We start from the raw sequence: 62167 nt of genomic DNA, 5'->3' as shown, positions 1-62167 counted from the left end.
TAGCATTTACCCCTGCTTCACAATCTAGTCTCTCAAAGCAATCCAGTAAACAGGAGTCTATCTCATTAGCATCGCGTTTGGCATCACTTTCATTCCAGAAATAGCAGTGTACATCACTATAAGGAATCTTTCATCTGGGTTTCAAATTTTTTGTTTAAGAGTGTGATGGTAAAGTTATAACTATTTAATTTAGATTTATAGTAAAAAGCTGATGTATTACCTCGTGGCGATTGTAACACCGCCTGCAAGTCGGACACTAAGACTTTACTACTTTTTTTTTGTCGTCTATTTTGAAACGGTCGTCGTGTTTTTCATTACGACTTAGCTTTTTTTCTTTTATATGCGTTATATACTTATCATGAATCATACTTTTTTTGTTCTGCCTTTGAATTTGTGTACTGCGTACAAAGCTCGCTTTCTCCTCTTTTAGCGAACAAAAAAATGAAATATTATATTCCTTAGTAAATGTACGGTAAAATATGCAATACTTACCATAGGGCTTACTGTTTTTCTCTTGCGCTGCCGTGAAGTCATTTGTCGCGTTAGGGGTGTGAGATATAGGTAGTAGTTGAGAATATTTAGTTATTAATATGGGTGGAAGGTAAAACGCGAACAGAATAGAGGGTAGGGTTCGAAATAAGGCGCGTTAGGTACCTTGATTTTAAGCCTATATTTCCTCGGCTGACCCAAACTGCGACACGTACCTTTCTATGTAATGAAACGACACTGGCCTAACTGATCCCCGGCGCTGATGGCTTCCTCTTCGCTTCAAGTAGGTAACAATTGCCGGTAATCAGTCGGCCGGCTATTAGATTCCTCGTGATATATTATAACTTACCCCAGCGGGATTCAAGCCGAGTTAGGGTTGAGGTTAGACCTCAAGGTTCGGCGGCAGCGATGTCAAAAGAAAGAAAAGACAAGCGAGAAAAAACTCCTTCCCGCGCTTGTGAACCATCGACAACGAAAAAGATCTATGACCACAAGCCTAGTCTGTATTTTATGATTTAGTTAAGTTTCATTCAGATACTAAGTTATTTTATAATTTAAAGAGCAGATTAGATTATTAAATTTAGGATTACTAATTACAAGTAAATTATTTTTATTTAAGAAAAAATATTAATTATTAAAAACAATTAGTGACATCTATGAAATAGTTTAGAAAAACGTTGATACGAATAAATAATAGCTATGAAATGTTGCCAACGGCGAAGGATAGATGGCGATACAAGTCGCGATATTGATAGTAATAAAGTAAAAAACTTCTCTTTTTATTATAGAACTTCAATCACCACAGGAACGTTCTAGCGCAACGTTACACATTGAAGAGATCTGTAATAGTCTTGGCCTCGTCTATGTATACGACTAGATGTTTGCCTTGACGGAACCCTTAGTATTGAGACCATAAAAGTTTCAATGTCTGAAATCAGTGTTTCATCAGTAGTGGAGTGATTGTCGTGTTTATCTCTTCGATCATTTTGCAAAACTCTATATTTTGACACTTGGATTACTGTACGAATAACGAGATCGGATACATAGATTATATTATACACTTATATACTGGTATAGATACGCCACTAAGAAATAAAATTGATGTATCACGACCTCCCCCACCAACAGATGGCGTGCACATACAATTTTATTTTTATAATAATAATACAGATGGCGTTGTTTAGTTTTAACCAGAATGATAATTATTATTCAAATAATATACTGTATGTACTTTTCACACTTTTTTCACTTATTTATTTTTAATATAAACAGTTTGTATTAATAAATTGATGGAAATAGCGTGAAAAGTATTTTATATTTATTTATCATTAATCATCATCAAAAAGTAAGTATTTACATTTAGAATATTTTCTATTTTTTTTGTGTTAAGTATTAAAAAAATGATTTCAAATTAATTCTATTTTACCTAATATTATTAACAGAAAAAGGGCTTAAAAATAAAAAACCAGTGCCATATAGAATTTATAAAACTGTTGTTTATTTTCGTCTTTTATTATAATAATCGGATGCTTGTTTTTTAACATTGTCATTCCTATCAAAATTTGAAAATTTTCCATTTAATAATCGATTTACTCCCAGGCACCAACTGTGTACAAGCACCTTAATACAAAGATTGCAAATAAAATCCACCAAATCAACTCTATGTCTCTCACAAGTTATGCTAAAATCACATGCAAAATCAATGAAATATTCAATTTGATCTTTTAATCATTTTGATGTTAGATTAACCCGAGCATTAATTCTTTTCTGACTGCAACATTTGTGGGATATTGGTTACAAATTGTTGTTACTACTTTGAGCCCTGCTGCGTTAAATTCTTTTATTACATTTTAATTAGTAGGGCTTTCAAGTTACTTTTTTTGTCCAACCATTTGTAAAAGTAAAACATATGGGTTGTTTTGTCTTGCTTTTAGTGCCTTTGATCATAAAAACAAGGGTATGATCTGCAATATCATCACTTTTTGTAATGCCATTGTCTTGGAAACCTATAATTTCATTTCAAAATGCATTGTACACAAGACCAAGGGCTAACGTAACTTCGTCGAATAATAGATTTACTATTTTTTTTTTCTTCTGGTAGATGTTCTACATTTCTTTTTTTCTAGTATATTTTTATTGATACCTGATCTAAATTCTAAGTACATGTACTTAGAATTTTCTGTAAACAACGCTTTGAGGGTAACGAACATTTTATTTAAGTTTATATGCTTTAGGACTTTGTTTTAATATAGTCAAGGTCATTATTTTCTCGTCAATAGTGTATCGTCTTCCTCTTGGTTTATTTTTCCACTTTAACTGTAATTTAATTAAAATTTGTGCTGCATCAGGTAAGTTTTCAATTGTTGTTAAAAATAATTTTGACATAGATAGTCGTTTTGCAGCTGCAATTTTTTGATCTGAATTTTAGATTTCTGACTCAGTTTTAGCAACTTTTCCTTCAATTTATTAATAATAGTTTAAGAAGATTTCTGCTTCAAACAGCTTTTCTTAGGGCCTAAAAGAAAGCATCATAATATAAGTTTCAAGTTTTAATACATATTATAGGTATATACAGGTATAAGGTAAGAACAACCCCACCACCTGTTTCATGATGGATCAGCCGTTCATTGAGAAGAAGGATAGATTTGTATATGAAATATAACCAGACAAACTTCATGCGATACCCATCCTGGTACTAAAAAGTGAAAAATTAACTGTACAGCACTATCAAAGATGACGGGTTATCCCAGATTTAATTATAATAAATATATTACATAGAATATATTTTTAATATACACACACACACACACGGACACTCGCACACACGCACACACGGACACTCGCACACACGCACACACACACACACACGCGCACACACACACGGACACTCGCACACACACACACACACACACACACACATATCCCTTACGGGTTAGGCAGGTAAAATTTTAATACATTTTTAAATAATCTTCATCTTTGTATAATCCATACTAATATTATAGATGAAAGTGTGTTTATTTTTCCTTTAATCACGCAAAACCACTGAATGTTAATGAAATGAGGGCATGAAATTTGAATCAACATAGTATAGTAGTAGCTGCAGGCCCCAAAAATGACTTAGGCTACTTTTTATTCAAATAAAACAACTTGCTCTACTATTATTATGTTCATCATTATCATAATCAAAATCTTCACCTACATTTCCGTCCCCGTGAATGGAATCCCCTGATTTAATTAATTAAATCACAAAAGGAGAAATACCTCTCGCTTACTACTTGCTCACCATGAGGTGATCCTACTGCTTGTTCGCCACCTTATGCATTATGCAAAATATAAGAATATGCAGACTAAGATAAAAAAAAACCTAAGAATAGGCAGGCGAAGCCGCAGGTGACATCTATCCTAGCTGTTACCCACCTGTTATAAGGTTTATAAAGAGTTTGTAGTATTTTACTTACTTTTTAGTAAAATTGGAATTGATTCTAATTACGCATCCAACTGTTGTGAAAAACTTGATGGGAATGGGTCCATCATCTCAAATTGCTCAATTGAGTCTTGAGATTCAATAATAGGTTGTATTGTTGTGTTTTGTGGTAAATCTGTAAATTATATCATCGAATGAATGTCATCGAATCGAATATATTATGAATATTTTTGTTTTTTCAATGGAACTACAAATTTTTTTTTACAATTTAATCAATAAAAAATAACGGCTAGTTTATGTAAGTTGGAATGCTAAAACTGTTCTGTTCTTGAGGATTTATGAAATGGACAGACATTTTTTAACACTAACCATTTAAATCCTTTGTAAAAAAGTGTCTTTGTTCATGTAACGATTTATCTTTTTTAGAAAACAAAAGGTCCATCACAACTCTATGACAATAAACTGGAGCCGATACAAAGAAATTGTGCCTCTTTGTCACACTAACCATTTAATTAACCATTTAATCCTTTGTCGAAAAAGATCAGAACGCTCGTCTTAGTTCAGGTCAGTAGAATGCTGGGCAGAGCGAATGATATACATTCTTCAACAGTTAGATTTAACCCTTCGGTGTAAAGGAAGAAGTGGCCCCAGTTAGATTTTTCGACTATATTCGCAATGACAGCGTCGTCAATGTATTGCCTTAAATAGTCAATTAGACTGAAAGAGGTTCGGTCGATTGGCAAGTACGAAGGCTGATTTAGCGCCACGTTGGGTGTTTCGAAGACTGTGTTTTCTTCCCATTCTTTTTCACAACGCTCAGTTTCGTGGGATTTACCATTTTAATTCAAACGTGCTCCACGAGAAAAACATGGTTCATGTGCTCTTGTTTCTAAACTACGGCTTGTTGTTATAGTCACTGACTGGTCTCATTCGCGGTCAGAAAATGATTCTGATGAAGATAAATTATTGGTGTTATTTTTGTGCTCTAAAATAAAATCACTGTTCGTGACATCAACCCCAAAGGGGTCGAGTTCGCAATCTGAATCTTTTAGGAATGATGTGATTTCTTCATCTCTTAGAGTGTTTACTGTAAATAAAAATTATAATAAAACTTGTAATTACTGCAATCTTAAGTTTGATTATCGACAACGACATTTACGAAAACTCGGAAAATAATATCGTCGAAAAAGGAAAAGGAAATTTAATTAATAATTATAACACTAAAAAGATAGCACAAAGACCCACAAGCGTTCTAAAATCGAAGCAAATGTCGGAATCCGTATGTCTTTTAAAATCCAGGATTATTTTGAAATTTTTTTGAATTTTTTGTGATGAAGTTTGAACACCTGTGGTATAAATGACTGTTATGTGGTACAAATTGACTGTCCAAATTTACTGGCTCAAATAAATATTCGCGCTCAAACGAGAACTATAAGACCGTCAGCTTTTACACCTTTCATGAAAAACCTACACGCCTACGTCAGCGCCGCTATTCTCCGATTAATAGGTTAATGTTGAGTTACATCGCCGTTTATAAATCGATTCAGAGAAATGGTTTTTGTGCATCAACTCCTAATGATCAACAAAAAAACATAAAAGCGGACATCGATATTTTTTCAGAAAATCTTTTTAAATTTAAGCGCAATTTGCTAAATTTTTATAATTGTAATGTTTCTTGATTATGATGTTTGGTATCGTGGTTCATTTTTGCTATATGATTAAGTATGATGATGATTTTTATTGTTATTATCTATTATGTGTATGAATGAATGTTGCTTTGTAAAGTGATATTGTGATTATTAATTAATGTCCTTTGAATTCCTTATAATTTTTTTAATATTTTGTGATAAATTTTAATGTTCAATTTAATTGTGTTTTAATTTTATGATTTATATTATATAGTGATAGGGCGATAGCTCTCAGGTTTCAAGATGTTCTTCCCGGGCTTAGGCAGCATGGTCACGAGTCCTATCTTCCAGGCGTCAGGGAATTGTCCCGTTCGCAGAATCCCATTGAACAGGCGCGCCACTGCCGCTACCGTGCTCCGCGGTAGGTGTCGCAGGGTCCCGTTGTCAATGTTATCCGCCCCCGGTGCCTTTCTCGGCTTGGTCTTGGATATGGCTCGTTGCACCATGCCCGGTGAGATGATGAAGGGATCTTCGTCTGGAGCTATCGGAGTTGCGAAGAATTCGACCAGGTGTTTCTCGACCTCCGCCGTGTGGTCTGGAGCTGAGTCCGGGTTCGGCTGGAACTGCAGTTTCAGGTGTTTCGCGAGGTCGGACTGGAGTCGCGGAGTTGGTCAGCTGTCTGCACATCTTGAAGATTGATGTCCTATCATCCGAGACATCCTCCAAACGTTCCTCCCAGCACTCCGTGGCGTGGGACTCCAACACTTAACTCTCCGGGCAAGCCTGTTGAGCTGAGTCTGTAGGTTAGACTCCCTGTTGCCCTGCCACCTTCTTCTGAGTCGCCTCTTCTCCTGAATCAGGTGACGTATGTGCTGGGGTAGCGGTGATAGCTGGGACGAGCGGGTGCTTGAAGTTGTGGTTGTTGTCGCAGCGTTCAAAGCTTCCTGAATGCGTGATGTCAGTTCGTTGGCGAATTCGTTGACATCGTTGGCCGTCTGTATTCGCCTGGTTGACTGCAGGGGCTCGAGCGCTTCCTGGAAGGCCTTCCAGCAGATGTGCCTACGGAGTTGAGGCGGCGACTTGCTTGTAAGCTGGTGACCCAGCACCGCCAGGACCAGCAAATGATCCGACGTTAGTTCATCCTGGACCACCTCTAGCGTGGGCTGACAAGGAAGTCCACGGTGAACCATGAGATCTATGACGTCCGGTGCCTGCGTGATGTTGCTGCGGGTAGAGCGTGGGCAGCTCAGGCCCCGAGATCTCGTACCCGTTGACCTCGCCGTCGTCGAATAGTCGCCTGCCGTTCGCGCAGATGAGGTTCGAGTTCCAGGCAACGTGCTTGCAGTTCCAGTCGCCCGCCGCGAGGCTCGGGTGTGGCGAGTTCAAGAGTTGTTGAACCTCTGCCACATTGAGGCTTGTGCCGGGCGGGCGATAGACTGCGTAGATGTTGAGAGGCCCGTTGATGTTGTGGACCTCGATGCCTAGGGCCTGGAATGAGTTTAACTGCAGCCTGGGTAGCGGATTGTGGACGACTCTTCTTCTCACGACGACAGCCAGTCCTCGGTAAGGCCTGTTAGGGCAGGCTTCGTCCTGGCGGTAGATGAAGTACCCAGGAAAGTTGGCACGATCACCGGGTCCCAGGAACGTCTCGCAAATCAGCGCCACGTCGATGTTTTGCTCGCGTAGGAGGTGCTTGAGAAAGGGGCTCTTGTGCTTGAGCCCCTGAGCATTCCAGAAGAGGATCCTCAACATTGTTTAAGACGCAGCAGCTCGGTGATGCCCCTGACGATAGCGTCAGTGGGGTCGTTGTCCGCTTGTAATGCGACCAGGACATTCGTGAGGATCTTAATGGACACCTCTAATATGGACGATGAAGCTGGCGACTCTTTGCTCGGTCGTTTCTCCTTCTTCGCCTGTTTCCCTCCAGGGGTGGTTGTAGGCAGAGTTGGGGCTGCGACCTCGGCGGTGTTCGCTTGAGGGGTTGGAGGTGCTTCCGCCTTCCTCCCTTTTCCTCGACTCTTCTTCCTCTTCTTTTTTGAGACAGGCGCCTTCGACTGCCTGTCGACGGGGTTATTCGCAGGAGCCATCAGCGTTGTCGCTGTTGCCTCGGCTGGAACTGTGGTACGGTTCATTGCTTCGGCCGTCTTCGAGGTTGTCTTGGCTTCCTTACTGAGGGTAGGAGTGCAGGCCACAGTGCCAGCTCTCTTGTTCCTGGCTTCTCTCTTGAAAATGGGGCAAGAAGTGTTGTTGGCCGGGTGCGCGCCGCCGCAGTTGGCGCACGTGGGAGGCTCTTCGACCGGCCTAGGGCAGTCCTTGGCCGTGTGTTCCTCCCCGCACCTGACGCAGGCTAACTTTCTGTGGCAGCCGTGGCTCGAGTGCCGGAACTGCTGGCATCTGTGGCACTGTGCTGGGCCCTTCTTCCCTCGCCAGGCCTCGATCTTCACACCGGGTATGCAGAGAAGTTCCGTGATGCCGTATATTCCCGGCGTCACGTTGGGCGTCCTTTTGAGGATAGCCAGGAAAATGCAGCCTGGCCTTCCTTTCCTGGCGTTTATAGGACGCACGTACTCCGGAGTGTATCCCAGGCTACGGAGCTCCTCTTCTTCGATATCCTCGGCTGCTGTGGACACCGGCAGACCTCGTATGGCGACCTTCAAGCTCTTATCGGCTGGGAGCGAGTATGAAAACCAAGAGATTTTCTCTGTTGATTCCAGCTCGCTGAGGAAGCGCTGTGTTGTTCTATATTCAGCCTCGGTTTTCGGGGTGAACCGTACTCCCTTCCCGTAAGGGCGAGCGTTTGGCGTGTGTCCGAACTTATCGCGGAGGCGCCTGATGTGCTGGGTCCAGTTCGGGAAGAACTCCACCACCAGAGGCGGGAAGTTTGTGGTCTTCCTCGCCGGTTGGCTGTTCCCCGAACCGGAGCTTCGGGCATCCGGCGCGCTCGACGCATTTGCCTGCGCTTGCGGTGTCGGTGCTCGGGATGGGGGAGCACGAAGTGCCTCAGCAAACAACAGCGGTGACGTATCGACCTGCATCTGTTGCTGATCTTCTTCCTGCGGTGATTCTGTGGGGGCTGCGTCGGGGCAGTGACGCTTCGCTTCTTCAGAAGAGCTGTCGTCGCTTGCCGCCGAGAGTTGCCTCCTCCTGGGGTTGGTGCAGGCTTGACTCGCCTCCTGGGGACTGGCGTCATTCTGGATAGCTTCCTGTTGATTGCTCAGGTGCTGCTTGAGCACCCTGATGCAGTCTTCTGACATAAGACCGCTTTTCTCAAGGCGGTCTGCGATCTTCAGGTTGGTCTTGAGTCTGGCTTCAGGGGACAGCTTCTGGAGATCTGTCGCCGATCCGGTTCTTTGAAGGACTTCCATAGAGGCGGAGCGTCCTTTCGATCCGGCGAGGTTGCTTGAGTTGAGTTGAGCTCCCGACCTGTGGGGCGTCGGCGTGCTGCGCAGCGCTACTGAAGTGGCGATGGCACGTGGAATGGCGGTGTTGCGCGCGGTGATTGTTGAAACCGATGCTGTTGCGCCAGACACACTTGCGTGTTGCTCGGTCTTCCCTCGTGTGCAGGCTCCCGGAGTAGCGCTGATCGGTCCGGGTACCTTCGTGATGACAGAGTTCGGCGTTGAGGTGATGTTTGCCGAAGGATGCGTCGGCGGACCGGCTGGGTCCCTGCCGACTGATGCGTGTGGCCCTGAGAAGGGCCTTTTTGGGTTTTTGGACTTCCGTCCATGGATGCAACCATCCGCGACCGAAGACGGCGCCGCACTCCTGATGTCATTTCAATCATCCCTTAACCTTTTATACCTTTTTATACCTGATCAAAGTCTTACAAACCGAACTACCCGAACGAGTGAATTTGGGTAATTCTATTGTTTTGTTGCTATTGTAATGATTTCGAAGGTCAAAGCTACACATAATTTTAGAAAGCTAACAATGCGAACTTCAATTTAATTCAAGTTGTATTTGCAAACAACATTAAATTTAAAAAAAAAATACTTGCGGTCAAAATGAAAATGTAGGGGTGTGCGATTTCTTTGCTCGCGAGTGTAGATATATATTCTAAAAGGGGACAGTACTACAAAACGTAAAATGCCGTATTTCTGGCTTTAATTTTATTACCTTTTTTTTTAATTTCTCAACAATTAAAGTGATAAAAGAAAACCAGTCGTATTTGGAACTATTTATTAATAACTCGACACTTCTAGATCATCAAAATGTTAGTTATTTGCAACTTGTATGCATAGGACATCCTATGAGTGGGATGGTAGACATTTGGACGAAAATGCCCATGTATATTATTGTACTAACACTATTATTAATTAATTACATACCTTAGCTCACTGCTTCCACTCTTTTATACACCCGTTGCCAACACTGTTTAACACCGTAGCTATTTCGGTCCAGCCATTTTGCATACGGCTCCTAACATTAGCTGTACGGGCATGTCCAGTGGCAAGGTCTGATCTCACTTCCATGAATTCAATCAATTTCTCCAATTGTACTGAGGACGATCCAGCGTTACGAGCCACTGCAAGTAAGTGTTTAGTTTGTAAACCAACTTACATAATAATACTGATACGTCGTACGAGAAACATAATATGTGATAGTAAAGTAATAATAATAATACACTTTATTGTACACCAAAAACAGAAATGATACATATCAAAGAATTAAAAAATATTGACAATATATTCATTAGGTACAAAGGGCGGCCTTATCGCTAAAAAGCGATCTCTTCCAGGCAACCTTAGGGCAAAGGAAATGGTCTAGCGTCAGCATAGGTGTACAAGTTACAACAAATTTATTATAAATGTTCAAATAATTAAACATATACATACATACATACATACACTAATAATAATACTTACTTTTCAATTCAGATTTTTTGTTTATTTTTCGATGCACAACAAGTTGGCACAACAGTATAACGTTTTGTTTAGGCAATACTGATTGACTGAACACATTTTACGTGTTCACAAGTTTCACAAAATATCGCTCATCCAGAACGACAGTGTCATAATTACATTTTTGTAACTTTACAGTATTAGTATTTGAAAGTTTGGGACTAAAAATTTAGGGAAGTTCTTCATATTATCGAATTATGTTTTACATACTTGTCCAGGTTAGTTAATAAGGTAAGTTTATACATATTTATTTATTATATAAATTTGAAAAAACACATTAAATACTGAATAAAAGAAGCACGACCTACACTTATGACATTTTGTTGAAAAAAAAAACTTAAGTATGTAATTATGACAATGTCAATGAAGAAATAAATAGGGAATAATCGATAATAAAACATCAAAATTTAATACAAATTATTGTATTCAAGCAATATTAGAACACAAGCATAATATGCTTGCTATCAGAATTATTTATTACACAATTTCTTGTAAAAACTTTTATTAAATCTTTTCTTTTTACCATAAAAATTTTATTTATAAACTTAACAAAATTAAGAGATCAAACAAAATTACTTATCAATGAAATTAAACTTTCCTCTTCAAAAGAATACAATATAATAGTTAAATATTATTAATACAACACTTGCTTACAAGTCAGTTATTAAAAAGTTTCACGTAAATCTTTATTTTTTACAATCACAAAAATATTTATTTAAACTTAACAAAATTAAGTACAGAGATAAAAAAGGTACAGTCTAATAATACCTATCAAATGAACGAAATTACACTCTTCAGAACCATATAGGAGATAGAATAGATAGAATAGCATAACAGTTTTTTTTTTGGAGTGTCAGATAAATCTTTTTTTGTTAGTATATTTTTCTTTTCTAAAATTAACAAAATTAAGTAAGAGATCAAAATTACGTACAATATTAATAGTATTGTAATTTCTTTAAAACAGTCTAAACAATTTTACCTTAAATGAAATAAACATTAAAAAGAAAAATAAAATATTTTAAATTATAGCAAAATAACTTAAACCTCCTTATTCATAAAAACAGTAACAGTTTAAATAGTATATAAATATACACTCACCGGCACGGAAACTTGGCCAAGTATAAAATTTGTGATAACTGTAATTTTTTTCAATTTACACTGCAAATTTTAGCCAATTTTGATCGTTGTTCATCCAATTAACGTCTTTAATCATTTTTAAACATAAATAATGTTTTTTTTAAGTTTATAATGAAGTTTAAACGCAAAATCACATTTACACAAAATTAAACACTGCAGTTTTGAGCACTAGTAATTAAAAACTGTTTGAACTGTTTGATCTTTGGTGAGCTTTTTAATATCGAGTGTTTCCTCCTCTAGCCCTTATGACCGCCTGCATTCGGTCTGGCATGCTTTGGATGACATTTTTGATGTCCGCTTGCGACAAGTCGCGCCAGGCAATCAATGCAGCATCTTGAAGCTGGCTAAGAGTTTGTGGTGGGTTCAATGCTGTTTTAATTGTTCTTTTTAGCTTATCCCAAATATGCTCTATTGGGTTTAAGTCGGGACTGCGAGCTGGCCACTGCAATTTTTGAATACCAACCTCTTGAAGGTACTCATTTACGATATGAGCGACGTGGGGACGTGCATTATCATGCATTAAAATGAATTGGTCATATCCAATAAACCCTCCAAAGGGTAAAACATGTTCTTGGAGGATATCCTCGACGTATCGTGTTGCAGTTAGAGCGTTACTGACGATGACCAATTCTGTACGTGCATCAGAACTAACGCCACCCCATACCATTATAGAGCCTCCACCAAAACTCACTGTTGGAGTGGTAGTAATCGCCAGATATCGTTCACCTTTCCTTCTCCACACACGTTGTCGACCATCAGGTGCATTTAAAGCGATCCTGCACTCGTCCGTAAACAAAACCCTTGCCCATTGTTCATGAGACCAGTTAGCATGTTCGCGGGCAAATTGAATTCGAGCTGCTCTATGCTGTGGGAGAAGCTGTGGGCCACGGGCTGGTCTTCTTGCCCTTAAATTAACTTCCTCCATACGTCTTCTCACCGTACGCTCACTGACATTTACATTCCTGGAGATTTGAAGCCGCTGTTGGATCTCGACAGCAGTAAGGAAGCGATTTCTTAAAATCTCTAACACGATAAAGCGATCGTCATGAGCTGACGTGCAACGTACACCACCACTACCTGGTCTGCGTGTGCAGAGGCCAGTCTCTTGGTACCGTTTTAGTGCATATTGCATCGAAGAACGCGGTACGTTAAGGATAGTAGCCACTTCACGATGGGTCATCCCTTGTTCGACTAATGCCACTGCTTGTGCTATCTGACTTGGTGACAAAGGCATTTTTATGGATTCTTAGGCGCCTTTAGATGTTTATTTATCACAATAAAACCAAAGAACTTCGACAACTTAACACTTGCAAATTCCAGAACACAATTCAAAACGTAGAGTTCGTCGGATAAATGACACGATTCAACTAAACTTCGGAACCCAAACCAATATGCACTTCAATTCAGTTAATTACCCTCTTAGAAATAACGTAAACATTATTTCTACCCACTTATATAATAAGAACAAAGTTAGACACACTTAAAAATTTGTTATCGCATGTTATAAGTTTGGCCAAGATTCCGTGCCGCTGAGTGTATATATAAATAATCTTTTCTCTTTGCGCATATTTGATGGCGTTACAGTCTAAAATATTGTTTTATTATTTTTAGGAGTTTAAAAGATTTGGAATCTGTAGCTGTATTAAAAAATAGATTGATAAAATGCCTCATAGTATTTAGGTATTATATTAGTGTTAATCAAATGCCTCAAATCTTCTTTTTTGCGTTCGGAAATACAAATGCGAGCATTATACGCTTTTTTCAGAGTAATATTGCTGGATGGGTGTCTTTGGTTGCGTCTTTTAGATGAATGAATATCGCATTGGGACCATTGTGCTTCTTTGTCGTAAGATGTTTTGTATATATAAACATTAGATCCTTTCTCAAATTTAATGACTCGGATTTCTGACAGTTTGATGATATCGCCATCCAGGTTTTTATTAAAATTTACACCTAAATCATCAGTTAATGCTTTCCAGTCGTAAAAGTCCGTGTAATCCATTTCGTGAACGAGGTAAGGATTTCCCTTTTTTCTAGCATTTCTAATTATTTGTACGTATTGATCGGGTACGTAAATTGGACCAGATTTTTTTGCACTTTTTATAGCCCTTTCTATGATAGAATGTGCATTATCCCCTTCGTTTTGAGTATGTCCCCGGACTAAGAATTTGTGGGTTATTGATTTTATTGGCAACGTTTTTACTGCATATGCATACATGCTAAATATGAAACGGTTCTTTTGTTGGCCGCAGCAGTTGTCCGAATAAAACACAATATCCATGCTAGGACTTTCCAGAGCGATCTTTTCTAAAAATTTAAAAATACAAGTCCCAATTTCTACTGCGCCGCGGTTACCGAGTCCTTCGTGCCAAAAATAACAATCAGTACTTTTACTCTTCACATCCGTCACAGTGAAGTTCAAACAATTTAATTTTGATTTGTAAAAAAATGCAGATGATTCTCCTAATGGCACCGGCATTACTGCTTGCAAGTCATATATAGCAACTAAAGTGTTACTGTCAGGTTCTTTGCAGATCTTTATATCCTTTGACTTTTCTTCGCGACTTAGTTGTTTTTCTTTTTGATGAGAATTATATTCTGGAAGTAGTTTGTCTTTTTCTTCACCAACAGCATTTTGAAAGGACATACAGAGATCGCACTGATCCTTTTTTGGCACGAAGAAAGAAATATTAAATTTTGTGTTAAAAACGTACGCGTAAGTATCGTAACTAGCAGCTTCTTTATTTAGCTGAACACGCTGTTCTACGTAATTGCGATGCATTTCAGCGATCGTTAAACCTCCATCTATGAATTCTCTAGAGGTATTTGCTCTTAAATAATGAGATTCAATTCGCGGAATTGAATTAATATGATTTTCAATAGATAGCAAAATTTCTGGGTCAGTTGTTTTACGATTCTTATGTTTACCTCTATTGTCTACTGGTGCCATGCTGGAACTAGACTGTAATGCCTCAATAACTGTTCGAAGAGTCCTTTCACTTATATCTAAAGTATTCACTAAGAACCTTTTACAAATTTTTATGCTTTGACCATTTTTGAGAAATGAAAATGAACAATTAGGTTTTCTGGGCTTTTCAACATTCTTAACGCGACGGCATGAAATATTTGAAAGTTGTACACATGACCACAAAAAATCTCTTTGCCGTTGAAGTGACGCCAAATTCCAGTAACTTTCAAATATTTCTTTTCTCATCTCATCACTAAATTTCGTACGACATTGCAATCTACAATTACATGGAGGTTTCATTACCTTTGCATCGACTTTTTTTCCTGATCGCGAAATATACTCCTTCCCTGAGTTTTTTATCCTTTTTAATACATTTTTTTTCCACTTCTGTGGATTTCTATTACGCTTCTTCCCCTTTTTTGGTCTTTCTGAACTCGAGGTAGAAGATGGTCTGTCAGAAGTTGAACTGAGAGATACAGAACGCGGTCGAGGTGGCTGGTATTCATCATCACTATTATCAGGTGAAAAGTCGACACCAGATATATGTTCGTTGTCAGAAAGAGGAGGATGGTTTTCTTTATCCACAAAGAGTTCATGAGTGACACCAAGCAAAGAAGGTGAGCTTGCGTTATCACGGTCATTTCCAACAGACATCATGCCTAAGGCAGTGTAATCGCTGTTCTGAACATGTCTTAATGCATCAACAGAGATAGGTAATGATTTTTTTATCGACGACTTATGGGTACTGTCACTTGATGTTGTAGATGACGAATCATTTCCAGTAGAAGACAATGATGAAGAACGTTTACGTTTAAGGGTTGAGTTGTCTTCTTTGGTCAGTTGGTCTGTTATAGGCTTCATAACATTACTATTTGTAACTGTTTGCACAATACCTTCATTATTTGAAAATGGTAAGGGTACTCGGCCTTCTTGACCTAATTTGACGATTTGCTGGATTCTATTTGACTTGGGCATTTTCCTGAAACAATATACATTATATAAGTAAATTAAAAATAAAGAATTTAATTAAAAAAAAATAAGCAGTTATTCTAAAGTTTTGTTAATCAAGTTACTTTTACAAAGAATTCATTTTATAAATAGTTAAATAATAAAGTTATATGAATTTTTCTATTTCAGCGCATGCGTCCGTATTGATTTATTTGTGTTTTTTCTTTAAAAAAAAAAAATTAAATTAGGTGTTAATAATTTTGTTGTATTTAACTAAAATTTACGTTACCTTTATAGAAAAATTTACACTTAGAAAAGGAATTGCCAAATTAAGACGTATCAAAAATGAGTTTTTTTAAGAAAGATGTGGTTACTAATGAAAAACATAACAAAGTTTGCAATAATAAATTCAAAATAAAACGAAATTTTGCAATTAAGTCAAGCTGCGAACATTCTATAGAACCGACAAAGACACAATTCAATTGACGTCAATTGTGTCAATGTTGCACTAAAAATAAATGAAGTGATTGTCATAACTTACGATTGCGTCGTTGTAGACTCCAACACGTCTAAACACTGCGGGGCTCTCCGCGCGACTGTCAAATGCGTCAATTTTGCTACGGGATCGCACTCAAAAGAGCCGATTCACTAACGACATTAGCGACATCTATCAAAAACTATTGAAACAATAATTCTGACAATATTACACTAGAAAGTATGTACGAAATGAGATCGTTTGGAATGAAAAAGTCATTTTAGAGATTTTTGCAATTGTGACGATGTCGTTCTGGATGAGCGATATATTAAGTGGTTTTCGTGGGTCGCTCGAATCTACCCCAAATCCAATTTAAAGTGTATAGAAGTGTGCACTTGACTTTCTAACATTCCATTTTATTTTATTTTATTTTATTTCTTATGACTAAGTTTAATGTGTTTTACATGTTTTGATGTTTTTGTTTACTCAACTCTATTTTAGATTTGACGTCGATTTTATTGTCATTTTAATATGCAAATACCACATTTACTAGAATAATTTTTACCTGTTTGTCGGCAATTTACTATTATTTTTAAGCAAATACACTCAAGTCATTCATAATACAACTTTGTATTCAAAAATGCTAATAACATTATTGTTATCACAAAGAAATAGCCAATATTTACGAGACAAAGGCTAAGCTTTAGACTAAGTAAAACCGAATTATGGAGTTTTTGGGGGTGGAGGGCGGAGGGTGTAGGGTAAGCTATACAAGGTAACACTGCCACACTTCGAAACCCCATGGTTATGGAGATATCCAAGGTTAGGTGAAAATAACGTGTGAAAGCTGCAAAACAAGCTCAAAACTTTAACCATTGATATCTCCATAACCATGGGGTTTCGAAGTGTGACAGTGGTACCGGGAGTAGCGTTCCCCACCCTTCCCACCCTTTCCCCCACAATCCCGAAATTCGGTTTTTCCTAATCTCAAGCTTTACCGAGACAAAAATATATCGATAGTGCAAATACGGCTGCGCCCATCCGTCAAAAACAGCCTTGCAAACAGCCGTACGCTCACACAGCCGAAAGATCGTTGGCGAGATAACAGAGCTTAGAGCAGGGATGCACAGACTTATTAAGACTAAGGCCCCGTTCACACAGACCGGCTCGGAGAGCATCGGCCTGCTTTTTTCTTTTCACACAGACCGGGTCGTATACGCTTGGAATTGGCCGGAGCGGAGCCGCCAACTATTTCACATCGACCGGCTGGGAAGAGATCTGAAAGCGGGTGCGGTTAGATGTGCTCGGAGCCGGTCGGATGCGCTCGGAGTCGGGTGGATACACTACAAAGGCAGTGCCAGTATTCCGCGCAGTCTAAGTTTTGTTTTCGGTGTGTTAACGTGTGCTTTTCGAAACATGGATTTAGATAGCTCCGACGAAGAAATATATTTGTTAGCAAGATTACTTGAAATAGAACATAGGAAACGTAAGCGCAAGCGGAAACAAATATGGGTAAAACATATTTGGAAAAACAGACTAATCCATGGGGAGTTTCACACCATTTTCGAGGAATTGAAGAGAGATAGCCTAAAATTTTATGAGTATTATCGTATGGAATATTGGCAATTTTTGAAATTGACAGATTTGTTAAGAGTACATATAACAAAAAAGACTACAAATTATCGTTGCACCATTACAGCCGAAGAAAGGTTAACGGTAACTTTAAGGTAAATAAAAAACAATTATTTATACTAATCATGTTATTTAGATCACAAAATCACATCCCTCCATTTATTAAGCATTGTTTACGTTAATGAAATGTAAATTACTTATACTAATCATGTTAAATAACACAAACATCTAAATAGATCACAAAATCACAGCCCTCCATTTATTAAGCATTATTTACGTTAATGAAATGTAATTAAATAGTACAGATTTGTGTGTGTTTAATTATTATTATTATAATTATTATTGTTTTTGATTGTTTATTATTTTGTATTTTGTGTGCTGGTATTGTACCCGTAAGTAGTCTGATCTGGATAGTTTTGAGGAATATAGGTTTCGTTTGACACTAGGTAAGTAGATTGATTAGTCGATGGCGGTGAATTTATAGACAAAGAAATCTGTACTATTTTCATACAGACTTAATTCAGCTTCATTAACAATGTTAAACACGCGCCTTTTAATTCGTGCTTGGACTTCTTTTGGGAATGTTTCCACTGTATCTGACATAGACAAAAAAAAATTACGTAATGCCTTGTCACGGGGTGTAGTATTTCTTTTTTCTTCAAGATACTCTTCGAAAACCGTAGCAACATCTTTGCTTAAGCGTGGTCTCTTTTTCGAGCCAGAAGTACTTGCAAGCGATTCAACTTCAGAATGGTCAGAACGTTTAGATGATGTCGATGGTGGTGGTATTGGTGTGCCAGGCTCTGAATCATCCGATGATAATGTTACATTAGATATTTGGTTTCGATTGCGAAAAAATGGTATTATAAAAGAAAGTTCTTTTTCAAATTTTATCAATTTGGACGTAGTTGCACCATCGCCACTCTTGCCTTTTCGGTTATAATAGGCTTTTCTGAAGTTATCTCGCAGTTTCTTCCAACGATCCTGGCACTGCGTCACTGGAAAGAACAGAAATGAAAAATTAATAACATAACTCTTTTTTATTTTATAGTTCGTTTTGGTACGGCAGTCTTATATTTCTATTTTGTGTGTTTGTTTTATTTTTACAGATTCCTCATCACTGGTTGCAGTTTCAAAAACTTGTCATTTAATTTTCGAATGGGAATTTCTACAGTTCATTCAATTATTCATGAGACAATCAGAGTAATTTGTGATGTTTTGATGCCCATAGTTATGCAGATGCCAGATGAAGAAATGTGGGAAAAGGTTTCACGTGATTTCTTTAATATTTGGAATTTTCCTAACTGTTTGGGCGCTATAGACGGAAAGCATGTCAATATACAGGCACCAGATAATAGTGGAAGCTTATACTATAATTATAAAAACTTTTTCAGTACAGTGTTACTAGCTGTGGTCGACGCGAAATACAGTTTTTTAATTGTTGATGTCGGATCATATGGTAAAAATAGCGACGGCGGAATTTTACAGAATTCAAAATTTTGGAAAAAACTCAACACCAATAAGTTAAAGCTGCCCCCAAATAAACCTCTACCTAGTACCACTGAAAGCTTACCACATGTTTTTATAGGAGACGAGGCATTTCCTTTGAGCAATAATATATTGCGGCCGTATCCAAGAGAACAAGCAAGAACAGAATTATCAAAAAAAGTATTTAATCTGCGTTTAAGCAGGGCAAGAAAAGTCGTAGAATGTGCATTTGGAATGCTAACTCAAAGATTTGAAATTTATCAAAAACGAATGAAAATTCAGCCGAAGTACTGTGATTTAATTATATTAGCAACTACATGTTTACATAATTTTTTAATAGAAAATCGGACGCCAGGACAAGAGAATGAATTTCACAGCAATATAAATTTATTAACAGCAATAACAGACAATAATAATGAAAACAGTTCTAATAGCGACGCAGTTCTAACCACAAGGAATAAATTTAAGGATTATTTTTCATCAAGTGGTGCTTTAGATTGGCAAGATCAAGTGGCTACGCGAGTTTCTTAAGTTATATTTAATAAAAATTGTCTACTACATAAGTATATTCTAACGATCAGATACTCAAACGAGTTTTTAAAGTAAGGGCGCATTTAAACTCATGTTATTCCTATTTTGACTTTGAATCTAACACGTCGCAGCACGAGTTTAAGAAGCCCTTGCTTTAAAATTCGTTTGAGTATCTGGGGGTAGGTGTAAAACAATGAAAACCTTACTTACCACTTATTCCGAGACATTTGCTAATTTCCTCCCATGCATTGTCTTTCATTATCCGATCGCTATATGATGGCTTGGTTATGTCAAATAAACACTCATATTTTGACACGAGTATTATTAATTTTTCATCATTCATCTTTTCGTACAAGTACGCACAACTATTACGTTCAAATGTTGCTATCAAAATGGCGGTCGGCGCGGCCGCAGCGGGCACGCAATCGGAGCCGATCGGCTACGCGATAGAGAAAGAGCACGCAATCGGAGCCCATCGGCTGCGCGAGCGAGAAAGAGCACGCAATCGGAGCCGACAGGCTGCGCAAGCGAGAAAGAGCACGCAATCAGAGCCGATCGGCTGCGCGAGCGAGAAAGAGCACGCAAGCGGAGCCGGTCGGCTCCTTTTATTACTTCACACGAAGCGCGTTCAGGCATTTTTAATGACAAAAAAGGTGCAAATGCAAAAATAAACTTTACTACAATCACTCAAAACACTGTTTCCAACGTGATAAAAATCTGCTCTCCTCTCCGAGCCGGTCTGTGTGAACGGACCCTAAGGGCCACTCGGGCAAATTATGAACTGATGGCGGGCCGCCAGAAGTATAGGTAATTAAAGACAATAAAGAATTGATAAATATGTATTAAAATTGAAAAAGAATTTATTAATTTGAAGCGTGGCACTGCATAGTGCTTACAATTTTTTTTATATTTGGCTCAAATTTACTTGTAGCAACACGTAAAACTGCTTCCAAACTTTCATTTGCAAGGCGGTTTCGATTTTTTGTTTTATTATTATTTAGTATTGAAAAGGTTTGTTCACATATATAGGTAGAACCAAATAAGCTGGCACATTTCAGAGCGTTTATGCGCAACTCTTTGTACGTATTTTTATCAATGCAGCGGTAAAAGTTCAGCAAGTCTCCTTCGTTGAATTTGTTGCGTAAATCTTGGTCGTTTTGAATGTCGATAATTTCTAACTGCATTGACTCTGGCGCATTTTCAACTGAAATCGTGAAAGGATTGCTGAATATGTCCAACAGAGGTTTCACTTTTTTAAACTCCGAAAATCTGTCTTGAAAAGATTGAATCAAAATATCTAGCTTTTCTACATAACTGAAATTAATCGCAGTTTTGTTGAATTTTTCAGCCATTTTCTTATAATTCGGAAAATGATTGTAATTTCCAGAATTCAATTGCGATCTGAAAAGTGTCAGCTTGCATTGAAAGGATGATACATGAGCGTAGAGCTGGGATATCAGTTGATTTTTGCCTTGAAGCCGTGTGTTCAAGACATTCAAATGATTTGTAATGTCAACTAAAAAAGCCAAATCACACAACCAATCAGGATTTTTAAGTTCCGGGACATCCCTTTGCTTTTCCGCCAGAAATATTCCAATTTCTTCTATTAAATTTAGAAATCGTTCCAGTGTCAATCCACGACTTAGCCACCTTACTTCTGTATAATACAGTAAATCTCCATATTCGTTTTCGATGTCATCAAGAAATTGTTTGAATTGCCTGTGATTGAGTCCTCGTGATTTTATGAAATTTACAGTCGAAACTACCACTTTCATGACATTTTGAAATTCAATTTTTTTAGAACAGAGGGCTTCTTGGTGTATAATGCAGTGAAACTGCATGAGATCTTCAGCGTTTATGTTTTTTTCTTGCAGATGCTTTTCAGCAAAGTAACTAGCCCAGAATTGACACCAATCATCGAAGGAGCACCGTCAGTCGCAACTCCCGATAATTTTGATAAGTCCAAATTAGTTTTTGAACACTCATCCAAAAGTACATTGAGTATATCAACTCCTCTGGTTTGACCTTTCAATGAACACATTCCTAATAACTCTTCTAAGACTTCAAAATCTTGAGTAACACCTCGTATGAATAGGAGAAGTTGAGCTGTGGAACTAATATCAGTAGATTCGTCGACTGCTAATGAAAAAAAATTCAATGATCTTAGTTTTTTCATTTAATTGTTCCGCAATATTATCTGACAAAGACATAATTCGTCTTTGGATAGTCATACGATTCAGTTGAATTTTCTCAAACTTTTTTGCTGCTTCTGGGCACATTTTCTTAGCGGCAATTTCTATGCATTCTTTTACAAAATCCCCATCATTGAAGGGGCGACTTCGCTTTGCTATCATTCGAGAAATTTCATAACTAACTTCTGTAGCTGTTTCTAAATCTTGAATGGGTTTTGTAAACATAGCTTGCTGACCAATAAGCTCCCGTTTTAAAGATAACATTTTTTGCTTTCTTAATTCGCCTGTAAACTTGGTAAAAGTAGGATGCTGCGTTTCATAGTGCCTTTTTACATTATATTCCTTTGCAATCGCAACAGAATTTTTGCAAATTAAACAAACGACTTTGTTATGCGACCATACAAAAAAGTATTTCTCAGTCCAAATTTCTTGAAACTGCCGATTTTCATCTTTAACCTTACGTTTTTTACTAGGCCCTGGCTTGTCCATGTTGCGTTCTAATCCTGGCTAGGATTAACACAGCACCTAAAAACAATTACAGTACCTACTTAAATTACCCATCCTTTTTTAAATTACCAAAAATAATTGATTAAATAGGTAGGGAAACACTTATTAATAACAGAGTTTTACTTACGATTTCACCACACAATTGTACACCGGCTAGTCGAGTTAAAAATTAAAATCTACACTAGAACTATTGACACTTCACTCAAATTAAAACCGAACTGTCGGTCGCTGCGGTTAGCGTGGCTTTTATACCGCGCGTATAGAGTCGAAAACTGTCTGGAGAAATCTCGAAACCGACTCTGGAAGCTTCGTGTATTTACGTTACTTCGTTATTACGCGAGCAATCAGCGAAATTCGGGACTATTGCTATCTCGCTTGCTCTAACAATGCACGGCGCACCGATAAGCACACTTAAGAGCGCGCGCGCGAGATTCAAATTACTTTTATCGAATGTACGAGAGTTTTATTTTTGCTGTCGGCGGGCCACCAGTATTCGACCGGCGGGCCGCGGTCTGTGCATCCCTGGCTTAGAGAATACGAAAAATAACGCCTTGACCACAGCGAACGATGTGACGGCTGTGACATCCGTGATCACAGCGACGAGTACAGCCTCAATATGTCGCTTAGAGAATTGCCTAGCAGATCATTTCAATACCTCTGACTTTCAAGTGTTGACGAACAATAGAAGGAAATTAGTCGAGGGCACCAAACCAACACTAACCCACACTGTTTTTGTCCCGTAAGTTTTTTTATCTCATGTACAAGGTAATCAAGCGTAGGGGAGATAAGCCCAAAACGGGTAAGCTAAGGTTTGATGAAAAAAAAAGTAGGTTTTAAACATATTTTTAACCGACTTCCAAAAAAGGAGGAGGTTCTCAATTCGACTGTATTTTTTTTTTTATGTATGTTACGTTACATCAGAACTTTTGACCGGGTAGACCGATTTCGACAAATTTTGTTTTAATCGAAAGGTGGTGTGTGCCAATTGGTCCCATTTAAATTTATTTGAGATCTAACAACTACTTTTCGAGTTATATCTAATAATGCGTTTTTACTTGACGCTTTTTTCGTTGACCTACGTTGTATAATACCACATAACTTTCTACTGGATGTACCGATTTTGATAATTCTTTTTTTGTTGGAAAGAGGATATCCCTAGTTTGGTACCATGATAAAGAAACCAGGATCTCTTTTATTTCTATTATCATAATTCTTTCCCTATAGAGCTTTCATGATTCAGTCTCAAAATTATAAAAATATCTTCTAATTATAAAAAAAATACTGAAAAACAAAAATATTCGAAAAACCCGATTTGCCCTGGGGGGGTGCCTAAAGCGGGTAAGGCTTTTGGGCAAAACGGGTAATTAGCAATAAACATAAATAAATAAATAAATAAATAATGACATTAATCAACATACAACCAACGAGAACATAAAATGGCAATATTTGTCTTATAATTATTATCACAATCTAAAATCAGCCTCTTATAAACATTATTTTTCTTGATATCATCCTACTCTTGACACAAGTCACAGTAGTATGAACCTCTACCCGAGTATGAGGTGCAGGCTTCATGGGCCCACATTTCACAATCACGACATTCTATCCAGTCTTCTGTAGGTGGACTTTCATAAAGTTCGCTACATATTAGGCATCGGTATTCGTTTAAATAATTTTTTTTGGTCCTCTTTTTGTCTTCTTTTTCTGTCTCTTCATACTTGTCGAAGGTTTATCCTTTTTTAGATTCTTTGTTACGTGTTTTGTTAATTTTTTGCGTTTTCGCTCTTCTTTCTTTGTTCTTCCTTTATGGGGGTGCTAGTAAGTATTTCGGCTCTTTGTACTTTTCTTTTACGACTAGTTTTGTTTGGGACTATTTTTGGTATTGGTCGGATATCAAGCGGCGTCGAATGTAGAATATCTTCATTTTTATTATGTTGTTTATCAGGAGTCACATTGCCCATTGTATATTGAACAACTTGTTGATCATCCTCCGTGGATTTCGGTGTTTGAATTTCTTGATCATCTAACGTGGGTTCTGGAGTCTTACTATTAAAACGTCCAACCCAATTTTCCAGAAGACATGGTGACATAGTGCGATCTGAGTCATTTGATTGACGCCGTTCAACTTCCATAATATTGGCGTTTGAGGCATTGGTCACATCAACAGTTTGTCGCTATTCATTGACATCTGGATCGTGAGTGATTTCTGGTCGATCAGTCACGGTTGATGGCATATAATCCCCCAGTATGCCCAAAGGCATACTTTCGATTTGCACATTGATAACCTAAAAACCACAACAACAGCTCACCATTCACTTCACTTAGAACAAACTTCAAACACGTCAGAATAATATAGCCGAACTAATGATTGTACCTAACAAAAGAAAAACGCACAAATCAGGCATCAAAATTCTTCAAAAATTTTACTAAACACAGCAAAAATCTTTAATTAAAAATTACCTTGCAACCGCGTGACCTGTGTTTACCACTGCACTGCCTGTGATTGGTCGGTGCCTGGGCTGTCATTCGACGCGCACAGGTTGAAAAAAATACGAAATGCGCGAAATTTAAACCGCTTACCCGCTTTAGGCGGGGTACCCTTTTTAGGCTGGTCTCCCCTATATAAGTCCACCTGATGTAGTTCACCTTAGTCATAGTAGTGAAATGAAGCTTAGATTTATCAACTTTGAAAATTAACAATGTGAAATCATCATTCACATCATTTCACAGTCATCAACACCCATTCAATCTAGCAGAACTTTAAGTGACGACAATAAACCTACACGATCATGTACCACATTTGAGATCGTAACACATTCCTTTAAAAATTTTATCGGTTAATTACACTTTTCCTTCTATCAGTTACCATTCACACGAAAATGATTTTACAAATCAATTTGGAACTGGCTAGATTAACAATGCAAAAATATACTCGTACAAGAATTTCTTTTTTAATGAAAAAAGAAAACCCCCAGAAATGTATTCGTCATATATATAGAAAATTAATCCATTTTATATACCAGTGATAGATACAACTATCACTGGTTTTTAATTCGGATCGGACCTGTGGTTGCGCGATGTTATGAATACAATCGCCGCTATATTTTAATCAATTTGGACAAATTGAATTGAATTTATTTTAGTCGCAGCTAAAAGAAACGTACTTATGACTTCGATATCTTTATTAAGTCTGACCTAAAGAGTATAATGACATTTTGACGGCACATAGACTTTCCTGTGCAGTTGCCATATTTAAAAAAAAGAAATGCTCATACAATTTATTGTTGCTTATTCAATCACAGGACCTGTACCTCGCTTTAGCCCTGTTTCTGCAAAGCTTTGATTTCGTCGGTCAGCCAAGGAACAGGAAGATGCTTAATACGAAAAGCGCGTATAGGGGCGTGAATATCAGATAACTGGATGAGAAGGGAATTGAAATATGATATTTTTTCATCAACCCCAGACGCGTTAAATACCATCGACCATTCAATCCCGGCAGCATCCTCACGAAGTCTGTTCAAATCCATGCCACCAAAATTACGCTGCAGAAGGATCCTTGACTTTGCTCTAGGGGGGTCTTAATTTATATAAAAGAAATATGAGATCATGGTAGGAGAATGCGTTGGCTGAGCATTGACCATGCTTTTCAACATGGTCAGGTAGAAACAAGAATAAGATCTAGGAGGGATGAAGCACAATTGGGTAGGGAGTGGGTAGGTTGCAAGGGTAGGACATGCATATTGACGGAATTAACAAGAAAGTAAAGACCTAAAGATCTCCCGTCGCGTTTAAGGAGGCAGGTATTATAGGAGGTTGCTCTGTGACAAAATAGAAGCACCATCAACTCGGTTAGTGGACACCATAGATAATAATACACTTAAACTAGCTAGCTAACTAAGCAACTCAAAGATTTACAAGAAAAGTTTACGGGCCTCGGCCACTAGTTTCTCATTGGCTCCATAGATGGCATTAATCTAATAATATTATATTTTATTTAAGGATTTTGTGATAATTGAAAAACTACTAATTCATCATATTTAATCAATTTGTCGTTTAACAATATTATTTGACATATTTTTACAAAGAAAGACTTGCATGATTTACCTATTAATATTTATTTTTTGTGTTTGTCAGTTTTACAATAATCAAATGTCTGAACTTTAATTGGATCAGTCTCGTCAAAGGACGTTATTTTTTCATCTATAATTCTATTTACATTTTAACAACAACTGTGAATTATTATATTTATTGCTAGATTACTAATATAATCAATTAATGAGCCTTTACGCTATTCACAAGATGTAATCTATAAAAAATCTTATTTTCTCTATTAGACAATCTGATTCAGGAGCCTCACGTAAACAAGCCACAATCATATAATACATTTCGTGTAATAGACTTACAATTTTTTGACTAGGGTGAAATAAAGATTTTTTCGTATAATCAATTTCGTAAATAAAAAAATTTACGTCTACTTCATTATTTATAATGTTAAGTTTTACATTTTTTAATAACATATCTAGGTACATATTTTTTTGATTCTCCATGTATCTTTGAGTAATTATTTTTTATTTCGTCCATTAATATCAATGTCATATGATTGTGAAATTATGGGAGGCTCCTGTTTTCTAGGAAGTAAAAATTTTAACGATTGTAATGCACTATTATCGTCTTGTTCACAGTTAGCACCCAAAGAGTGTGGCGAATTCAAATTATTGACGTGTAATGTTTTAAACGCATTAATGAACTGTACGCATGTTGGATTTACATTTCGAATTCCATTACTCCAATGTTGCAAAAAAAAAAAAATCTAGAGGGTCTTGGTTTAAAGGAGGCGGGCGAACGTCCATAGAAAGTTGGGCCTGAACGTTACATTGATGATTTTAGTGTTATTCTATAGAAACTATAGTCCTTTATCAAATACAGAACATTTTGCATAAATCCTCCATGGGAGAAAAGAGTTATAAGATTACTTTGTTTAGTAAAAAAACCTCAAATCGTTATAGTCACTCAGTACTTGTGTTATTTAATGTACAATTACACGACTATGGACACCTACGGTTCAATGATAAAGCATGTTTATTACAACTGAATCTATGTATTTGTTATTTTTCATTTGTCAATAATAAAGGGGAGAGTTAAATAAAAAATGGTTAATTATTTTAACATTTATTTAATCATCATCATAAATCAATAGAATGTTATTTAAAAATTGTGCAGGTGGTATTAGGTTTTCTTGATGTCTTGCCCAGCCTAGGTACCATATTGCGGACATAACATGGCAACAGCAACCTACTGTTCGTCTCCCTACAACACAATTGCAGTAATAAGCTCGGATGGCATCCCTTCCTCTGCGAGAATTGTCAACTAATATGTATACAAAGTACGTTTTTGCACTTATATGCCGGGACTTTATTCGCCCTCTTAATAACCAACAAGTACTGGGTGTTGACAATTCTCTCTGTAGGTTGCTGTCTGTTTCTCGACACACTTCGACTTCATATCGCCCATCATGCCTGATGTGCTCTCCGTAATAGGACCTGGCTTGTTTGATCTGGTATGTCCCCAAAGATATTTTAATTAAATCACTATATGTGAGCTGGGGAAAATCATTGAGATTATGATTATATACATTCATTCTAATAAAATCAGCTCTGCGTCTATTCACATTATTTTGATTAACATAATCTCCTAAATCATTTTCTTTGAACATATTATCGTTAATAATCTGTAATATCTCCCCAGCATCATCACGGTTTCTAATAGGAGGGCGAAAAGTATTAAGAAGAGACGCAGCCACCTTAAAATCTTTCATCAAGTGCCTGGAGGCAGTATTAAAATAATCTTGCCGTAGCAATTTAAAGTCTCTTAAACCAGCCATTAACCACTTCTACAACCCATCTACATATGGTGACTGCCCTCGACTTATTCGCTTCAATAGTGGAATGCTGCCATTCACCCTCCTGTAATGTTGGTGGGACATACGTTCTGTAACCACATTCGTTTAACAAGGGCAAGGCATCTCTGAAGCCCCTATCCAATATAAAGGCATCATCTGATGTAAAATATTGGCGTAACATTGAATTAGGGTCACGAAATTCTTGATTAATTATATCTGCATCAGATGTCGTTGCCGGATAGGGGCCCATCACATCAATAATATGACCATCTGTACAAACAATCATGAAGGGTTTTACTAAATTGTCATATTTATGTAAACTATAAGTACTTTTTTGATAAAAATAATTCGAACTTTTTTGAACATAACAGTACGTTCCGTCAATAATTATGACAGGCTTATTTTCGCCATCCACAGTTCCAAATAAGCCCTGGGGTATTAATAATGTTCTTTCTACTATTTGTTGCCGGTTTATGTGGTTAAGACCCAAATGCATCGGCACAAAATAATCATATAAAAGGTCTCGAGCTTCAGACACATAACCATCTAGAGTTCTTTTGGGAATATTAAATAATTCTGAGATTCTTTTATTAGAATCACCAGTTCTCAATTTCATTAAATAAGCAGTCAATCCAATGCGCCCTGAAGGTTTGCGACACAATTGGGGTACTTCATTTAAAATACTTTGGAATTGATCTTTTGTAAGACCTATCCAGTGGTGGACCGAGTGGTCTACCATACTTAAAATGTCCGAAAAATTGAGCGCAGCACTTGGAAGGCCTTTCAGTAGAAGCATATCCTGAATATGAAATGCTGTAAACACATTAACATAATTTTCTAAAGCCCCTGCTAGAAAATCCCAAGATTGTGTATTATTATGCAGATTGCATAATCTGTTGTTTTTGGAACATAGAAGTTTAAAGAATTTAATAACATTTTTCTTGTGCTATCAGGAATTCTACTTCTTTCTGACCTTTGACACCCTTCCACAAAACAACGTGACTCTGTTTCGACAGCCCTAATGTAGTCCGGTAAAACTATCATATCTCTCTGTCTTTGAGCAGATTGAGACGGAGGCTCATGAAGAGATTCATGGCTTGTGCTGGTAGATGGGGATGGGGGCTGACGGGTTGACCAAGTGGTTTGAGATATATATTCATGGGGTGTTAGAGTAGATGAAGAAGTTTCACCCTGTTGACTTATTTCCACTTGTGACGCTGAGGATCCAGATGGTGAACCAACAAAATGATGAGCATCTCTATCGGCTCTCACCCAGCAACTGTGACATATAAGAGCTCTGCCATGTGGAATCTGAAACAGTATTCATATCTAAGTCATTTTATAGCTATGAATTGAACACCTGATACTATAACCAGATTAAGTATAGTGAGATATAAAGTATGTTTTTGGTCTAAATCTCACTGCTGGGTACTGAGTTAAGTACTAGTCATTTACACTAAATTGCTATAACATTGGCAAAAAGCTACCGCACTACCTCTTTTAACTTACTAGGGAATATAATAAATAAACATACAAAAACAATACTTACACTACGAGGTATAATCCATTCACGAATAACCGTTCGAATCATTTTCTCTCGTTCAGTGTCAGTACGCAGTACATGTGATCGTGCCCGTAATACTGAACGACCACAGTTGATGCATACTTGACGATGTCCAGTTGTTACATGTGGAGATGATTCATTAATGCCCATGGCAATAACTGCTAAATTCCTGCAGGCTTGGCAGATGTGATGAGAGTCGTTAACCTAAAAAAGACAACATTGATTAGTACCTATTATTCAATTAGACTATGAAGATTTAACTTTTGAACAAGTCGAAAAAAAGCAGTGACATCAAGTAGATGCATGCCTTGGCACAATCAAGATTTGTTAGAAGGATCCTCAGCCAGTTTGCATAAAACTTAAGTACAGTAGTTTAAAATATATTGTTAATGAAGACTAAGTTTTTTTTAACCAGCAGAAAATAGTTGTGGTAAATAGAAAATCACTTCAATAAAGTCTTTCGTGTTTCATTTCAAACAATCGAAAGACACATTCACAAGTTTTATTCATATTACAAAGTAATTTAACAGTGACGAAGCGATAAACTTAACTTACCACGTGGGGTGCAATCCATTGCTGTATAACTGAAAGAATGCCGTCATCTTGCAGTTGATGCATTCCTATAGTAGTACTGCGCCAAGTGGCTATACCGCAATTTATACAATGATGTTGTGCACTCATTGTATTAATTTATTTGTGTGTATTCGAAATCCAAGAAACAAGCTGAGGTCGTCGAGAAGGCAAGTTAACAAAATCCGTTGTGAGAAAAGCGTGAGTCGTGTGTTACAGCAATAATCGTCAGAATCCTTTAAACGTAGCGAAAGTCGTGAAATAAAAACCAAAAGATCAAACGAAATGCACAAAACACAAAAATATTTACGGCCGCAAGCTGAGAGCAAAACGAGCGAATGACTTTGCCACTTGACTGACACCCGACTTAATTTTTTACGCTTTCGATTGCCACATTAAAAAATAAAAGTAATCTTTTTTTATAATTAAAATCTTTTTTTTTTTTTGAGAAAACCATTATACCCATTGCAAATCACGATGGCATTGCATACTCTTATTATGCAACATAAGTACATAATAAAAAACCTTAAAAATAAAGACAAAAAAAAAAACGAATTGGTAATCCAATAATTCGTTTTTCTCACCTAGCAACATTTAAAGTGTCCCTATTGGACAGAAAAAAGTACAAGGGCACAGGAAAACAAAAGTGTTTCAATTTATTAATCAATTTACTATCCCATGGTAAAATAACGAATCGTTTTGGCATTTGGAATGAAAAAACTTGAAACGAATATTAATAAATATTTCAATGATGTAACGGACCATAAAGTTCAGGCCCATTTTCGCCCGTCGCCTTTCTTGTTAATAAACTTGTTACATTATGTTTTTTATTTAAGTATTCGCACATTTCTTTAAAGTTTCCATATTATGAACCCAATTCTCAAGGGAAGGCACTTTCTCCAATTGTATTTTTGTGCCATTTTTTTTAATTAACTTTTATGAATTCCATTGATTGGAAAATGGGCAAAAATTCATTCCACAACCCAAAGTGAGGAGAATTGTTCTTCAAGCATCCTTTGTACATTTTTGCATCACTTGGTAAGAGTGACCATTAAAAGAGTCCAACAATTTATCCATTATAAGGAGAAAGTCTGAAGTTTCTTCGCAATCAGCTGGAAGAATTTTGTGCTCTAAAATAAAGAAAAAAATTAATGGATTGGATGAATAGATTTTTTTGTTCTTTGGGAGTCAGTGTTTGTAAGCTAATTTTGAATTTAGCCCGTTAAAACTGTTCACTGTTCTTAACTTATAGAAAATGATCTTTTCATATCGAGGTTCACTATAGTGTTCCGAAAAGATCCGAAAAGGCGAAAATACGCCGTAAGCCGACGATCCTTTTATAGGATCCCCGCTCGCTTCACCTTACCAACCTAACAAACGTCCAGAACGTTATTTTCGGAACGTTAATGGAATAAGCTGAAGGGCTCTTAGTAGGTCCCTCACCCCCTCTGCGAGCATCGCTTCGAGCCAGTGAAAAGGCTCGAAGTATAGTCTCCGAGCTCGTCACGTACAGGTATCGTTTTGAAGTCAGATAATGAAAAAATAAATACCTCAAGTTGAAACTTACTTGCAAGGAATCTCATTGTTGACGATACTCTTTGGCTAAACACCTGTGCAGCATATTTAACTTTCATCTTAGGTAATTTTTCTTTCATTATGTGGGTCTCAGTCAATTTGTTTACGAGTCTAATTTCATCTTCACCAACATCTAGTTTTAAAAGCATTTCTAAGTGCTCTCATTTGGCGTATTTTGTTTTACCATTTTGTAAAAATTTTAAATTTTTGACAGAAAATTATTTCGCATCCCCTTAAGTAAATGTGGCCAAACAGTGGTAAAACTTTTAGATCAGCCAACTCAAAAGCCAATGTATTGTGTTGTTTTTCGTTTTTAAGATATTTGGCTTTAATGTCATCTTTAAGGCTTTACACTGGCTGAATGGCAACAACTGTCAACCCAATCCTTGAAATTTGTCTTATAACATTTGTCAGCAGATTTTTCAAGTCAGCTTTTTTTGTACAGCCGTGAGTTAAATAACGGCGAACGAATTTCTTTAAAAAAAAATTTATTTATTAATTATAAGATGTTTATAGTAACAAATGTTCTACAAGACTGATTTTAAAATAATAATTAATTTAAACATTCTAAACATTTTTGAATATCATATCAAACATTGACCGCTCCAGCGGGGTTCGAACCCGCGTCTCCGACGTACCGTGTCGGCGCTCTAGCCAATTAAGCTATGGAACGAGACACCCGCTCGAGCGAAATTTTCGATATGATATTTTTAAATTACGGTTTAAGCGAACCGTGGCGCCGTCTATAGTGAGCTCTTTACAGAAACCCGTAACTATTCAAAGTTTCATATTACAATGAAAATCTTTGACAGGAGACGACGCCGTGCTATTTTTAATATCTAAGATTTTATTTTTGTGTTACCCACATTAGGAATTCTAAACATTTTTGAATATCATATCAAACATTGACCGCTCCAGCGGGGTTCGAACCCGCGTCTCCGACGTACCGTGTCGGCGCTCTAGCCAATTAAGCTATGGAACGAGACACCCGCTCGAGCGAAATTTTCGATATGATATTTTTAAATTACGGTTTAAGCGAACCGTGGCGCCAAAAAAAAGAGCTCACTATAGACGGCGCCACGGTTCGCTTAAACCGTAATTTAAAAATATCATATCGAAAATTTCGCTCGAGCGGGTGTCTCGTTCCATAGCTTAATTGGCTAGAGCGCCGACACGGTACGTCGGAGACGCGGGTTCGAACCCCGCTGGAGCGGTCAATGTTTGATATGATATTCAAAAATGTTTAGAATTCCTAATGTGGGTAACACAAAAATAAAATCTTAGATATTAAAAATAGCACGGCGTCGTCTCCTGTCAAAGATTTTCATTGTAATATGAAACTTTGAATAGTTACGGGTTTCTGTAAAGAGCTCACTATAGACGGCGCCACGGTTCGCTTAAACCGTAATTTAAAAATATCATATCGAAAATTTCGCTCGAGCGGGTGTCTCGTTCCATAGCTTAATTGGCTAGAGCGCCGACACGGTACGTCGGAGACGCGGGTTCGAACCCCGCTGGAGCGGTCAATGTTTGATATGATATTCAAAAATGTTTAGAATTCCTAATGTGGGTAACACAAAAATAAAATCTTAGATATTAAAAATAGCACGGCGTCGTCTCCTGTCAAAGATTTTCATTGTAATATGAAACTTTGAATAGTTACGGGTTTCTGTAAAGAGCTCACTATAGACGGCGCCACGGTTCGCTTAAACCGTAATTTAAAAATATCATATCGAAAATTTCGCTCGAGCGGGTGTCTCGTTCCATAGCTTAATTGGCTAGAGCGCCGACACGGTACGTCGGAGACGCGGGTTCGAACCCCGCTGGAGCGGTCAATGTTTGATATGATATTCAAAAATGTTTAGAATTCCTAATGTGGGTAACACAAAAATAAAATCTTAGATATTAAAAATAGCACGGCGTCGTCTCCTGTCAAAGATTTTCATTGTAATATGAAACTTTGAATAGTTACGGGTTTCTGTAAAGAGCTCACTATAGACGGCGCCACGGTTCGCTTAAACCGTAATTTAAAAATATCATATCGAAAATTTCGCTCGAGCGGGTGTCTCGTTCCATAGCTTAATTGGCTAGAGCGCCGACACGGTACGTCGGAGACGCGGGTTCGAACCCCGCTGGAGCGGTCAATGTTTGATATGATATTCAAAAATGTTTAGAATTCCTAATGTGGGTAACACAAAAATAAAATCTTAGATATTAAAAATAGCACGGCGTCGTCTCCTGTCAAAGATTTTCATTGTAATATGAAACTTTGAATAGTTACGGGTTTCTGTAAAGAGCTCACTATAGACGGCGCCACGGTTCGCTTAAACCGTAATTTAAAAATATCATATCGAAAATTTCGCTCGAGCGGGTGTCTCGTTCCATAGCTTAATTGGCTAGAGCGCCGACACGGTACGTCGGAGACGCGGGTTCGAACCCCGCTGGAGCGGTCAATGTTTGATATGATATTCAAAAATGTTTAGAATTCCTAATGTGGGTAACACAAAAATAAAATCTTAGATATTAATTTAAACATTACATTCGAAACTTATGAACTAAATGCACTTTTAGAATTGTCTCACGGAAACGCTTGGTCAGTAGCCATTGTTACAACTTGAGCCGGTGGCGTCGATGGGTCGCGTAACTCCTCTCTCCTTAAGCTGGAAGCGCATTTTGCAGCTTCCTGTAGCGTCCTCGCTGCAACTGTTCTGTCTGACTGTAGGTTCTGCCGTCTTGTATGTTTTACTTCGGCGTTGCCTCCATAGATATAATTTCCAGCTCATAATTCCAGCGCAGATGATGTATATTCCGATGGTAGGCAAACTCGGGGTAGCCATCATAACTTGCCAATTAATTTCATCTTCGTTTGAAATGTCGTGTCTTCTGCACGTTCCATCAACTCGTGGATTCTCTCAAGGTACACTGTATCTTTTCTTCTGGTATGATTGGAAGACTTGGTAATGGAATGATTTCATCTATTGTTATGACGTCAGAATTTGTTCTCAATATTTTATTTGATATTTCCAACTGACAGTCACTTGTGATGCTGACGACGCTTGTGATTTGAATACTGGATATCCTTTTGTATATTGTTTTTGAACCACAATGAATTCTTAAAATTTCATCGTGTTGAAGAATTATCAGCCATTTGTTTTCTTCTATTTTCTGTATTTTCTGTTGCTTAAGATTCATTATCGCTCTTGTACAGTTTGCTTTTTGATGTTTGATGAGTGATATAACGCAGGAAAACACATATGAGTTCACGCAATTTTGGCGCGAACTTGTGGAGGCCTATGTCCAACAGTGGACTGCAATAGGCTGAAATGACAACGCAGGCACCAGATTTATCGACGGGTTGAGTGTTCAGCGTCGCGCAGAGATGGGCGTCTTTTTTTTTTTTTTTTTTTTTTTTTTTTTTTTTTTTTTTTTTTTTATTTGGATAGCTTACAGCTTATTATAACTATAACTCATACAGAATATGAATAAAAAAAAAGCTAATAACAAGCTATCACATATAGATCTCTTTAGATATATATATATAGATAGTCTTGCGTGATCTTCTAGCAGCTGTCCTCTAGGTAAGAGTACTTACTCCTCGCTACCCAGTACTAGGTATTTGGACTTGGAAATAATAGTTAAATTTTGCTTATCTGGGATGGAATAGATATGGAGAAGGTCAAAAATGTTTGGATCAACGGAGTGTATTTCCAGGATAAATGTTGTTGCGTGCTCTGTGCTATAAGCTTTTACACTAATTGACTTTTCTATACTATGTATATTTTTGATGCTTATGCTATCTACTGCTTTGAATCTATTTGACTTTTGCATGTTGTGAATCTCAGTTATTAAATTATGTGGAGCTATTATATTTGGGTACATTACACCTATCTGAGCAAAAGTCATTGCATCTTCTAGGACTAAGAGCTTATGTAATAGGAACTCTAAACTAAAATTTATTTGAATATATAAATCTAAAAAGGTTATATGTATAATTACTAAATTATTACTAATAGTGGCATTTTTCAACAGGTTTACTACTTTTTCCTCATTTTCTTTAATAATTTGTATTTGTTTGCTAAATTCTTTAATTGTATTTTCCGCTAAGAATAAAGATTGTTTCTGTGAATTTTGAATTTTATAAACTGCATTTCGTAAGTTTGATATTTCATTTTCAAATTTAATCGCATCTTCGTAGTCTAAATTTCCTGTAATTGCTTTAACCACAGATCCTAATCATTTATTATACCTCGCCTAACTCTAGTTGAATACGGTGCTATAAACATAATTTTCTTATTTATTAAACTTAAACTAGCTTCTACCTGATTCTTGTATGTTTGATAACGTATATCCTTACGACCTAATAACAACCTATCCTCTGCATCTTTCATTATTTACGGGATTAAGGGTCAAGTTGGCTGTTGCGAAGAGCACTTAGGCTCCTGCGATGAAGGTCCTGTAGTTTGCTTGTTTTTCCACGGTGACGTGGGCTGTAACCACCGTGGTCTTTTTTTTTTACAAGTGTTATACATCCACGGGCTTATGAACCCATGTCCTTTTTTGTTCTAAAAACGTGCAATTTTTATTTTTATTTTTTTCTATTTCAAGGTAGGCGTTACTCAGCAACATCGCTGTTCGTGAGACGTGAGTCCACCGACCGGTTCTTAATCTAATGTATGGTACAATTTGTTTTTTTTTTTTTTTTTAATTTTTTTTATTTTTTTGTATTATTATTTCCTTATAATACTATACTTATATCTAGCTTAATCTTAGTTTTCTTAAAAATATATTTTTTAATATTATCTATATTACCACCAACTTACTCCTCCCAAGGAAAGCAACCTATTCGAATTTTATTTTGACATCTCGAGAATACTCTCAACGACGGCGGTGTCTCTATTATGAATATCTTGAGACTATGCTCGAGGATGTTTTTTTCCGCAGCCTTCGCCGCCCTCCCGACGAAACGACAGATCGCGTTATCTCTGTAGTCGGTGTAGTAGACACAGGCCTTGGTGTAGTAGACACAGGCCTTGGTGTGTCTAGTCACCGCGACTATCGCGTGCGAAACGCTGTCATGTATTCGCAGCCTCCCACTCCTCGTCTGGATGACGATGACACTCTCACTCGTCTGGCCCTGCGCCTCGTGGATTGTCAAGACACGCGACCCCTCCCCTTTCCCGTATCCCTGGTCCACCAGCAACTTCTTCTCTTCTTGCGTGAAGACCAGGTATAGGGTCCAGTTCTGTCTTGCAAAGATTTGCGCGCCCGTGAAGCTTTCCACGCGCAAGGAACGGATTTGCCACCACACCAACCACTGTGGTCTTGTCTGTGGTCCAACATTATCGAAGAACCTATGTTTGGGTATATTACTTGTTTTGGCATCTCTTTTGGTTTGGCTTGTATGGGAGGTGAATGAAAATTATTAAATTTACTATGCGCTAATCGTGCCTCCTCTTGTCTAGCTGTTATTATCGCTACCTCCAGGGTCGTAGGTTGTGAAATACGCACCCCGATCAAGACATGAAATTTAAGGTTATTGATGTATTGGTCGATTACCATATTTTCCTCATACGATTTATCACTGTGCCTACCTACTGAGTTTAACTTATCTAATATATCACTAAGACGTTTGCCGAAAGCCTCCGCGTCTTCATTTTTATTACGACGGACACGCGTTAGCTCCTGCATTACTTGAATCTCGTTACGCGGCTCTTCTAACCTACGTAATAATGCTTGTAGCGTCCTTGTTTGACTCTACACACTTTTCTTGTTAATATGAAATAAACCCGAATCACAATTAATTAAATTAATTAATTTATTGATCCTTGATGATGATCAAATGACCCGGTGTGCGAGCACGCGCGATCGCCTTGATAGATCGAAAACGTACAGAATAATTATTATATTGACAACCAATTTATTTAATAAAATCGCTGATTCGCAAATGTACGACTTGGTTCGTACATGCTCCCACACCGAAAAGTTAGTAGTGATGAGATGATGATACAAGGTGATTCCAATTGGTTCTTAACCTACACTTGTTAGTAAGAAAATAAAAACTAATTATCTAAATAGAATTAAATTTAACACTATCGTCACTCGCACCACACACACTGTTGGTCAATAACCGTTGTGGAGGAGGGCGGCCGCCGCCGAGCTGCCGCCGGCCGCGGGGTGGCCAGCGTCGGCAGCTCCGTGCGCTCCGCCGCCGCCTGCGCCGACCGCCTGCGGAGGATCTTGCGCGATCCCCAAATAGCTATCCCGACGGTAGCCACGGCAACGATGATGTAGGTTGCCGTATAATGATGAATGTCGTGGCTGCTAACGCTGTCATACAACGGAACAGTCTGCTTCATCTCTTCGATCTGCTCCTGCAGCTGCATTAGCCGCTTCGAATGCTCGCTGACGTCGTCTTTGTCGCTTGCGTTAGTAGCACCGAGGGTTGGAACCGATATATTAAAAAAGTAGTTTATCGGAGATAACTTTGGAGCAATAATATCGGCTTTGAAGTGCAAAGTACTCATTTCTTGTTTATGAGTATACACAGTGAAGTCCTTGAACTTCAGTATACATCCGTCATTTATTGTCAATAAGCCAGAATACAATAACGGTAACGATGAAACTGGATCGTCGCATAGTATTTTTACGTTCTGTTGTTTACAATAAAAATAAAAGTAAGTATTCACTTGATTTAATTCATGCCACTGTGATTGGCACGGTTCCTCATAAATTCTGCATCTTCCGGTGGCTGCATCCCTTTCACAAAGACTTTCATCGTCCTTCAGGGTGTACACCGGAGACTTGGTCTTACATAAAAGAGTGCCTGACTCTTGCTGCAGACACGATTTTAATTCACTTTCAGTTATAGGCAACAGAGACTCTTTCTGTAAATTAATAGCTAGGAAACTAGATACGGGTTTTATATAAATCATAATATTATTATTTACTAAACGTGGTACGGCGATGATTTTATGAATTTCGTAGGTATCTCGGTGAACTAGAGGTATTTTAGTTTCAAATAATAGGTAGTTTGTTGACATTCTAGCTTTTACCTTTAATAAATGATAAATATTAGGTAAACTTATGTTCTCAAAAGGTAGTGATAAGTCTTTCGATATTTTAGTTGAAATAGTGTTTAGTTCTTGGCGTAGTTGATCAGGTGTCAGGAGGTGTAAGCTGAGCTGGCCGTTATAAATGTTAGTCATAGTGTCTAATAGGATATTCTGTATGTCCTTGAGATGAGATAATATGTTGTTGGCTATTATTGCGGAGAGAATAAAGTCGTTATTTGTAAAGCTTTCCTTTTTGACGGCGTATAATTGTTGTTCTACTTGATTTAATCGTTGGTTGATGAGCTTGTGTTGCTTGTTCATAACGTTCTCAGTGCGTTTCAATACATTTAACTCGGCTTCGACAATTGAGGTCTGGTTCTTCCAGAGTGCGGCGAGATGCTCTTGATTGTGCTTGATGAGTTGAATGTCTTGCTCATATTTTTCAGCGAAATTACTATCCAAAATTCCGAATAAAGAGTTTGCTAAATTACCTACTCCGTTTATTATTCCTCGTCGCGTGCGCACAGTATGCTTATTCATCATAACATTATTATAATGATTTAATTGTTCATAACCGTGATGTAATTGTAACATGATCGCTGCACATTGTGAATGCTCTTGTTCACTATTACAAATGTTTTGTAAATAATCTAAGTACTTGCTTAATGTTAATGACCCCTCCCAGTAAGGATTCATGTCGTAGTAGACGACTAGGCGCCACTCGTCTTTGATTAGAGACATTTTTGTTATCTTGTCGAAGTACAAACCTTGATTATTTCTAAGCGGCGCAATATTAAACGAGCCTTCTGATCTTGATATAAATGTCATTATAAAAAATAAAATTGTAAGCACCAATTTCGAAAAGCTATAGGTATTTTTCTTGCTTGTTTTGGTAACGTGATATACTTGCTTAACGTCATCTTGTTTTACATTTGATTTTTGTTCATTTACTGGTAATATTCGCGTGTTTTAGACGTCCCCCCACTCTTAAAATTTTATCCTCATCAAGTATAGGGTGGAGCATACAAATCTTGCTTTTTGATGATACATTATTTCCTTTCTGTATATCACGTAATTCTTGAATAAAATATTCTTGCTGACACTGTTGAATGATTTTTATGTTGGCTTGCTTTATTTCACTTAACGTTAAGTGTTTCTTGTTTTCACGTTTATTATTAATAAATCTATAGACCCAGGCTAATATTCTCGCGATCTTGCTTAACGAGCTAAATTTATAAAGTAATGATGTTATGATATTTTCATATTGATTATGAATTACAGTTGCTACGATTTTTTTAGTTTTTTTGGCTTCTTGACATGTAAAAAATGTTATTTTAGTATTAAATTGATCTTTAGTTTTATGCGTTTTTAACCAAGTCGGCCCGTTCCACCATAATTTATGATCTCTTAATTGTAACGCTGTTAAACCACGGCTAGCACAGTCTGCGGGGTTCTCCTCCGACTTAACGTAATTCCAGCTGTTAGGCGGTACCACTTCGATAATCTGCTTTACTCTATTTGCCACAAATGGTTTCCAGCGCTCAGGTACACCGTTAATCCATCCTAAAACTACCATAGAATCAACCCAGCAGTAGTAATTAATTTGGTATGTTTCAAGGCAACTTTTTATTTTTGACATTAACTTTATGAGTAATAAGGCACCGCATAACTCAAGTTTCGGTAAAGTAAGTTTATTATTTACAGGAACTAATCTTGATTTTCCTGCTATCATAGTTACCGATGTCTGTTCATGTGTCATTACCTTGCAATAAACAACGCAGGCGTAACATTTTGTTGACGCATCTGAAAATCCGTGGAGTTCGATGACATTGTTCTTTGTTGTTCTTAACCACCTAGGCATATAAAATTTATTTATATTTTCTAAGTCAATTTTCATACTTTCCCACTCTTTCAATATATTTTCCGGTAAAGGTTCATCCCATTTTAATTGCAGTTGCCATACTTGTTGAAATAATAGTTTTATTTTAGTTGAAATTGGAGATAGCCAGCCCAGTGGGTCAAATAATTTTGATATATTTGAAAGTAAAATACGTTTTGTAGGGTTTTTCGTCATGAAGTCTAATTTTGAGGTAAATGTAAATTGATCTTGCTGTGGGTCCCAACTCAGGCCTAACGTTTTTGATGACTCGGTGTTTTTAAAGTCATAATTTATTTGTTCTGTATTGCTATAGTTATTTGGGAGTATATCTTGATTATTGGCCTTCCATTTTCGTAAATTAAACCCTCCTGACTTTAAAATCGAAACAATGTCGTTTATTAAACGCTTTGCTGATTCGATAGAATGACATCCGTAGACTAAATCGTCCATGTAAAATGATGATTCAATAACTTTCGGCGCAGAACTCTCTTGATAATTCTGTCTCTCATCTTGAGCTAAACGTCGAAGTGTCATCATCGCCAGAAACGGCGCGGCCTTGGTGCCGTATGTCACTGTCTTTAATTGAAAAATATTCATTTTATCTAACGGCGATTCTCTCCAAATGATCTTTTGATATTTTTGGTCATCTGGATGTAACCAAACCATTCTAAACATTTTTTCAATATCCGCAGTAAACCCATATCTAAACTGTCTCCACTTGATAAGAAGACTCTGTAGATCTTGTTGTAAATTAGGACCTCTTTCCATCAAGTCATTTAAGCTCAAACCGGAAGTGGAAGGCGCGGAAGCATTAAAAACCACCCGTAACTTAGTTGTGGTTGATTCATCTCGAATAACACAATGGTGCGGTAGGTAAAAACCGGATGAATCGGAATTATTTGAGTGTATCATATGACCTAATTGCTTGTATTCGTTTATAAATAATTTATACTCTCGTGCTATATTTATATTTTTAACAAACTTTCTTTCTAACTGTTTAAACTGTGCAATGGCCTTTGACTTTGACTGGCCTAATTTATTCTCTATTTCATTTTTAAGGGGGAGGCGCACTTGATACTTGCCATCCGACTGACGTATAGTAGTTTTATTATAAAAATCAATGACCTGCTGGTCGGCAAGTGATATAGTAGATGGCTCTGAGATATTTTCTGATTGCCAAAATTGACAGATATCGTCGATGTTATGTACAATTATGTTACATTTAAAACTCTTTTTTACGCAGCCACTCAAAATCCAACCTAAACGCGTTTTTTGAGCCATCGGTAGAGTGGGCCCCGCCTTATAAATTCCGTCTAATAGTAAGTTACTAAAAACATCTACTCCAAGTAAAAGGTCTACCGGTCTTCTCATATTGAAGTAAGGATCCGCTAAAGGCAAATTTTCTAATGCAGGCCACTCTGGTTTAGGAAAGCTGTAGGAGGGCAGATTCTTTATTAAAGTTCTCATGATATACGCATCTGTTTCGAAAGAAAAGTCTTCTTGATTAGACCTACACTTGATTTTAATAATCCCCTTACAATTGCTCTCCTTTTCACCTATTCCAGTTATAGTTCCCTTGCAATGTTTGCGTGGTAAACCTAAAATGTGAGCTATTCTCTCTGATATGAGAGTAGTCTCAGACCCCTGATCTAGTAAGGCTCGAATGTTATGGTATGTACCGTCCCGAGCTTGAACCTGTACCATGGCTGTTGCCAACAGGATTTCAGGGTCTTTGCAATTTACCGAAACATGTGTATTACCCACGTCCGATTTCGAAATCTTCGACTCTGTATTTTTCGACGTATATAGTTTATTGCAAAATACGTCATGCAAAATTGTATTATGATTACCATCGCATTCTCGACAACGCGATTCAGAATAACAATTTTTGCCTTCGTGATCATAAAGACAATTTTTGCATAAATTTTTGTCTATAATAAATTTTCGTTTCATATGATTAGGCAACTCTAGAAACTTTGTGCAATAATATAAGCCATGTTCGCGATTTGAACAAAAGTGACACGGTAATTTTGCCGTATGTGCAGGTTTTTGAACTCTGTTACTTGAAACCTTTGATTGTGTAAAGTATGTGGGTTTCTTGTAATTTAAGCGATTTTCTGTTGGTGAATTATTATAATATGTATTTTTGAAACTAGACTTCGCTGTCGGGTTTTCTTGCTTTTTCCGTGAAGTCTCAAGAGCCGTAAATTTCGTTTCTAGGTAATTTAGAAAATCTTTTAAAATAGGTAATTCCTTTGGTTGTTTTAACGATGATATGTATTCGTTGTAAGTATCGGAATCTAGTTTTTGGCTTAAAATATGTACTAATAAAGGGTCCCATGAACTTATGTCTACACCCAGGTTTTTTATCGCATTTAGCGACTCCAGTGACGTATCGTGGATTTTCTTGATATGTCCGAACGACGGTTGTTGCGACACTGAAATATTCATTAAAGTATTGATGTGTGACGTAAAAATAAGCTTTTTATTGTTATATCCATTATTGAGTATCTCCCAGCAGGTAACGTAATTATCTGAGCTTATTTGTAAATGTTGAACTAAACGCTCGGCTTCTCCTCGGAGCTTACCCTTTAAAAACTGCATCTTTTGCGCGTATGATAAAGATGCGTTTGTGTGGATAGTTTCAGTGAAAAGATCCTTGAACGATGTCCACTGCTGGAAGCTTCCGCTAAAAATAGGCAATTCCATCTGCGGAGTTGATTTCTCCCTATGACACATAGACCTCATTTTCCTATTAATAGCCCTTTTCATGTCTTCGTACAATCTTTCATAATGATAGAAAGCCGCATCGTATTCCTGATTTTTCCCCTCTAGTTCACTATCTATTTCAAGATGTAAAGTATCTATAGCCGACCATCGGGATTGTAACGTTTTTAATAAATCGTCAAACTCCCATTTATCTAACTCCGTATCTAAGTTAATACTAGCTACCTTTCTCTGAAGCGCCCTGAAGTTGCTCGCTTGCTTTCTTAGCAACTCATCTGTCCTGCTATTGACGCCCTGTGCCCTGAAAGTTACCTGATGTGCTTCAGACTCGTGCGCGCTGTCCGTCCTTGCTGCCGTCGACGAGGCGCGCGTGGGCGGCTGCGGCGGCCCAGCGCCAGCCAGTGCAGTCGCCGGCCGCAGCAGCGGAGTGCTCAGTTTGGCGTCACGTGGTTGATAATTCACGATGACGGACCTGACATGCTCGTAGCGCTCCCTAGTTGTGTCGAATTGCTCGGTCACAAAATAATCATGTGACTTGTCACTATAGCCACATAATTTAAGGTGGTTGTTTTGAAATTCCTCCCAATACTTATCTAGCGTTTCAAGTCTCCTCCTGATGTAATCACCGGTCTTGCGTTCCGGCCCATCTTTCTTGAAATTGCTGTAGAGCTGCTCAATAGCTCCAACCAACTGCTGCTGTGTTGATAGAAGATCTTCCATGTTTACTTAAATTGATATGCTAAAAATTCTTCGATAAAAAATAGTCTGTAATCTAATGTCCACAGTTCACTTCACGAAAAGTCAGTTTTTTCTCGCAATGTAATTCGCAAATGTACGACTTGGTTCGTACAATGCTGCTTTAATACTATTCCACGTATCGAGTGACTCTTCGTAGGCCATGGCATCTATCGCGGTTCCGCTTAGCCTACTTTTAATGAGAGAGATAAGTGGCGGACTTACTCTAACAGGTGCATCGAGCATGCACAGTATATTTTCTACCTCTCTTATATAATAATTAAGTATTTTTGGATTACCATCATACCTGGGCATAACATCCCTTACAAATTTAAAATTATGTAAGTCTGAACTATTCATATTAAATAATGATAAAAAAAAGAAATCGAGTAAAATTAGAAAACTACTTGCTTACGATAAGCGATAGTGTTGGCGTTACGCTATAACTAAGTATAGCACAAAATATTCTATTATTAAATGTATTGTCTAATGCGATTTCAGCATAAGAACAAAAATTATTTAATTATTACACAAAATATATTATTATTAAATGTATTGTCTAATGCGATTTCAGCATAAGAACAAAAATTATTTGATTATTACACAAAATATATTATTATTATTAAACTAATTGTCTAATCGCGATTATAGCACAAAGAAAATCACATGTAACACTATACTCGTATGCATAAATATAATATAACGACATGAGATATAGGACACTGGATAAACGATTCGTACTTACCCAAGGATTCTCCAGCTTTTTTTTTATTTTCAAACTTTCTGACAGTAATTTTAAAATTGCGGATACTGTATTACTCAAGATTTGAGCAGCAAGTTTAACTCTCATTTTGGATCTAAACTTGGGTTTTACATGTACTTTAGTAATTTTCTTAAAATGTAGAGTAGTTCGGTTTTTTTCCTCCAGTTTTTTGTCTGGAAGAAATGGCTAATTAGCCATAAGTCCGCCCATTGTACTTCACTGTCTGTAACTATCTTTATGCTTTGTTTGTAATGTATTCGTGGTGTACAATAAAGTATAAAATAAATAAATAATAATAATGTTCCCTTTTTTTTCTTTTGCTGTCTGTTGTGTCCTGTTTGTCATCTTTGATAAGCATTCAGATTTTTTTTTTCAAATGGATTAAAGTAGTAGGATCAAATCCAGGATTCATTTTCATATTTTGTAGGACAGTTTGTAACGTCCCAATACTCGGCATAGGTAAAAGTGTGCTAAGGTATTTAAAAGCTTTAGGCGTTTTTTTATAAATAGCTAAAGTTACACTTTTGCTCAATTTTGTATAACGTTTTCTTTTAGGTTTTCGTTTTTGATTGGATATGGAAGACTCAATTAGGCTCTTTAGTACTGGAGATAAAATGTTCTCCATCTGATTCACCTTTTTCTGCAGGTTTTTAATTAGAATTCGACTGTATGTCAGCTTTTTCATTAATTTCTGCTTCTGCTTGCTCTGGTCTTTCTGAAAATTGTGTGAAAATTTGGATGCAAAGCAACTATTTTTACATGAGAATAGAAGGTAACTGACTGGTGACAGGTTAATTAGGATTAAAGATTATTGTTCTAAAAATTTTAACGATTTGTAAAAAACAAGTGTGTAAGGCATCTTTTCCATTACACGGTTGTTCAAACGTACGGTGTGTAAGCCGTACGGTTGAAAAAACGTGCTAGCTTGTACATGATACGGCAAAATCACCGCGCGAGACATCGGTAAGTACTGGCTAGTAGCGCTTTTTACTCGGGCTGTGTAGGACGTGCTGCGTCATGAATTTTCTTACGAAAAAAAAGATTATAGTTGCTTATTACATATATAGGAAAAAGAAAATAGAAAAAAAAAGGGAAGTAAGGTTTTGGATACATCCGATTTTAGAAAAAAGGGAGGAATATGGCGCGTTTCATACACTTGTCAAGAATCAATTGAGAGAAGATGAAGACAAGTTTTACAATTATTTTAGAATGCAGAAAACTACATTCGACAACTTGCTCCAAAAATTATCCCAGGAACTAAAACATCAAGATACTTTTATGCGAGAGAGTATATCGCCCGCAGAAAGATTGGCTGTAACTCTGAGGTAAGTAGGTACAAAATTAAATGACATATTTTAGTTTAAAATTGTTTATTGCACACAAACAAAATTATTACATGTAATTGAATTTTAATAATTATTAATTTAAGAACAAGTAAATCAAAAAATACACTACGCTGAAAATGCTACTCAAGTGCGGTACTAAAATCGAATTCGTCTTCAATAGAAACTTGAGAATCTGCCGAGATACTTTCCGCATTTACACTATGTACAGATAATTGTGATTCGGGTCGGTAGTGGATTGGCTCTAAACCAGAACCGTGTCCAAAATCATGAGAAGACGTCTGTGGACGACTTATTCCATAGCTCGATCTAGCAGCTGTAGAATATCCATATGTTGACGATTGCGCATTTGAGGATGCTGTACCACTTAAATATCCTTGATGGCCTTGATCCCATTGGTTTCTTGATGTAGGTATATACTGAGTACACTGTCTTTGTTGAATATTTTTAATTATTGAAATTACTTGAAACTGAAAGTCTATCATATTTTCATCACTGAACTTGTCAACTGTATCAGCGATTCCCATAAAAAAGTTCATACTACGGCTTTTCTTTTTCTCATCTCGTTCTGCTGAATCCATAAACTTCATAAACCTAATGTCAACTTCACTTAGTTCATTTTTTCTTTTTTTTTTAGCCCTTTGCGTCTCACTCCGTTCAGTGTATCCCGAGCTTGATTGATTCGGGACTGCACTATCAAAATTTTCATTACTGAGGCTAGAATCATGAACATGTTCAGTCATGTTAGAATCGGTCTTGCGATGCTCAACATTTTTTTTAGGAACATCATTTCATCATAGAACATATATTTTCTTATTTTTTTTGCTGAAGAACCAGACTTACATTCATTAATTTTTTTTGTCATATTTTATCCAGCTATCTTTCATATTGGTCCACTTCTTCATCACCATTTGCCCTGAAAATAAATAAATAATAATTATTAAATTCAAAATTTATGAAAACCCCCGACCTAAACTGAATCGACCCCGACCTAAAATGGGGTTTTAGTATTTGAACCTGAACCGTTTTGTTTTATATTTCAGGTATCTAGCAACAGGAGATACCTTTACTGACCTATACTACAGCTATAGAATTGGAATAAAAACCATAAGTTGCATCGTACGTGAAGTATGCCACTACATTTGGTTAGAACTGTATAAAGAATATATGAAAATGCCATCTAAAGAAGACTGGCTACACATTGCAAGCAAATTTCAAGAATCTTCCAACTTCCCGCTGTGCTTAGGAGCGGTCGATGGAAAACACATCAGACTTATTAAGCCAATTGATAGTGGCTCGATGTTTTTAAATTACAAACATTTTTTTTCTATAGTTTTGATGGCAGTAGTAGATAGCGATTACAACTTTATATTTGTTGACGTTGGCGCCTACGGAAAGGAGTGTGATTCCAGTGTGTTTAAAGAGACCCCATTTTGGAAAAATTTAACAAACAACGGATTAAATCTACCCGATGCAACACGTTTGCCTGGAATTGACTACGATTTGCCATATGTGTTCGTTGCGGACGAAGCCTTTGCTTTGCATTATCACTTGCTTCGTCCATTTGGTGGTCATCAGCTTGATCAATTAAAACGTACATTTAACTACAGACTCACAAGAGCGCGAAGATTTGTTGAATGTGCGTTTGGCATTTTATCCAATAAATGGCGAATTTTTCACCGGCCAATGAATGTGTCCATCGATTTGGCAGTTGATATTGTGAAAACATGTTGTGTTTTGCAAAATTTTATACATAAGCAGGAAAACTTTCAGTTTCACAATGCGAGTGAAAATGAGTCCACCCTTGATTCAGAATCGGAACTAATCCAGTTACCTATCACGAATGCAGTTCGCGGAAGTTTGGCGGCTAATGAAGTTCGCAACAGATTTGCACAATATTTTGTATCTAACGAAGGTCGCCTCTCCTATCAAAACAACTATGCATAAGTAAAAAGTTAATAATTAAATATCTGTAACTTACCAAACTTGTTTTTCTCATCACCACTTAAATCTTCAAATGTGGGCTGGAAATGAATAAATATTTCTTTCCAGGAATCATATTTAAGCCGCTTATTTTTATAATCGTCGATGGTCTTATCCCATATTACAGGCCTTTCTTGAATCAACGTAATTAATAATTCTTGATTTATGTTCATTTTATAATAAAATCGCGAAACAGCGTATATAAGCGGTCACGAATCCGTGCGTACGTCCGGCACCGTCGACACACCCCGATAGACTGCCATACAACACTGGTGAAAATCACGCCGTGCGTAGACGCAGCGCGCCGAGGGGCAGTCACGGCGCACGCGGCCGCGGCGCCGTGCCTTGGCGCCACCGTGCATGTCGACAAGCTCATATAGTGATCCATACCACACTGACGACCGTGCCTACACGCGGCGAATTAACCGTAGATTTTCACGGCGAGAAACCGTGTAATGGAAAAGAGGCCTAAATGCTTACTTGAAGTTTGTGACATTTTTCCTTTTAAATCATTCTAAATCAGAATTTCTGAAGTAGAAGTTGAAGGTTCTGCAACAAAAAAAAAAAAAGAGTAACAGCTTTGCTGCCACATGGAAAGTAGAAGTTTTACCCCCGGGGCCAAGTGTTTTTTTTTGTTTAATAATAATAATAATAATAATAAATATTATTAATAGTGTTTTTTTTGTTTAATTGACTTTAAAAGTGATTGATTAGGATTATTATTACATTTATGTATTTTACTGTATTTCGAAGAGGTGAAAACTGCACCGCACCGGTGCGTACTTGGCACTGGGAATGGAATGGACATTCGCAGTGCCGAACAATGCATGGGTGCGTTGTCAGTTTTTGTCATGGTTTATAGTTTATTAGGAATAAAACACAGTTGTTTGTTATATAAATCAAATATAATAAAAACTAGCACTATTATTAGAATAAACTACAAAAAGAAACATTTTGAAAAAGTAAATATAAAACTAAAACACTTTCGAAATGGCATTAGGTACATTTTGGTATTGAAATATATCAAATAAAGTAAAAACTTTCATTATTCTTACGATATAAACAATAAAATAATCATTTTCAAAAAGGAAACAAAACTAAGTTCTTTCTAATTGAACATTACCTAGACATGGTATTACACTTTGGTATTGATATAAACCGAATATAATAAAAACTTGCAAACTATGAAATAAATATTTTCAAAAAGGAATACAGTTTGTTTCAGTTCACGTTAGTTACACACAGTTCACGTTACAGTTATATCCAGTACACATTTTAGTTATACATCAAGTTCTAAGTGATAATTGTCAAAACATGACACACAAAGTCCAGGTTTGTCAGGACATGTGTCACAAAACCACGGAGAGTCAGTACGTTTTTTATTTTTAGTGCACTGGCGGCATGTTACGTTTGAGTCGCCCATTGGCAGTAGTTTCAGTAGCTTTTTTATTTGATGACAGAACGAATGCCGACTTCTATCAGGTGGTAAATTTTGAGGGAGAAGAGCATTTATTACACTCAATCGGTAATCGTATAGAGACATTTTACGTTGCCCTGAATATTTGTTGAACATCTTCATAGAGTTCAAGAGAACTAATTGAAAAGTGTGGATACCACCGTAAAGTTTTTCGTTTATTTGCAACTGGAACCAATATGTTTTCATATTGTGTAGTAATGTAGGGCATAATACGTTTGTCTATCCACACGCCAACGTGAACTCCTTCTCTAAACATTGAATCATTTTCTCCTCTTTTCAGTTTTTTATTCATAAGTTCAGAAGGAATTTCCTTTCAGATTTTTGCGTAGAGTGCCCGTGCCGTACGTCTTCTTATCATGTAACTTCTTGGCTAAACCGAAACTGTTATAAAAATTGTCCATATATATCTCATGACCACTATTTATTTTTTTATAAAGTAGATCCATGACAACTTTTTCTGCGTGGCCCTTCCCTGCTACTTCTAAGTCTTTACCACCTGTATACACTCGTAATTTTAAAATCAAGCCATCTGGTTCTGTCAGCATGTAAAGTTTGATGCCGTATTTGTGGCGTTTATTTTTTATAAATTGACGAAAGCTCAGTCGCCCTCTCCACAGCACCATACTTTCATCTAGAGTTAATTGTGCTGCCGGATAATAGCATTCAACCATTTTATTGTTGAAATAATCAATGAGACTTCTTATCTTGAATAACGGGTCCTCACTTTCCATCTCCGAGGTAAAATGTAGATACCTCATTATGAGAAGAAATCTGATTCTGCTCATTTGCTGAGCAAAAATCGGTATAGAAAACAGTCTATCTTTTTTCCAGAAATCATTTAGACGACTCAGAAGTATAGTCCCCATGTGGAATAAGAGGCCTAGAAAAAATTTCATCTCAGAGACAGTCACATCTTTCCAAGAGTTGATTCTCGAGTAATCTCTACTTTATTTGGTTCCTCCTCGTTTCGTGGCCGTTTATGAGCATCTAATAATCTTTGAGCCTGGGCATTTGTTTCACTACAAATCAGCGTGAACAAATCGTCATTGAAAAAAAAATTAAAATAATCAATAGGCTCGACTCCCATTATTTCGCCATAAAATTCATTAGATTTCGTAAAATCAAATTTAGTTAGTTCTCCCGTAGATGTCCATACCGAAGTCGAGCCTGAGTAGAGGCCTGAAATGCCTGAACTTGACTTTGATTGTCTTGTAGTGAAGTGGCAAAAAGCGAATTATCCTGTAGGTCTTGATCTTGAGCTATGGGCGAGGATGTTCGAGGTTCCGGAAGGCGCAATTCTTTATTGTAAAGTTGCACCTCACTTTCATTTTCAGACGCTGACTCCTCATCACTAGGCTGATAGTCGTCGTCCGAATGATCCTCGAACAATTCTTCCTCTATATCACTGTCGCTTAAAATCGTAAACAATTGTTTTCGCTTTCTATTAGAACCAGAAGTTCCTTCACCGGGATCCATTTTTATTGGTTTTTATTTAGTCCACACAAACACAACCGTCCAACTTATCAAAAAACGAAAAACACGTTACGAAAGTTCGGAATTTCAAGCACAGTGCCACTACAAAAACAACGTCTCTCGCCCTATGCCGGTAGCGCACTGAGGAAATTTCCAAGACGCTAGCCCGCACATGTGCGTGGCCGGCACCCTGCGCCAAACTTCCTTCCCCGCACCGGTGCGTGCTCGGCAGCGAAGCTTGTGAGCGGCTGTGGGAGTACACAAAACTAAAATTTTAATAAATTTGATTTTTACAGTTCAATTAAATGTTTAGCGGCTCGGTGGTATATGATGAAAATAATAAACACGAACAACTAAAGGATATATTTAATGCGAGTATCTCATTCGAGTGCCTCATTCCAACTGCGGGCTGCAAATACATGTAATGTGCTGACGGCACATAATACCCTTCGTTGAAAAATAAAAAAATAAATACAATTTCTTAGTGACAAAAAATAGGAAAACATAAGTATTTCACATAGAACATAAAATCTTTGTACATACTAAAAAAGATTACATAATATTTTTTTTACATAACCTTTGAATAAAGAACAAAAACGAAAAAAATAATAATAATATAATCATCATGAAATAGGAATAGAAATTCATGCTTAAATGTCATACAAAATGATTAACTAACATTATGTGATATATTACGTGAGTATAGAGTTCATAATTCGTATATAGTATCAATCACGCTTCAGCCCGTAATATCCCACTACTGGGCATAGGCCTCTTTCCCCATGTAGGAGAACGATCAGAGCTTAATCCACCACGCTGCTCCAATGCGGGTTGGCGGATATATTCCCTACTATAAGTAACGATCGCTATCAGGTGTACATGATAACAAAAGGGACCGACGGCTTAACGTGCTCTCCGAGGCACAGTGGGGAGACGCACAAGGACTGCACAAACACCCAGACCACGGCAAACACCTGCATGGCCAATACAAATGTTTTTCAAGTGTGTATAGTATCAATAAACTAATGTAACACTGCCATAATGTGGCACCAAATTTCTATTCACTTAACATCACACAATCACTTGCTGACAAGGCTGTTTGGGCTCTGGTCACTTATGCGATAAGGTGTAATTGCTAAATCTTACAACTCTCTGCGCATGTATCCCCCATAGTTAGTTTTACAATTTTTCCTAATTAAATATCCTATAATTCCCAGGATAAATAAAGTTATGAAAACTAAATAAAGTTCAATTCTGAATATCGTTTCCGTGTGTTTTGTAGTTGCAGATGCTTCGTTGCCGGCACCATTTTGCGCTATTATTATTTTCTCTTTGAAATCTTTGCTTTGTTGTTTTCCCATCGTTATTACAATTACCTATACATATAGACGTTTATTAATTTTACAAATGTTCACAAAGATAATGTTATAATGGAGTATAGCGAACGACTGGTTTGCTAATACGACCAGATATTGTAATCCTCGGTTCGTTCGGCTCTTTGTTTACATAAGTCGTATCCTCATATGGTGTGCTTTTGCATTCTTTGGTGTCAATTGTAAATACTGGCTTTAATTTGTCAATACTAATGCATTGCTGCGAATCTGCTTTCGATATTTTAAAATATTTGTCTGTATATATATGACTTTGTATATAGTCCGGAGTATGGTGGTTACAGTGGCTTCTTGACTTGATCGCATCTAACGAAAACATGCAAACACGCGTTTAATTCAGGATGTACGAATATACGATCTTGCCTATTTTGCTCATTTTGGAATCGATGAAATTTGCTTTATCCTATGTCGCAAAAGGGAATGCCCACCGTCCATAGACTTTTCGGCCCCAAGTGCACACTTTTAAAAGTATATGGATATGATAATATATAATATAAATAATAAATTGTTTGAAGAAACAGGTTAAAAAAAAGTTAGAGTTTTAAAGATAAAATACCTTTTATTTTTCACAAATACAATTTTTTTACAATTGTTTTAATTTGTTTTTTTATTCATCAATTGTGTCATAAACAATGAGTACATCGTCTAAGAATTGAGCAGGAGGAAAAATATTACTCTGATGCCGTGCCCACCCCAGGTACCATACAACTGTCATGACATGGGCACAGCATCCTACAGTTCGACGGCCAACTACACAGTTGCAACAATATTTTTTAATTGCATTTAAACTAAAGTCAGTGCAGCTAATTAATATATATACAAAATACACTTTGCGACTTACATGTCGACTTGTGATTCTAGCCCTTAATAAAGAGCAGTTTGGACCGAAGTTTAATCCATCCATAATGCTGTTCCTGTGGTCATTACAAACTTCAATATTGTAACAACCGTTAAATCGGATATGCTCTCCGTAATAAGAGCGTGCTTGTTTCAATTGGTAAACACCACAAGCAAATAATATTAATTCACTGTATGTGAGGACAGGAAATTCTCTGACATTTTCCATATTGACATTTATGTTTCTGAAGTCTGTCCTAGCTCTATTTAAGTTACGTTGCCTAACATAGTCAGATAGGTCATTTTCTGTTTCCATATATAGATTAACCCTATCAAGGATTTGAGCTGCATCATCCCTGTCCCTTAATCTTTTGTGGAATTTATTAATTAAAGCAGCAGCCACAGAAAAGTCAATCATCACATGTGTGGACGCTCTATTAAAATAGTTCTGGCGAAATATTTTAAAGGCAGTTTTAAAAATGCCATTAACTACCTCTACTACCCATCGACACATTGTAACGGCTCGAGATGTATTAGCAGCTCTCGTTGTCAACTGAGATTCACCAACTTCGGGAGACAAGGGTACATGAACGTGATAGCCACAATGTTCTAAAAGAGCCAATGAGTCCCTAAAACCTCTGTCTAGAATAAAGACATCTCCAGTTTGAAAGTATTGTCTTAATGAACTGGATTCATTACTGAATTCATTATTTATTATATGTGCATCTGAGGTTGTCGCTGGGTAAGGACCAAGAATATCTATGATGTAACCATCACTACAGACAAGTAGAAAAGGCTTTACAAGATTACGATATTTGTGTAATGAGTAAGTCTTTTTTTGGTATAAATAATTAGAGCTTTTTTCTATATAAATGTATGTACCATCAGCAATTATAATGGGCCTCCTTTCTTCACCCCCATAAAGACCATTCGGAATCATTAGATTCCTTTGAGCTATTTCTGCTCTGGATATATGATTTATGCCCAGATTTCTAGGAACAAAGTCCTGATTTAATATTTCACGAGCCATATTCATGAGACGTTCTAAGGTGCTCCTTGGCACTTGCAGCAATGCTGACATGCGTTCGTCACTATCTCCAGTCCTTAATTTCATAAGATATGCAGCAAGTGCAAAACTACCTCTATGTTTATTTGATAGTCTCGGAACTTCCGACAGAATTTGTTGATATTGTGCCTTTGTTGAACCTAAATAATAATGTATGATATGTTCAGGCATACTCTGTATATTTTCAAAATCTATATGATTTTGCATATTATCTTTTAGCAAGCGTGCAAAATCTTCTATTTGTGCTGCACTAAATATTTTAATAGGATTATATATAGATTGTAAAAGTAAATCCCAGGAGTTACTAGTCAAGTGGTAATAACAAATTCTGCAATTAGGAGGTACATAATAATTGTACTCACAAAATAGATGTACCCGCAGTGCTGATGGCACAATGAGCCGATTGGTCTCACTACAGCCAGGAAAGAAACACTGATTTTGAGTGTTTGGTGCTCTTACATAATTAGGCAGCAGTATACTGTCAGATGTTGTGTCTAAGCTCGGTTGTCCTGCTTGCAATACATTGCTTGATACTTCAGATTGGGAAGATTGTGACAAAGATGGGCTGGATAGTTCAGATTCCCGTTGTGCAGTTGAACGTGATGTAGCTCTATCAGTTCTTCGCCAGCAATTATGACACAAACGAGTTGATGATGATAGCTAAAATAATAATAAAAAGGTTAAGGTTAGGATAAAATATCTAAAAAAAAAACTGTTGATAGCTTACTATAAATATAATATACTTATAAAATATAATATAATAAATAATACAATATAATTAAACATAATATAATAAAAATAATATAATATAATAAAATATTATATATATATATATATATATATATATATATATATATATATATATATATACATACATATTATATATTATATTTATACTCATTTACTTATAAAAGTTAACCGTTGATAACTTACCTCACGTGGTGCAATTTGACGGGCAATCTCACACCTTATGAGTTCTTCACGTGGAGAATCAGTCCTGAGTATATGTGACCTTATTCTCAAAAGTGACCTGCCACAGCTAATGCACACTTGTTTATGTCCAACAGTTTGAGTATTGTGCTGTTCACCAGTTGGATCTCGTATTTGTCTCCAGGCGGCAGACCAACACGAATGGCACACTAAACTGGAACTTGACACTTGTACCTAACAAAGAAGTATTAATCATTAGATATCTTAAAGCGACGTGCGACGTGATATTTCGTAGATATTAACTTAAAATCATATAACTAACCTGCTGTGATCGAACCCATTGTTTTATAAGATTTCGCACTTCTACAATTTCCAACAAATGCCTTCGTGTTCTCGTGATATTTAAACCACAATTTACACAACGTAATTGCTGAGAGGAATCACTCGGGCCAGCGTGAATGCCGGGGTCGTCATAATTACTAGATATAGTATCAAATGACGTGCTGGGGTTATCGTGAGAAGCGGATGCGGAATCCATGTTCTGGCCGTGGTCTTCTGGGTTAAATTCGTCAGAGTCCATTTCGTAAGCGTTGTCGTTAGATTAAATAGGTAGGTAACAAATTCGCAAGAAAATTATATCAAACCAACTATGTACAATAACAATGATGCACACAAATACAATGTTGCCATACACGGTACACCAAACAGATTGATCGATATCGAATCGATATGGTTTTAAATCATTTTAAAAATCGATATTATCGATTTTTAAAATGATTTAAAACCAAACATTTATAACCGAGACTGACGCTGAGGTTAACTTACGTTACCTGAGTATTTTAAATATTATTTTCCCTAAAATAGTTCGTTTTTATTGTGATATCAAGAAATAAAAATCAAAACTTATAACAATCGATTCTTTCTTGAACTAATTAATTAACTGTCAACACTCAACATTGGTGATCTGTCAAATGCCTACGATTCATTTAAATTAATCTTTTCAATACTTAATATTTATTTATGAAAAATCCCATCTTATTTGGAATAACGAATATATTGGTGATTAATCAAAAATTACGATGTTTTTTTTGGTTGCAAGGAAATAACTGTGCATTTTATGGCCTAAAATGGGCATGCCCCTTTTGCAAAAAAGTTTCATTTTCAATGATTTCTAGCTTTGTGGGCAAAAAGAAATCTCCTGGTAGGCGTATGACTTGTCCATAAACCGACGGGGATACTCATTATTTATTATTGCGAGTTGGAACCTTGAAGTAATTGAATTCTTAATAAATAAAGTCGTGTGCCTTCCGATATCCTAGAGCATCACCAGCAGACCAGGATCACGTCGGGTTCACCACTTTAGCGGCTCGGTGGTATATGATGAAAATAATAAACACGAACAACTAAACGATATATTTAATATGCGTGCGAGTATCTCTTTCGAGTGTCTCATTCCAAGTGAGAGCTGCAAATACATATAATGTGCTGACGTCACAAATGTATGAAAATGCTTACTTGAACTATGTGAACATTTTCTTACAGAGTCACTCTCAATTAAAATTTCTGAAGTTAATGGTTCTGCAACACATAAGAAAATTACTTTGAAAATGTTTCAAACAATTAAAACATGTTTATTTATGTTATTTGCTGTATGACAACCAATATACCTAGTGGCTGGCTAAGTCAATAAAATAAATAAACAAAATATTTAGCAATATTTGTTTTACAAATTAAGAAAAATATACAGACTGCGACAGTAGGATAACCTCACCAAATGTTTGTGTATTTATGCAATAAAATAAAGTAAATCAATAATGACTGTTAAGCAGAATTATTCATATTAAACAAAAAAAAGCTCCAATAGATTAATTTTGTTTATTACATAATTATTATGTGGGATATACAATCATACTGTTTTGTGAGTATGACAATAGGATAACCTCACGTACAAAATTACCAAGAAAAGCAATAAATTAGAACATATTTATTCAACATTCTTATAATTAATATTTAGTGTAACCACCCTTTTTCAGTATTATGTTAAATATTCTTTCTAGCATTGATTTATAAAGATTTGAAATTAAACTTAAGGAAATTTTTTTCAACAGGTTAAAATGGCATTTTTAAGCTCAGTCCTATTTTGAAATTGTCTCCCGTTAGCATACACTTCTCTAGCAAGATAACCCCACAAGTTTTCTATTATATTTAAATCCGGGGAAACAGCCAGCCACTGCAAAACTTGGATGTTATGAGTTTGGAACCATGACATTACGAGTCTCGCTGTATGAACTGGTGAATTATCTTGCTGAAAAATCCAGTTGGTCCCTTTCATTACTTGTTGTATCACAGTTATTTGTTTATTTAAAACATTTATATACTTTTCTGCATTTAGTTTTCCTTCCAAAAATACAATATCTACAACTCCTTTGCTAGTCATTGCTCCCCAAATCATAACACTTTCGACGGAAGTCTGTCTTCGTGACTAAATCACCTCATTTTTTCTTAAATCGTGAAAATAATATTGATAGCCTTCGGGACCATCCAAATTAAAAATTTTTTCGTCAGTGAAAACAATATTTTCCCAATCATTTGTCCACCCATATGTGCATGTGCAAACGCAAGTCGCTCATCACGATGATTTAAGCCAAGAACAGGTTTTCTTTTCAGTTTCTTGCGTTGAATATGGTGTGAAGATTTTATAACTCGTTGGACAGTGAGAATACTTGCCGAAACTCCCACACTTGCTTTAATCTGTCTTGCTGTACTCGCTGAATTTGAAGCTTCTCTCAGTATAGCACATCTCTCTCTCTCTCTCTCTGTTGTTGCTTTCCCTGTCCGACCTTTTTGATTTTTTTCCATAATTTTCCGGATCTTTGAAATAATTGTTGATCGCCCTGGGGCTTCGTTTTAGTTTTATTGCAATTTGACGGTTGGAATAATTTTTTTTTTAATACAATAATTTGGGCTATTTCTTCACTACTTAGTACTTTTCCACGGGGCATTTTGCTGCAATCAAATAAACGGCAACGTACAATGTCTTCCTAAATTGCGTACAATGGATTTTATAAAAAAAACAGACGTCCGCTTCCCTTCCAAGTCGAAATGAAACTAGTGAGGCTATCCTAGTGACGCAGTTGTATGCACTATTCGCGCGTAAAAACAACTACGCAAATACTTATAGTTTATCAGATTTGATACTTATAAACCTCTTTCTGATTAAAGTATTCCTACATATCAGTGATAGTATTTTTGGTTAAAAAAACATATAAAACACGCGAAAATCAGGTGAGGTTATCCTACTGTCGCAGTCTGTATATTACCAACCCCGAACAGTACGGCTGCAGTAATTATGATCAATTAAAACATCTTTTCTTGTGTCACTTTTAGCCACATATTGGATGTGTGTTAAACAGAGCACTGAGATGATGAGTTATAAGCTGTTTTTTGTTAGCATAACGCTCACAAAGTAAAAGCCAGGCATCGTTATAATTTGCCTCGGATATTTCAATATTAGAAACTATTCGTGCAGCACCTCCCTCCAAATATGATACCAAATAATAAAATTTATGAATTGCTTGAATTCGTTCGTTATTATGTATTAGCCATAAAAATGTATCCCGAAAATCTAACTATCTAAAATAAGACCCATCAAATTGGGTAATCTGAATTTGTGGAAGCTTAAAGTTGACCTCGTGACGTGATATAAAAAAGTAAAGTTAAGATAATATTAATAATCAAACATAGCTAGCACTCAATAATAATAAATTCAATAATAAGAAGTTCAATAATAAATATTTAACTAAAATTTAAATAATTATATCAACATGCAAAAATAATTGCTATTTGTAATTATTTGATAAATCAAAAGGATATAAGAAAGATATATCTACTTCCTTATTTCTATATCATGAGCTACGCCTGCCCCCAGCATCTTGAGTAGAGCCCTTGCCAACGACATATCACGCTTGTGGATAGTTCTTTTAAGGTTATGCTCCAAGATTGTTTTCGTCGAGGCACCCAGCGCTCGGCTCACGAACCTGCCGATTGCATCATCACCGTCGTCAGTGTAGTAGACATAGGTATTAGTGTATCTTGTTAAAGCTACTACCGCATGAGGCACACTATCGTGGATTTGTAGCCTCTCGGTCTTTGTCTGGACGATGATGACCTCGCTGTAGGTTTGCCCTTGTGCTTCATGAATGGTCATGACGCGCGATCCCTCTCCAGTGCCGTATCCCTGGTCCATTAGGATTTTTTTCTCTTCCTGCGTATAGACCAAGTATAGGGTGTCCTTTTGAAGTTTTGGTATTGGCGCGCCAGTGTATCCATTCATTCTGAGGGAGTGGATGGTGGGATTTGACGAGTACATATTTATTTATATGTCGCTTCTTTGTTATAAACTCGGAGACAGTCACACCAGAGCCCTTAAAGCATGTCCTGGAAGACCAAACTTGGTTTCTTAGATGAAGATCTTTAAACTTAATTAATATAGCCCGAGGTTTGTCTTTGTTAGGACGTCCCAGTCTATGACAATGACTAAAGGAATCGGATGTTAATTGTGTAAGTTTCAGTTGTTCGCTCATCAATTTGATAGCATGGCCGGTTGTATCTTCACTGTCCATCTCTGAAACTCCATGCAGTAGAAGGATCTTCCTACGTGATCGCATTTCCAATTCATCCTGTTGTTTGAATAAGAGACTTGACTCTGCAGATTGTTGAGAGCCAATAAAATAAAAGAACGAAAGGATTCAAACTGTGTACTTATAGCAGAAATTGGGCCACTAGATTGTACACTGTTTTTTAATGTTTTTTGGAAATTGTTCATCCTGAAATGATTCACTGAGCTCATCCAGAATTTGTTTATTGGATTCCATTGTGTGATAAGTACTACTTATGAAAATCTTAAAACTCAGCTGTTTGTCCTGTTGAACTTTACTTGTCAGAGTAGCTGGCAGGCAAATGAAGATCACTGACACATGAAACTATAATTTTAATCAGAAATTGTATTTTACTTTAAATATTAATTGCACAGCAAATTGTAGTATACCAATTATCGAACGTCAAATTCCTGTTCGCTTTTGTTATTGGCTCCATTAAACGGTTCACGATGTCAAACGCTTTGTTACTCAGTTGGAAAGGTCCTAGTGGTTGCTTTCCTGCGTAAACTTCTAGTTTGAGAATGTAAAACTTCTCCGCATCTACAAGAGCTTGAATTTTTATCCCATATTTGGCTGGTTTGTTGGGAATGTATACGGAAAGATAACAACATCTCATCAGTAGTAAGATTCTCGGAAGGCACATAATGTTTTTGTATATTTTCAACAAAATTGTCAAAAATGTCCCTTATTGCAGCTAGATTATCAGTCTTTTTTCTTTGGTCTCGAGTGTTTTTATCATCGAATCTCAAACAATTTTGCAGGAAGTAAAACCTCTGCAGTGACATTGTAGTCCGAAAGATTTCAACTCCTGTACCATCTGTATGCCACAAATCGTTCAGGTTTTGTCTATTTGAGCGATTCAGGCCAGCTGTATACAATAGTCCTATAGGTGCCTTCAAATCATCCAAAGTTGCATCTTTCATGTGATACTGCTCTTTATTTTTTGGTTTTTTTTCCCTTTTATCCTTTATTTGAATATTTGTGTATGTAAGTAATTACGGTATTTAACTACTACTACTACTACTGTCTGTTATAAAGAAACTCCAAGTTTCAATTTCAGTTTTAGCAAGTGTTGCAGTACTTTTTACGCCTGGAGCATTAGTAATAATATTCTCAGATCTAACTCGAACACTTTGTCTGGGACAATCTTTTGACCATTTTGTGGCATATTTGGATGTATAAGAAGTTCCACGTACCTCAGCCGATTGACTAGTAGCCGCCGGCAGATTCACGCTCTTCCAAATTATCCAAAATACCCTCTTGTTCCGAATCACTTTCTTCACTTCTCTGAGAAACGTTATCAAATTGTTCTTCGCTCTCAGAGTCACAGGAGCTAGCGTTTGAGCAGTTTTCTAATAATTCTCGTAGCCGACGTTCATTTTCTTCATAAGACATCTTGAAAAATCTAAAAATGAATCATAAAATACTATAAATCAAAAACTTACTGTCAACACAAAAATGTAACACCGACTACGAGGTCTCGACTTTTCTTCTTATTACGTACATAAACCTTTTTAAATTCATCCTTGTATGACAACTTGTAATAAAAAGGAAAGGGATCGTCTTTTGTAAATTTCAGTACTTTAATACTATTCCATACTACATTATTTTTCTGTTCATCTGTATTAAAATTATAGCCCCATTTTTCTTGCAACTGCTGAAGATCGTAAAAAAATAATTATGTGTTAAACTGTGAACTATAAGTAGAGCACCAGTCTTACTTGCTCTTTTGGTTGCTGACATGTACTGAACTGGGGAATATATTGGTCCAGTTTTCAAATCTCTAGTTATCTCTTTTTGTATTAAATTGTGTACATTATCAGCTTCATTTTGTGTATGGCCCTTGATCAGATATTTATGAGTTATTGACGACAAATTTTTTATATTGGCAACAGCATGTAAATTTCTATGTCTTCGGGGACAAA

The 62167-nt window shown here is 36.8% G+C and overlaps 4 protein-coding genes and 2 long non-coding RNA genes across 6 annotated transcripts; 1 reads left to right on the top strand and 5 right to left on the bottom strand.

Annotated features, from left to right (window-relative positions):
- Positions 1-13136: 13136 nt before the first annotated feature.
- Positions 13137-16096, bottom strand: LOC123664666. Its single transcript, XM_045599181.1, has 2 exons — positions 16037-16096; positions 13137-15526 (listed from the first exon to the last, which is right to left on the bottom strand). Exon 2 carries the CDS (start codon positions 15520-15522, stop codon positions 13222-13224), a length of 2301 nt encoding a protein of 766 aa, XP_045455137.1. The 5' UTR covers positions 15523-15526; positions 16037-16096; the 3' UTR covers positions 13137-13221.
- Positions 16097-18481: 2385 nt separating this feature from the next.
- Positions 18482-37568, bottom strand: LOC123664709. The gene is made up of 3 exons (XR_006744873.1): positions 37556-37568; positions 32493-32495; positions 18482-18600 (listed from the first exon to the last, which is right to left on the bottom strand). It is a non-coding gene; the product is annotated as an uncharacterized LOC123664709 (long non-coding RNA).
- Positions 37569-39923: 2355 nt separating this feature from the next.
- LOC123664645 lies at positions 39924-44306 on the bottom strand. The gene is made up of 2 exons (XM_045599163.1): positions 41891-44306; positions 39924-41776 (listed from the first exon to the last, which is right to left on the bottom strand). Exons 1-2 carry the CDS (start codon positions 44304-44306, stop codon positions 39924-39926), a joined length of 4269 nt encoding a protein of 1422 aa, XP_045455119.1.
- A 1216-nt stretch (positions 44307-45522) lies between these two features.
- LOC123664687 (protein ANTAGONIST OF LIKE HETEROCHROMATIN PROTEIN 1-like) lies at positions 45523-48407 on the top strand. The gene is made up of 2 exons (XM_045599196.1): positions 45523-46409; positions 47471-48407. Exons 1-2 carry the CDS (start codon positions 46102-46104, stop codon positions 48372-48374), a joined length of 1212 nt encoding a protein of 403 aa, XP_045455152.1. The 5' UTR covers positions 45523-46101; the 3' UTR covers positions 48375-48407.
- Positions 48408-50183: 1776 nt separating this feature from the next.
- LOC123664644 (piggyBac transposable element-derived protein 4-like) lies at positions 50184-50753 on the bottom strand. Its single transcript, XM_045599161.1, has one exon. It carries the CDS (start codon positions 50751-50753, stop codon positions 50184-50186), a length of 570 nt encoding a protein of 189 aa, XP_045455117.1.
- A 4474-nt stretch (positions 50754-55227) lies between these two features.
- On the bottom strand, positions 55228-56098 carry LOC123664523. Its single transcript, XR_006744833.1, has 2 exons — positions 55588-56098; positions 55228-55314 (listed from the first exon to the last, which is right to left on the bottom strand). It is a non-coding gene; the product is annotated as an uncharacterized LOC123664523 (long non-coding RNA).
- Between the last annotated feature and the right edge of the window lie 6069 nt (positions 56099-62167).

Source organism: Melitaea cinxia, chromosome 22 (assembly GCF_905220565.1).
Source record: "Melitaea cinxia chromosome 22, ilMelCinx1.1, whole genome shotgun sequence".
Lineage (NCBI taxonomy): Eukaryota > Metazoa > Arthropoda > Insecta > Lepidoptera > Nymphalidae > Melitaea > Melitaea cinxia.
This window is presented reverse-complemented; position numbering and strand designations above follow the sequence as displayed.

What these genes read in the sequence shown, in the direction of transcription:
- LOC123664666 (XM_045599181.1), bottom strand. Translation starts at nt 15,522, where the DNA reads ATGCCCAAGTCAAATAGAATCCAGCAAATCGTCAAATTAGGTCAAGAA.
- LOC123664645 (XM_045599163.1), bottom strand. Translation starts at nt 44,306, where the DNA reads ATGGAAGATCTTCTATCAACACAGCAGCAGTTGGTTGGAGCTATTGAG. An exon ending in TGAAATAGAGAATAAATTAG is followed by an intron (nt 41,777 to 41,890) that starts GCCAGTCAAAGT and finishes ACAAGCAATTAG; the next exon opens with GTCATATGATACACTCAAAT.
- LOC123664687 (XM_045599196.1), top strand. Translation starts at nt 46,102, where the DNA reads ATGAATTTTCTTACGAAAAAAAAGATTATAGTTGCTTATTACATATAT. An exon ending in AGATTGGCTGTAACTCTGAG is followed by an intron (nt 46,410 to 47,470) that starts GTAAGTAGGTAC and finishes TTTATATTTCAG; the next exon opens with GTATCTAGCAACAGGAGATA.
- LOC123664644 (XM_045599161.1), bottom strand. Translation starts at nt 50,753, where the DNA reads ATGGGGACTATACTTCTGAGTCGTCTAAATGATTTCTGGAAAAAAGAT.